This window comes from Elgaria multicarinata, chromosome 15 (assembly GCF_023053635.1).
Source record: "Elgaria multicarinata webbii isolate HBS135686 ecotype San Diego chromosome 15, rElgMul1.1.pri, whole genome shotgun sequence".
Taxonomy (NCBI): Eukaryota; Metazoa; Chordata; class Lepidosauria; order Squamata; family Anguidae; genus Elgaria; species Elgaria multicarinata.
Window position 1 is genome coordinate 22,436,810 of NC_086185.1, and position 51,728 is coordinate 22,488,537.

General features: G+C 43.4%; 4 protein-coding genes and 1 non-coding gene across 6 annotated transcripts; 3 read left to right on the plus strand and 2 right to left on the minus strand.

The window, feature by feature from the left end:
- Positions 1-8,479: 8,479 nt before the first annotated feature.
- On the minus strand, positions 8,480-11,393 carry NDUFA1 (NADH:ubiquinone oxidoreductase subunit A1). Its single transcript, XM_063141596.1, has 3 exons — positions 11,219-11,393; positions 9,972-10,061; positions 8,480-8,561 (listed from the first exon to the last, which is right to left on the minus strand). The coding sequence occupies exons 1-3, from the start codon at positions 11,318-11,320 to the stop codon at positions 8,541-8,543; spliced, it is 213 nt and encodes a 70-aa protein (XP_062997666.1). The 5' UTR covers positions 11,321-11,393; the 3' UTR covers positions 8,480-8,540.
- Positions 11,394-11,876: 483 nt separating this feature from the next.
- On the plus strand, positions 11,877-25,634 carry UPF3B (UPF3B regulator of nonsense mediated mRNA decay). Of its 2 annotated transcripts, none has more exons than XM_063141662.1 (10): positions 11,877-12,146; positions 14,902-15,008; positions 15,160-15,266; positions 16,521-16,619; positions 18,473-18,583; positions 19,447-19,490; positions 20,166-20,354; positions 22,434-22,573; positions 23,152-23,440; positions 24,156-25,634. In XM_063141662.1, the coding sequence occupies exons 1-10, from the start codon at positions 11,988-11,990 to the stop codon at positions 24,300-24,302; spliced, it is 1,392 nt and encodes a 463-aa protein (XP_062997732.1). In that variant the 5' UTR covers positions 11,877-11,987; the 3' UTR covers positions 24,303-25,634. The 2 variants fall into 2 exon arrangements, with proteins under 2 accessions (XP_062997732.1, XP_062997731.1); XM_063141661.1 differs by having other exon boundaries at positions 11,878-12,146; positions 22,425-22,573.
- A 1,227-nt stretch (positions 25,635-26,861) lies between these two features.
- On the plus strand, positions 26,862-32,245 carry RPL39 (ribosomal protein L39). Its single transcript, XM_063141982.1, has 3 exons — positions 26,862-26,955; positions 29,451-29,554; positions 32,003-32,245. Exons 1-3 carry the CDS (start codon positions 26,953-26,955, stop codon positions 32,049-32,051), a joined length of 156 nt encoding a protein of 51 aa, XP_062998052.1. The 5' UTR covers positions 26,862-26,952; the 3' UTR covers positions 32,052-32,245.
- On the plus strand, positions 30,867-30,998 carry LOC134409418 (small nucleolar RNA SNORA69). Its single transcript, XR_010026179.1, has one exon. It is a non-coding gene; the product is annotated as a small nucleolar RNA SNORA69 (small nucleolar RNA).
- Positions 32,246-37,980: 5,735 nt separating the features above from the next.
- Positions 37,981-39,134, minus strand: SOWAHD (sosondowah ankyrin repeat domain family member D). The gene has a single exon (XM_063141780.1). The coding sequence runs from the start codon at positions 39,119-39,121 to the stop codon at positions 38,207-38,209; it is 915 nt and encodes a 304-aa protein (XP_062997850.1). The 5' UTR covers positions 39,122-39,134; the 3' UTR covers positions 37,981-38,206.
- Between the last annotated feature and the right edge of the window lie 12,594 nt (positions 39,135-51,728).

Here is a 51,728-nt window from a genome sequence, read left to right on the forward strand (position 1 = left end):
TGTTGGGAGTGTCAATAATAAAAGTGTCAAACAGGCTTGGGGATCTCCTTAAACTTTCTCAGTGTGCAAACACAGCTGGAGTGTGCTACCCTTCCTTTGTTAACAGTGAAATCTTAAGACGTGCATTCAGAAGTTATTCCCACTGTTTTTAATGGGTCTTACTCCCAAGTAAGTGTGTCTATGATTACAGTCTTACTGATGAATCCTGAAGGATAGCCAACTTTTCAAAACTTTAGTCTCCATGCACAGAATTTTTAAAATTTACTTATTTATGATGATTTCTACAATAGTTAAAGGTACAGGTCTAGACTGTTCTTTTTCTGGACAACTGCCAATCTTAGGTGCAAATCAATGGGACACACCAAAAGCAGCTGAATGGAATAGGCTGCTAGATAAGTCTGCCAAGGAAAACAGGTTTTCTCCATAGCAAAACATCTGGTAACTTCAGTAATAAACTACAGAACATACCTGTGAATGAGCTTATTCGTCTCTACCATAAAGAAGACTTCAATAGGTAACGTCTGTGTTAAGTGGAAAATCAGACTTTGTTAAAACTCAGGAAACGAGCTATTTTGTTTTTAAAACACCCCCTCTGTGTTTTTTTTTAAAGAACACTTCATAAGGCATTCTGGTCATCATGGATGTAAAGAAATTCTCAGGAAAGATGGTGAGCCCTAAAAGAGCCAGATTTCCTGACAACAGAAATACCTAATTCATACCTATGTTCCAGCCGTGTAAGATCACAGTGGAAAATAGTTCCCCCCTTCCTGCTGCTAGGTAGCTGTGAAGGGGCACATATTAAAACACAAAAGTTATTTGTCATACTCCCCTTGCTTTTTACTGTTACGGATGCAAGTGTTATCAGGAGAATTCAGACGATCATATCTTGGCTTATTAAACTCCCGTATGAATGAGCCTTTTGGCCATGTAAACCTTCCACAAATCAGGAAGTCTTCAATTAAAGAGAGTTTTATCCAAACCAGGAACATCTTTCGAACGAGGTAGGAGAGTAAATCAATTCCAAACCATGGTTTAATATCCTGTCTTGCTTCAAAGCTGTTAAACGTAGTTTCTCCATTTAGACAAATTGAGAAACTAGTCAACTGAAGACTTCCTGGTTGGATGCTTGCTTGTTTTCTTTACTTGCTTGTGCGAAGGGAGGAGCAAAGAAGCTGTATGAGTGGCCAAAAGTTTCATTCATATCTTAGCTTATTAAGCCATGAATGGAATCAATAACGTGTTTTCTGTAATTGACAAATCGAGTTAAGGGAGTGTGGTCTCATGTTTATGGATCTCAAAAGTTGAAATTGAACCTAATAAGAGCACTCCCAAGAATGCTTAATTATACTCTGAGCTTACTTGTGTTTAGAGGAAATGTTACAGGGTGAGTCAAAATACTTACTGATGGTTTGATTTTGGAAACCTCTAGGATGAAATAGACACATGCTGTTGCTCGTGGGATGGGTTTCCTGCATGTTGGGATGCTCCAACGAACCCGGTAATAGTACTTTGTACAGTACTGTAGTTCTTCCTCGCTGAGATAAGTGGTCCAGTGTAGCCAGCTCTCATGAAGCTCCCACGTCTGTGGAACAAATGTAAGCTACATTGTGGTCCCATGCATAAGCTCCTTCATGTGCTTTCCTTGATCTATGCAGTAGATAAAAGGAATCACATGGAGGTGCTTATTCATAGACTCTATAGTAGCATAATGGGAGAGAAAGTCGGGTACATCTAAAGCCCATTTTAGTTGGAACTTCCTTCAAGGAACCCAGGGCGGCGTACATAATCCTCTCCATTTAATCCTCACAACAACAACCCTGTAAAGTAGATTGGGTTGAGAGTCTGTGACTGGCCCAAAGTCACCCAGTGGGTTTCCATGGCCAAGTGGGGACTAGAACCTGGATCTCCCAACTCCCAGTCCAACACTTTAGCCACTACACCACAGGTTGGGGAAAGCTGGGTGAGAGCATTTGACTTACAACAGCTGATTCACAATAAAAAAAAAGGAGGGGGAGTTGGAGATGTATTTATTTATTGCATTTTTATACCGCCCAATAGCCGAAGCTCTCTGGGTGGTTTACAAAAATGTAATGCACCTAATGCTTCTTTAATTCATATGTTTTGGCAATGCCCAGTTGTTGCCCCCTTTTGGGAGGAGGTTATAATAAGGATAAACTTTGTACTGAAACAATCGTTAATATGGAATGATGTGCATGACCTAAACTACCTACCAGTTTCTTGGAAGTTAACACATGATCAGCGCAAATGGATTTTCAGAGCCCTTATGACAGCTAAAAGACTTATGCTATCACATTGGAAGGACAAATGCTCACCTCCCATAATGCAATGGACTGAGAACTTAACAACACTATCAATATTTGAACAGATGTTATACAGGCACGACTTGCGAGTGGATAAATACATAGATATATGGTCTGCTTTTCTTGAAACCTATGCATAACTCTCCCCCCCCTTTTTTAATGAATATTATTCATGATGGAAAAAATGATATTACTATATATGTATTTTGTAATTGTGCTTTTAACCTGTTGGTTGTTTTATTGTGGTTTTAATTTTTGTGAACCGCCCAGAGAGCTTCGGCTATTGGGCGGTATAAAAATGTAATAAATAAATAAATATGTATTTTTTTATTTTTCATGATTTAAAAATAATGGTTTTTAATGGGGGGTTCTGTTTTGTTAATATTCACAATAAAAGGAAAGAGGAGGGGGAAGCAGCTGGTGACAATAGTGGTGAGAAAGTAAATTCACTAAGGGAGGAGGCCATTGAGGGTGACTTGCCCAAGGGCCCATAAAACCCTGGGGCCGGTGTACCCCCTATAGCCTAGATGGTTTAGTACCATCTAGTACCTGGGCTGATCTGACGCTAAGAGAAGAAGCATTACAGAAATGAGTCAGTTTGTTTTGCTGAATGCTAGAAAACGGATTTATGATTTTGGACTCTTATCACCTTGTATAAGGTTAACAACTGATGTTTGTGTAAAAGCTTCTAATTTATTTATTGTATGTTTATACTGCCCGATAGCCAAGGCTCTCTGGGCAGTGCACAAAATCATAAAAATACTGTGGTGTTGGAGGAAAATTCTGAGAGTGCCTTGGACTGCAAGAAGATCAAACCAGTCCATACTCCAGGAAATAAAGCCAGACTGCTCACTTGAGGGAATGGTATTAAAGGCAAAACTGAAGTACTTTGGCCACTAATGAGAAGACAGGATACCCTGGAGAAGAGGCTGATGCTAGGGAAAGTGGAAGGCAAAAGGAAGAGGGGCCGACCAAGGGCAAGATGGATGGATGATATTCTGGAGGTGACGGACTCGACCTTGAGGGAGCTAGGGGTGGCGACAGCCGACAGAAAGCTCTGGCGTAGGCTAGTCCATGAAGTCACGAAGAGTCGGAAGCGACTGAACAAATAACAAAAAAATAACAAAAAAAAAGGTAAAAGTGCAATATAAAATCAGATGAATTACAGTCCAGGGAAAGCCTGTGTGGAGAGGTATGTTTCTAGGAGGCGTTTAAAAGCTATTATATTTCCTGCCTCCTGAAGCACATGAGGGAGGGTTTTCCAGAGCGTGGGTGCCACTACAGAGAAGGCCCTGCAGCTGAGGTGCTTCGTGGCTGTGTTCCGTCTGTTTCAGAATAGCCAGCAGGGCCTCCTCTGAAAAACATTACTGTCATCTGGGTATATATAAGGGTAGGCGGTCTGCTAGATATGCTGCTCCCAAGTTTAGGGCTTTATAGGATAACATAATACCTTGTATAAGGTAAACTGAACTCATGTTTGTGTGTAGCAGAATTCAACGGGGGAGCATTTTTGTATCTTCGATTATAATTGCATTATTATTGCAGGGCTAATGCTTTGAACTGCAATGTAGAAGCTACTAATTGTGGATTGTCCTGTGGTCTAAAGTTAAGCAATCTACAAAAGGGACTACTGAAGTATCCAGCATCTTCTGAAACCAAAGACACTTTGGGACTGGCCTACTGCAAAGTTGCAAGCAAGAACTTCATAATTTTGATTGCACTTATTGTAGTAATTGTAGTATTTAATTGTACTGGGAAATCGTGGCATGTTGTGTATAATTTTAAAAACTTACTAAAGGCATGTTTGTTCAGTTATATCTTTGCAAGGTTTCTTCTGGTTAAGCCCCATAAGATCCACACAAGTAGAGGTTAGACCAGCATTGCCCGCTCTTAAACTTACTCTCATATAATCCTCAATCTGTGTCACCCCTTTTCCTGCAGTGAAATCTTTGCACTTCAGCCATATAATATTTGGTACTTCATATTTGGCTCCTGCAACTGAAAGGGACATGGATTACTCCCCAGCACGGGTGGACTGCATTCCTTCTGAAAGGCTTCACAAAGCACAGTAAGCTTACGTTGCAATAGTGCCTCTTTCCTTCGCAGCTCTCTGATAGTATCCTGTGCCCCTTTGATCACATCAGTGACAATTGCATTCGCTTTCTCCTTAATGGCTTCCAGGTCCTCCTCATCCTCTTCCACAGACACCTCATCATCTTCCAAGTCTCTTGTTAACTCCTCCATTGTCCTAAACTCTTGGGAGAAAAACGATCATACAAAATCAGAAAGATCAGCACCAGGGGAAAAACAAGAGTGGACCTTCTCTGCTGCCGCTCCCAGACTGCAGAATGGCCTGCCGGGAGAGATCCGCCAACTCAATAGTCTTTCTGAATATTAAAAAGCAATAAAAAGCAAATTTACTGCCCCACTGACACTAGAGCCACCAACCTCCATTCCCAGATGACCATGCGTCTATCTAAGAGAGCGCCTGTCTTGCTATGAACCTACCTGAGTACTAAAGAGAGGCCCTTTTGAGGTCAGCAGTAGCTGCAGAAGCCTGTTTGTCAGACAGGTGTAAAAGGTCTTTTTCCTGTGTTGTCCCCAAACTATGCAATGTAAAGACACGTCTGTTCAGTTTAGCCATTTAAAATGTGTTATTTTTAACGTTTAAACTGTTTTTAATGGGTTTTTTTATTGTTGCAAGATTTTCTTGCTATAAATTGTTGTATACTCCTGTGATTACTTTTTAGCAGGTAAGACATCATCCTCATCCTTGACCCGTTCGGTGATTTCCCCATTATTGTGCAGTTTCCTCCCCCATTCCAATACGTTCAAATGCCTCTCCTAAGGCTGAGTTACTGACAGTAAAAGCTGTAAGCTGAAATATGCTGGCATTTTTGGCCTCACCCCTTTGTCTTTCACCCTGCCTACCATCAGGATGCAGCCTCTGACAACTTCTCTGAAATGGAGGTTCCACTTCTCTGTCACCTGAAGATGCCCGGGATTGAATCTGGAAACCTTTGCATGCAACACCAGCCCTCTCTAGTGCTGAGCTACACCCCTGCATGATATTTCTGCTTGCAAATACATCTTACTACATGCCCGCATGGCAATTTTGCAGTGTGCATTAAAAAAAAAAAAGTATTGTGTGTGAAACACAAACAAAATATGTCAATGAGCCCATTCCTTTGCATTTCCTGTAGACTCCACTATAAATGCAAATAACAAAGCATGCAGGCAGCCCTGGCACAAGAAAGCAGGTGCCTGTTGCTCTTAGAAATAATAATCAAGGAACATGGTATTCATCATATCAGCACTTCCTCTGCTCCTACAAATAGAGGCTTACGAACTTCACTACCTGCCTGGAAGCACCTTCCAACTTCTTTCCCCTTGTGACGAGGTCTGTTTTATTTCCTCTGAGATGCAGGGTCCCAGGGCTCATTAAGCAGCTGTTTCGCAAGCTTCTGTGACAAGTGTTTGGTCACAATCATCACCCAGGCAACAGCCAATAGAATTCCAAGCTTTGATGAACAGGCATTCTGTCGCTTAAAGGAGACAGAGGGATTGGCTCTTTGGGATGCGGTTCATCCTGTTTTCACAACAGCAATTCGTTATTCATTCATTGATTAATGACTCTCATGAGTCCAACGTATCCAAACACCAAGGAGTGTGCACACTGCATCTCTGTGTGATACATCATGTTGGCCTTGCCTCTTCCTGTACAGATTCTGCTAGGTGTGTTCTAGTTAGGCATAGTAAATTAATTGTACACTCTTCCCTAAAGCACAACTCAGATCCCCCCGCTCTTCATTCCCACAACTTGAGAGGGGTCCTGCTGCAGCCCAAGATGATCCATTATCACCCATGAAAGAGAGAAGTAGACTACCGTTAATGGCCACTACTCCTGATGGATATATGCTACTTTCTGTATCAGAGGCTGAATGCCTGTGTACACCAATTGCTGGGGTACATGGGTGGAAGGGTGCTGTTGCGCTTGTTCTGCTTGTGAGTTTCTTGTTGACAGCTGATTGGCCACTGAATGAACAGAGTGCTGGACTAGATGGACCTTGGGTTTGATCCATGTTCTTATGGTTTATTTAATTCATGGGTTGTCATGATGTACAAACCATGATTTGTTAACCACAAGCAACCTAGAAGGAGAAGTATTGGATTGTGGACTCTGAGTTGTGTAAACCATGGGTGGTTGTGGTTGTGTATGAACCCAGAACCTTGAATTGTTCACAGATTGTTTCACTGCCAAGTCTTTACCATGCAACTTCCTAAATTTAAAAAAAAACTAAACTAAAAAAAAACATTCATACACACAAGAGGTTATTATTTATTTATTGAATTTGCATCTAAAATGGGTAGAAAATAAATCTGTTATGGGTTGATGACTCATCAAAGCCAACCCTTGGTAACTTTTAAAGATTTCTCAAAGCCTCAGTGAATGCATTATCGGTTTCAAGTAGAGACGGGAAACAGACAGCCTCTTCTCTCCTGGTTGCGGCTCACTGTTAGCTCTGCCTCTGTTTTGGCCTCACCGTCCTTTAGGCCATGCTCAATTCATACAATGCCTTTCCAACAGGCGCTCCAGCATCAGCCTGTGTGAATATGCTGCCCAAACACAGCAGGATCCAGCCTCAGCACACCCCAGCCCTCGATGAATTCCTGGTTAGTGCACCCTCTTTCCTAAACGGACAGCCAATTAACGGTAAGTTTCTTTTATTATTAAGTTTCTCTTTTGTTATTTTATTATTTTACTTAGGTTGATAAAGAAGATATCCTTGATTTATTTCAGGGCCATTAGGTGACTTTTGCCCACCCAATTCTTGTCTTTTGTTTAGCAATCTGAAGCTTGCCACTTGAAACCGGCCCTTTTTCTGCAGTTCAGATCCTTGAGTCTACATACAGAGGACTAATGCTGGAGGTGTGCCCATTCGGTTCTCCCACCACACTGGGCTTTTGGCAGACTCCCAACAATACTACATTTTTACAGTAAGCAGCATAAAACACACCCCTGTATGTCTTAGTTCTAGCCTGGCCCGACCCCCTACCCAGATTCAAGCAGAAGGGGCACAGCTTGACCTATACAATTCATAAAAGCATTGTTTCTGTTCAGTATATATTTGTTCTGTAGCCTAACGAAGAGGGGCTTGACTTCTGGCTGGTTCTGATTGAAACCCAGAGCCACCAGCCACCACTGCAAAGAACCATGTTATCGTGTACCATAAGCCGGAATGGGGCAGAGTAATTTGCATGTCTTCCAGCAATGTAATTGGGGGTCCCAACACTTACGTCACCTGGACAGCAGGAATGACCAAGAGCCCTAGAACTGCTAAGTGTGCAAAACGTGTCATGAGCATAATCTCATTCAAGGACAAATTGTACACACTTCTTTCCAGATCACCATAACCCCTGTCCATCAGCCCATCCTTGATGTCTTGCCTGGATGATGATGATTATTATTTATATAGTAATAATAATAATAATCCAGGCAAGACATCGTTCAGCTTGTTCATCTCCATTCAAGCTAAAACTCAACTCCAAACACCGTGGTCATCAGCAGACTGATGACAATTATTATTGCATTTATATCCCGCCATTTTTCCTGCAAGGAACCCAAGGTGGTGTACATAATCCTCCTCCTCTCCATTTTATCCTCACAACAACAACCCTGTGAGGTAGGCTGGGCTGAAAATCTGTGACTGGCCCAAAGTCACCCAGTGGGTTTCTATGGCCGAGTGGGGACTAGAACCCAGATCTCCAGACTCCCAGTCCAACACTTTAGCCGCTACACCACACTGGCTATACCACCTTCAGCCCAAACATTCAGATGATCTCTCCCAGTGGTTTTATAGAAGTATCAAAAAGAACAGGAGACAAGATGGAATCGTATGGCAGCACAAACCAATAGCCCCAGGATGGAAACAGCAGCCTTCCGGCACCTTATACTTACTAAGAGTTACTCTGATATATTTATATTACTGTTGAAGCAAGTTAGCCCAGAAATCAACGGTTTTCTATAGGTCCCCCAAATGGTTTTCTATAGGTCCCCTCCCTTCTCCAATAGTTTGTGTTATTTCAGTCAACTTTTGTTTCTTTTTTACAATATTGACAAGCAATGTAGTATCTTCTTTATGATCAACATGCTGCACTTTTTTTTAATGAATTCCATGTTTATTAGTAGGCTGGTATACAACTCATCAGTCTGTTGCTTCAGTCAATATTCTCCAAGCCCTGAAAAATACAAAATGAGACAAAAAAAAAAAGTTCAAGGTGTCTACCAAGCATAACATTGCTATTAAACTGTATTATGCGGCCAGGTTTAACAAATCTCTCTTTAAAGTGTTCTTCATAATCCCACTGGCTCAATAACATCCTGATCTTAAGAACACAGAGCAAGTTGTCAAACTTTCATACACCAGAGTGCACATTCAGGCTTTCATGTCCCTTTGGGACATCAGAGAAATGAAGGCTGCTATTGGCCCAAGGGGCAGGGGGGGCTGCAAGTCTAGGACCAGAAAACTGACTACTTAGAGCAGGAGTGCACAACCTTATTGGCTGCTGGGGGAGGAAGTGGAGCGAGAGGAGTTATTAGGAGGGGGGGATTTGGTGGCAAGGGGTCAGAGCACCCCCGGGAGGCTGCAGTTAAGGACTGGTGTGGGGGATACCGGCAGCCCCTGGCTTGTGTGCATGCTTCCCTGGGCTATGAGTTGTGCACTCCTGTTTTAGAGAAATGAGAAAAATCTTAGAATCTGAATTATGAGGTCTGTGAGGAACATTTACCAAATTAAACCATGCAAGCATTGCAATAATGCCATGCACTTTGGAAGGGGCCTTGCAAATGCAGATAGGTTAAATGGACTGTGAGACACTGCTTGCTGCTTAAATATGTGGAGGACAGAGTCTGAGTAGCGTTACTTAGTTTACTAGGCAAGGAAGTCGACTCCAGTTCCACTCACTGATGCCCTGGTAGCACCAACTGTTCCAAGCATCTGCTGCTCCTAGTTGCTTCAGGCATCCTTCCTTTCACCCATAAGGATGCAGCCAAGCTTGTTTAGATACAGTGGCTGTTCGACACATTGAGTGTATGTGTCTATATCATAAGGACATAGGGCACTCAGAACCTGGGCTCCAGCGGCCTCTTGGAGCTACAAACTACCAGTGCAAAAAAGTGGAGAGGCAGGAAGAGGTAACTATTTTCCAGGCTGAATATGGCCTCCGATTACCTTATGAGGAACAAATGCCTGTAAGCTACATAATCAGGCAGCTCACACAGCAAGACTTCACCAAAACGGAGGAGAGCATAATACAAGAACAGAAAAGTGAACTCAAAGGGCATTAAAAAAAACAGCAATCCTCTCCCCAAAACTGTAAACGAGCAACAGTAAAAATCAGCTCTCAGGATTTCTGGGGTGACACTTTTACTATTCAATAACCTTTCTCCTGCCTAGCCCAGCACCATTGATTGTATCAATAATTTATTTTCAGTTTCAAAATTCTCAGGTTGGATTCTGCTCACATGTGGTGAATACTGACAGAGGTGCAGGGGTAGAACGCAGCCAGAATTTATTCATGCAGATGTGAACATGGGACATTTTGCTAAATAATAATAATGATTTTGCAGAAAAGTTTGTTTAAACCAACCCTGGAGTCATAGTAGCGATTGGTTCCAGACACACGCCTGTCTCTTTCCATCAGGTGCCACTGATAATTGTTCCGAGCAATCCTCTTCTCCTATGCACAAAAAAATGAGGTGGAGAGAATGTGGGCAAGAGTGAAGGAAGAGAGAAGTGATAAAAATATAAGTAAAAACCCCAGATGCAAAGCAAAGTTGATATGAAGAGGAAAAAGTTTAATAAATGTAAAGGATACATCCCTTTTTCAAGATGAGAAACACACTGCTCAGCCGTGCTTCACAACCTAACAATGGAGCTCAGTTATACAAAGATAAGATCAGTTCAACTAAGGAATAAAGATCTTGTAGGCAACCCGGAAAGCAGAGTTCACACATGTGCCCTAGTTTTACCAATTTATTTTAGACGTTTGCATGCCAGTCTATAACTCAAAAATTCTCTGGAGGACTTACCATAAAATAAAATAAAAACAGAACAGAACATAAAACTGTAAAACCAAACGGCAAGATAGAACAAAACTCACACCAACCCCAAAATTAAAAACACTGGGTTTAAAATTATAGGCCCAGGCAACATGTGTTATTTAAAAGTCGTGGGAGCACTGAAAGGTGAGGCGGAAGTAAGCCTATAACTAGACTGTGCTAACATGAATCGCAGGTGTAAGACTGCTATCACTAAATATCCCCCTTCAGTCTCTGCCCCTGCAAACATTCATACATAAAGCATTGCTCCCTAAATGTGTTAGTCTTTTAGGTGCCACAAGATTCTTGGTTATATTTATATACTAACACATATTTATTTAAAATATTTATTAAATATGTATTACTTTATTAAAACATATTAACAACAACAACAAAATTTCTATACCGCCCCATAGCCGAAGCTCTCTGGGTGGTTTACAAGAGATTAAAACTTTAAAAATGATACATAAAATTTAAAAACGTAAAAACATACAAGAGACAGTATATGCAAAAGCAACATACACAGAGATTTTGTGTACAATTCTGTGCTTTTCAGTTTTGGGGAGGATTTTACAAGGCACCAAAAAGAGGGAGGAAGAAGTAGGAGGGTTCGTGTACTGGGGGGGAGAAGGGACTAGTGGTGATCCTCCAGATGTTTTAGCCTACAACTCCCATCATGCCTCACCACTGGCAGTGCTAGCAAGGGCTGATGGGAGTTGTAGGCTAAACCATCTGGAAGGCCCCAAGCGACTCAACTTGTCAACGGTACTTCTAATAAGGGCCCTGCGGTACTCACTTTGTTTCCATTTGTGTATCTGTGGATTAAGATGGTGGAGAGACCAGGGATGGTCAAGCACACGTACATGACCGTCAAACCAGGCAGGATTTCGTACCACATCCCGACGGCAGCTCCGTTCTCCCAACGACCTTCCCGTGCAAAGAGCCCAAACGCCTTCAGCCGAGGAACAGGACAGCACCATTGCGCATGCGCATTGGTCTCGCTCTCCTTTCCCCCCCCCCGTCAAGCCTCTTGAGACCTACCAGGGAATCCGACCCAAAATGCACCGCGCCGGCTTCACGACAATCGACGACCGCTGTTGCTATAGAGACCAAGAACTCGAACGCGTAGTTCTTGTATTTTTTAAAAAAAAACCACCACCACAGGCAGATGAAAATGATTCTATACTTTTTTTTACCCCTCTTCTTTATGTTTTAATTCGAAAAGGTTTCTCTGTATATAAATGAGCCGTTTACGTTTACGTTTTTTTAAAAAGTCCAAAGCATGTCGGGAATTAAAGAGCCTCTAAAATGGAGTCTCCCTCTGACGCATGCCGGGAGCTGTAGTCCCACAGCGTGCCGGGCTCGCTAATCTCTATGGCAACCCTGCGGCCTGGAGGAGTCGGGACGTCCCCATGCCTGCGAGGAGGGCGCTGTGGCGTCGCTTTCGCAGCGGGGCCGGCTTTTCCTGCCCTCCGCTAGTCCCGCGAGAGGAGCGATGGCCAATGGGAGAGCGGGGATAAGCTGAGGCGGACGGAGGAAGGCCTGTTGTTACCGCTGCGCCTACGATGAAGGAGGATAAGGAGAACGCCAGGCCCAAAGAGAAGCGAGGCGGGCCCCTCACCCCAACTGGGCTGGGCGCGGCCATGGCCGGGTTGGACGCCAAAGCGGGGGGCGAGCCTGACAGGCTCGAGCGGCCTAAGGACAAAAAGGAGACGCTCAGCAAGGTGCGCTCGGGGGCCTTTCCCCTAGAGGGGCCCAGGCGGACCGGCCTCTGCCGCCCGGTGGTACAGCTTCCCCTGGACTGCACCACCCGAGGCAGTGTGCAGGGGAGGGGAGGGTGTTCCGTGTTCGACTAAAGCTCATTACTCATCGCACATTAGCATGTTATTAAAGAAGAAGTCTGGGCTGGACTAATGATACTGACATGCTAGTCTTCTACATGCAGGGAGATGATTTCTTTTTACACCACCCGAGGCAGTGTGCAGGGGAGGGTGTGTGTGTTCCGTGTTCGACTAAAACTCATTACTCATTGCACATTAGCATGTTATTAAAGAAGAAGTCTGGGCTGGACTAATGATACTGACATGCTAGTCTTCTACATGCAGGGAGATGATTTCTTTCTCTTTTTTTAAGGCGGGGGTGGTAGTGAAGGAAGCGCATTAAGACGTGTACACTCTCCATCACAGCCACCTGCAGCCTCAACTGGCTTCTGTTGGTTGTGTGAACTGGCACGTTGTGGGGGGGGGGGGCGTGTTCTTATTTTCCTAAAACAAAATTGCTCATGAAAAACTTTTTGTAATTTTAGGCTTTTACATTTCATATTGAATTATGATGCGTTTTGTGGTTTCAATTGTTGTGAACTGCCCGGATAGCTTTGACGATGATGGGGAGCGGCGTGTGTGTGTGCATGTTATAGAAATGTAATAAATAAGTAAAAAAACTAGCATGCCCAAACTAGATTTATCACATCTTCCTGGAATGCTAGTTTTCTATTGGTCTGGTGAACCGCCCAGGGAGCTTCATCTATTGGGCAGTATAAAAATGCAATAAATAAATAAATGTGCAGAGAAATATAAGCTAGCATGCCAAAAACAGATCTGTCTCTTCCTGGCATGCTAGTTTTCTATCCACGGGGAAATACTTGTTTTTAATCTGGCTGGGCGGTGGGTGATGAGGAAGCTGTGCTCCTATTGGTATCAAAATTCTACCCATGATATCCCTTTGTTTACTACAAAGTTGTAGATTGTCTGAGAATCTAAAAGTTCTCTTACTAGGGAATGCTTGGTCCTGGTTAACAAGGAGAATTATTACTTTTGTCGGTACCTATTGAGGGTAGAGAATATGTTTTATCAAACTTTGGAATGATGGTAATGAACCAGATTATTATTATTATTATTATTATTATTATTATTTATATAGCACCATCAATGTACATGGTGCTGTACAGAGTAAAACAGTAAATAGCGAGACCCTGCAGCATAGGCTTACATTCTAATAAAACCATGATAAAACAATAAGGAGGGGAAGAGAAAGCAAACAGGCACAGGGTAGGGTAAACAGGCACTGGGTAGGGTAAAACTAACAGTATAAAGTCAGAACAAAATCAAGTTTTAAAAGCTTTAGGAAAAAGAAAAGTTTTTAGCTGAGCTTTAAAAGCTGCGGTTGAACTTGTAGTTCTCAAATGTTCTGGAAGAGTGTTCCAGGCATAAGGGGCAGCAGAAGAAAATGGACGAAGCCGAGCAAGGGAAGTAGAGACCCTTGGGCAGGTGAGAAACATGGCATCAGAGGAGCGAAGAGCACGAGCGGGGCGATAGTGTGAGATGAGAGAGGAGAGATAGGAAGGAGCTAGCAAACTGGTTGAAAGATAACATAGGAAGGTGCCTTATGTAAGTTGGACCATTACTACTTCAATATTTTCCACACTGAATAGCCATGACTCTCCTGGGTTTCAGACAGTGGTCTTTTTCTAGCCCTACCTAGAGATGTCAGCAATTGAACTTGGGTCCTTTCTCATGCAAAGCATGTGTTCTGGCGGAATTTGCCCAAATCAGGGAAATTTCTCATCTAATTAAAACTTAAATCTGGGGGGGGAAAAAGACTTACTCATGTCGCACTTCATTACTTTTCTGTAAAGGACTTGGGCATGCATACATAAATATTTAGACATTGGAATTTGGGCACCTGGGAAGTTCTTGTTATGAAATTGGAAGAGGAGGTGTGACTATATTATATAATTCTTTTATTAGAATGTAAGCCTATGCGGCAGGGTCTTGCTATTTACTATTTTACTCTGTACAGCACCATGTACATTGATGGTGCTATATAAATAAATAATAATAATAATAATAATAATAATAATAATAATAATATAAGAATACAGTAGTGTAAAGCTTATTACTCGAGATCTACCAGACCAATAATGCTCATTTTTGTTTTAAACTGAAGTTTGAGCAGTGCAGACCTGCAATTTTTTAAAAAAAAGTTTGAAAGAATTCAGAGCATGAGCTTTGATAGCAATTAATTTCTCAGCGCCAAACAGAGGGGGCAGCCCCTTTGCCAGCAGGATGACTGACAGTCCTGCTTGGCGAATCGGTGTGGCATGAAGGCAGGGCCTGGGTGCACTTGCACGGGGAGGGGATGGAGGTGGCCAGTTTGTGTGCACAGGAGAGGGAGGGACTGAGTCGTGCTGCATGCAAATTTCGAAGAGGAAATTCGCCAGGCATGAGCCACATTTACATCATTCATGAGCCCCTCTGTGGTGAGGTGACTGATGGACAAAAAAGCAGGAAAGAGGCAGAGCCACCAGCTCCCATAGTGACTTGGGCTTTACACTAGTAACTATAAAGTGTGGTTCCTTAAAATATCTGCATTCATTGTTTTGGAATATGAAAAAAAAAGCAGTTGAACAGCCATTATTTTGGTTGTACAATACATATGTCAAGACAAGATGTTTGTAAAAAGTGAAACTTTTTCTTTAAGGTAGTGATTCGACGCCTGCCCCCCAGCTTGACAAAAGAACAGCTTGAAGAACATCTCCAGCCTTTGCCTGAACATGACTACTTTGAATTCTTTGCTAATGATTCTAGGTAAGTGGGATTTTAGGCATTTGTTTGTGTTGCATGTAACAGTGGCATGTCATATTTGTCTTTCAGTTTTACACCCGTCTGTGCTGTGTATATTTACAATCATCACTCAGCAACGTTTCCTTATACATTGCCATTTTCTGTCCTTCTGCAGTTTGTACCCTCACATGTTTTCCAGAGCATACATCAACTTTAAAAACCAAGAAGACATAGTTCTGTTCAGGGATCGCTTTGATGGTTATGTTTTTGTTGATCACAAAGGCAAGTAAGCCTAAAACTTGGTTATGTATATCATATCTCTGTTTTTAATATATATTGGCATACATTTGTAAAGGAATTAAACTGTAATAATGGAAAAGTCCATGCATTTATTCACTATCTTTGAATCATGGTTTCAAAAGACCGCTTTTAAGGCCAGTTCGTTCCTTGATTAGATGGCAATGTCCCATTGATTTCAGTGGGACTTATTTGGAGGTAAGTATGCATAGTATTGCCATATAATAACCCAACTCTAAGCACACTTTCTCGAAAGTATGTTGCATTAGTATCAGTCGGACATGTTTCCAAATAACCACTTTTAGGATTGCAGTGTAAGCCTGACAGTCTGATCCGTTGCTGGGCTGAGGCAGTATTGTCTAGGACACATCCTAAAAATTCCAGCACTTCTGATCCAGGAGGATTTACTCCTTTGCTCCATGTGAGCAATACAAAGGGCTTTCAGTGTGGGGAAAACACACAGCTGGTACCAGCCACTTACAGCACATCCAAACAGGCCCCAGATCCCTTGTGTGGGAACAGTGATGTACACAAGATCTCTGGTAATAGGGAATTTAATTGCAGTGGCAGCTAAGGCACAGAGTTGAATGACTGTTCCCCAGTTGCCAGCATTTTCTACTCAAACAGCTGCTGCTAAAGTGGCACTATAGGATCATGCTAATTATATTCATTTGCTTCCTTACCATTCTACATGTAGCCAAATTTACTTTATCGTTTAAACTAGGATAGTCTTTGGTCAAAAAGTGTTTAGTCAGTAAGCCCCAACAGATAACCATATGGAAGTGTATGCATTTGTGTGGCCAAAACAGCAGCTTTCAGCTCATTATAAAACCATCATCTAATTTGCCTGTTCATTAAACAACTCAAACCGTATCGTGGTTTTTGGGCCAGTTCACACGACATACTTTCTGTTCATGTGACCGCTCTTCTTCGGTATGCCCTCAAGCACCCCAGTATAATGTGTGATCCCGATAAACGTGGCTATGGGTAGCAGTGCTTCCTGTGATCATGAAGGTATCATTTTTCCAGATACTGCTGCAGGAGGCCTGAACAAACAGCCCATGTGGGCAAGAAATGCGTTGTGTGAAACTAGCCCCTCAAAACACTGTCTTGGTTTGGGCTTGTTTGTTTTTGCTTTTGAGACATACACTCAGTACAACAATTGTAGCCCCTGCTTCCGTTTCTAACGTAGAAGTTTTTAATTTTTTAATTTTTTTTTTTTTTTTTGCATACAAACAGGTCTAGAATATTCTGCCATAGTGGAATTTGCACCATTTCAAAAATCTGCCAAAAAGAAGAATAAGAAAAAGGATGCCAAAGCTGGGACCATTGAAGATGGTTAGTAGTAATAGTTGATTGTTGTGTCATCTGATGAAACTAGCTTCGGTATAGGAATCAAGAGGCTGTGTGGCTTTGCACACTTCCTTGGAAGTAAGCCCAATTGAACACCATTGGTGAAACTTCTGAGGGAACATGCATAGAGTTGCAGTGCTAGAATTATGTTTTTAAATAATGTTGGCTGCACCTACAGCACAGTTCTAAGGATCTTTGATCAGAAGTTGTGTTGCTGTGTTCAGTGAACTGTACTTCCTGGAAAGTGCATAGGATTGCAGCCTTAAGCATTTTAGAATGCTTTTAGAAAGTTTTAATCATGTATACTATGTTTTTAATCAGTTTTTATGTGTTTTATATTTACTGTTGTTCCTTGCCTTGATCCAAGTGGAGAGGCGGGTAAGAAATAATAATAATAATTATTAATTATTATTATTATTATTATTATTTAAGCTGATACAAAAGAAAAATGTTTAGCACTTCATCCATAAAACCTTATTAGATCATTTAAATAATTTTATTCAGTATTGCCATAACTGTAGCACAGAAACTTTAACATGTGATATATCACTCTGGATTGCAAGATTTTAAATGTAAAATCAGCAGATAGGTCAGGGGTGCATAACTTGCACACATACACACACACACACACACACTGAGACAGCTGCAGCTCCCAAGGATGCTCTCTCATACACACACACTCACCAAATTCCCTCCTCCAGCAATCATAGAATCTTATAATAATAGAGTTGGAAGGGGCCTACAAGGCCATCGAGTCCAACCCCCTACTCAATGCAGGAATCCAACTTAAAGCATCCCTGACAGATGGCTGTCCAGCTGCCTCTTGTGTGGGAGAGCCCATGACCTCCCTAGGTCATTGGTTCCATTGTCGTACTGCTCTAACAGTCAGGAAGTTTTTTCTGATGTCCAGCCGGAATCTGAACCTCTTTCAGCCTGAGGGTGGAATTCCATGTCAGATAAGCTCTCGGGTGTGGGTGTATATTCCAGTGGTCGGCAGGGCTTCAGGCAAAAGGGGTGAACACCAAAAGGCGCAGGGGCAAAAATGTTGGCCTATTAAAGCTTAAAGTGCTTACTGCCAGTAACTCAGTTTTTAGAATGAGTGGGGGAAACTGCACAGAAGCCAGGAAATGGCCAGAGCGCTGGGTGGGGTTCCCAGGAGGGCCAGGTTTGGCCCTCAAGGATGAGGTTCTGCACCCCTGTTTTACAGCTATGACTGCTTTGGGGAGTGGGGGCACAGCTCAGTAGCAGAACATATTTGTGTGAGGACGGTCCCAGTTCAATCCCTGGCATTGCCCACTCTAGAGAGGGATCACAGCTCAGCAGAAGAGAAATGGGTAGGGAGAAGGCTCTCCAGTTCCTCCCCCAGCAATCCTCATATAGATTGCTCTTTCCCTACTATTGTTAGAAGTGAGGAAAGAGTGATGTGTATCAGGATCATCGGGTGTGTGTGTGTGTGTGTGTGCGTGCGCATGCAGCCCCCAACCTCACATGCGGCCCTCGGAGCCAAAAACAGTGTACACCTTCGAGATAGGCAATGGCTTCTTAAGACTATGCTCACACTTTTTTGATTATTTTGTTTCCTTATTAAGGAAAACACAATGTGACAGTGTGGTGCACATTACTTGCTTCTTTCTAATCTGATGTACTTTTAAAGATAGCTTTAGGCCTCTGGTCTGCTCAAGTTAAACAATTGCATCTTTATAGGTAGCTAGAAATGCTAAAAGCGATATGTTCTTGAAGACATATCTCATATGACTGCTGGGTGGCTATTCCTACGTGCTGTATATTATTTTTAAAGTATCTATATTTATGGTGCATACTCCTTGGTTCTTCATCAGATCCAGAGTATAAGAAGTTTTTGGAAAGCTACAGTGCTGATGATGAGAAATTAACATCCACTCCTGAGACGTTACTAGAGGAAATAGAGGCAAGGAACAAAGAATTAATCGGTATGAAAATTATTTTGTTGCAGCGCATATGAGCTGGTTTCCCTGAGAACAAATAGTATATTGTTGATCTCTATCTTTGAGAGATAATGTGGTTTTTGTTAATCCTTGCTAATTTCCATATTTTCTGAATGATTAGCCCTTTGGCGTTTAACCTTTTGCCCTTCAGATGTTTTCTGTTATAGTCCTCATTATCCCTGACCATTAGTCAGGCCAGCAGGGGCATATGGGTCTTTGTCCAAAACATATGATGGGCACCAAGTTGCTTTGAGAGAGAGAGAGAGAGAGGGAGTATATTTTTAAATTGTTCGGAACAGCACCTGGAAGTCCCACATTCTTTACTGTGGTTCAGCTGAGACCCGTGTTGCTTAATGTGGAGCTGAGCTAACCAAACCTCTAACTATGCGAGCAAACAGCTGAGACATACCTCTTATACAGCTCAGCCTACCTCTTATACAGAGAGCAAACTGGCACTTAGGTGCATTTAGCAGGAAATTACAGCAGCTAGTGGGTTGTTCAGGCTGTACGTGCTTTCTGTGTGGGGTATAAAATTTAAGATGTATCCTCTTAAAAATTGCTATCTAAATAGGGAAGATATTGTAGCTGCAGCAGCATTTCCTCATGGTGAGATCTACTTGGGAACTTTATTAAAAACCAAGTGGTCTGCTAGTGCAACTGAAAAAGGCAGCAGAGCTTTGCTAGGACAGCAAGTCTTTCTGCTTGATAAGCTGAATTTAGGGCTATGAAATGCATTTCTCTTTGTATTAAATAGTGGTGTTTTGATCATGATATTCGTATTGTCTTTGATTGCAATATTCTAAGCGTTTTATAAATAAAGTCAAAAACACTCTTTTTTCAATCTTTAGCAAAAAAGACAACTCCTCTGTTGAACTTCTTGAAGAACAAACAGGTAATAATTGTTCAGAGTTATTGCCTGCACTTTTACTTAACGTGTGTGTTGTGCTCAGTAAGACTTTCCTCATAATAGTAATGCGGAGATGTAATCTTGTTATGGGTGCTTGTGTGTTTTCAGTTTTCTTTGGAAAGGTATAAATTCATCTGTTTAAAATGATTATTATTCCCATCTGTGTCCTAGGTTAACAACACTGCATTTTCCTCACTTTTAGCATATTTTTATTGTTTATTTATTTCATTTTTATACTGCCCATCAGCTAAAGCTCTCTGGGTAATGCACAATTAAAAAACATAACATATAACAAGTATACATTTAAAATATAAGAAGTTAAAAACGCAATATAAAATCAGCTGCATTAAAAACCAGAGAAAGCCTGTCTAAAAAAGTATTTCTTCAGGGGGCGTTTAAAGGATATTACGTTTTCTGCCTCCCAAACCGCACAAGGGAGAGGGAGGGTGCTTCAGAGGGTGAGATAAAGGCCATTATTATTACAAATATTATTATAAAAATATTTGTAGGCTAACAACTAAATTTATCAGCACAGTTTTTTGTAGTGCTATGTTCAGTTAAGGTCAGTACATGTTATGGTGCTAAACTTCTGGGTGGAATTCTTTCCTGGTACAGAGCCTGGAATAAAAAGTTCTCCCTTGTTATATTTTTCGTCTACAGAGGATTAGAGAAGAAAAACGAGAAGAGAGGAGGAGACGAGAACTAGAGAGGAAAAGACAAAGGGAAGAAGAAAGGAGAAAATGGAAGGAGGAAGAAAGAAGGAAGAGAAAAGAAGCTGAAAAAACAAAGAAAGTGGAGAGGTGTCCAGAGAAAGAAAGGGACAAATCAAAGGATGAACCAAAGATTAAGGTATCACTTTGTTCCTGTAGGATGAATTGGCCATACATGTTGCACTCTTATGCTTACCATATTTCTTCGATTCTAAGATGCACTTTTCCCCCCCATATAAACATCTCTAAAAACAGGGCACGTCTTAGAATCGCGGGTGCGTTTATTATTTCTTAGAATCAAAGCTTTTTTTCTGTTGGTGGTACTGAAATTACTGTGCGTATTACTATCGATGGCGTCTTACAATCGAAGGAACACGGTACTTGTGAAATACTTCAGCAGGGCAAACCATATGTATGTCACATATGGCTTAAAATCCTATGCATACTTGAAAGAAAGTTCCACTGAACTCAGTCGGGCTTACGTCCGAGTGAAACTGTATAGGATAGTTCTGTATACTAGACAGTATAAGAACTCCTAATATGTAGGTCAGTGGTGAGCAAGTGCGGAAGGCTTGGTTACCATTTTTTCCTCCCCGTGGTGGGCTGTCCAACCCCGCCCCCCCACATCAGTGATTGTTTGTTTCTTCTTTAAAAAGGCATCTGTAGCAGCTATGGATCACCAAAATTTAACCCTTTTGGCAATTCGTAGCAGCTATGAATGCTTTCTTATTTATTTATTTATTTATTTATTTAAGGATTTTTATGCCGCCATTCAGCCAAAAAAGGCTCTCATGGCGGCTTACAAAAGTATTTCTTGACAGTCCCTGCCCACAGGCTTACAATCTAAAAGACATGACACAAAAGGAAAGGGGATTGGGAGGGAGGAGGAGGAGGGGGAAAAGGAAAGCAAACTCAGGCACTACAGTCTTAGTTGGAAAGTTCAGCAGTTACAGGTGACAGCAGGAGGGAGGGGGCTCTCAGCTGGAGCTGGACCCAGGCACGGTGGAGAGGTGCCTGGCTGCTGCTTCCTCCCTCTCTGGTGGCCTCTGCAGTTACAGTTGGTAGCAGGAGGGAGGGGGCTCTGAGCTGGAGCTGGACCCAGGCACGGTGGAGAGGTGCCTGGCTGCTGCTTCCTCCCTCACTGGTGGCCTCTGCAGTGACAGTTGGTAGCAGGAGGGAGGGGGCTCTGAGCTGGAGCTGGACTCAGGCACGGTGGAGAGGTGCCTGGCTGCTGCTTCCTCCCTCACTGGTGGCCTCTCCAGAGACAGTTGGTAGCAGGAGGGAGGGGGCTCTGAGCTGGAGCTGGACTCAGGCACGGTGGAGAGGTGCCTGGCTGCTGCTTCCTCCCTCACTGGTGGCCTCTGCAGAGACAGTTGGTAGCAGGAGGGAGGGGGCTCTCAGCTGGAGCTGGACCCAGGCACGGTGGAGAGGTGCCTGGCTGCTGCTTCCTCTCTCACTCTTCCTCTCTTCTTCTTCCCCACCTGAAATTTGGGTGTGTGTTTGCGTGGGTGTGGCCCACCCCTGATGTGGATGCTGCAATGTGGGACGCATGATACATAGTCTGATAGATATCTATTGTTAGGAAGCTGGGTATGAAATGACTACAACCCTCTAGTCCTCATGCCCAACTGAACCAGAGCTTTAAGTCTGTGTGAGCACTTTTGCTTGCATTAATCCCTTCTTCCCTGCAACTTACTTTTCTGCAGTTCCCTTCCTTCCCTCTGTATCAACATTTAAATTGTAAGCTCCTCCAGGCAGGCAGGGACCTTTCTCTTGTATGTGTTTGTAGAAAGCTATGAATTCAGATGACGTTGTAATAAATAGCAATACAATGACAGTATAAGCAGAAGTGACAAGATGATCTTTATTGCACTAGCCATTGGATATGACAATTTGTTGAATTTTTTTTTTTTTTTACAAGTAAGAAGAAAACAGAACAGGGCTGCAATCCTATACCCTGTTATCTCGGAAGAAGTGCCATTGAACTCAGTGGGACTTCCTTCTGCATATACTTGTATATGATTGGATTGTAAATCACTTAAAGCAAAATTCAGGTGATAAACAGTAATGAATGATGAAAATAACTAGTTATGCTAATGTCCCCACTGTTGTCTTACATACCCTTCCTTTTAGTGAGGGACCAGCTTCCTAGCACAGTTTAGCATTAGAATTAACTTAGTAAGGAAAACTAAATTTGTTCTCTTCCTAGCTACTTAAGAAGCCAGAAAAAGATGAAAGAGACTTTGAAAAAAAGGAAAAAGCCAAGAAAATGGAAAAAGAAAGTCTGAGGGAGGAAAAGGCTGTCAGTGCACCAGCCAAGCGCTCTGATGGGGAAACTAAAGAGGAGAAGCCCAAAAAGTTAGTGTTACCTTTGCAGTATGTATCCTTGTTTGTCAGAATATGCTGGTTAATTAGGTTGCCTTTTCCCAAATTGTTTTTTTATTTTATTTTTTCACTTGGCTAGTGTTCCCAATTAAAACTGGAAGAAGATTATACTTAAAACTGTATGAAGGAAAGTCATAGGAAGAGTCACATTTTGGCCTTTCTGGCAATTTTGAAATGGCTCTGAAGTCAAGTGTGCAATTAAATTAGGACCTATTCATGTAAATTTCCTTGAACACTTCAAAATGAAAATTGTAAATATGACAAACAAGTGTTTAAAAGCATGTATATCACATATCCCAGGAAGCAGAGGATTGTCTGCAACACCCTGTTGGATTTACATTCCTGTGTAATGTATGAAACAGCCTTTTGAAATCCTGATTTCCAACACCTTTTTGTAGTCATTCCATATAAATGAAAAAGGGCCTTGGGGCTTTCCAGAGATATACGTTAGTTTGCATTCAGTTAGATCTGAATCTTATGTAAAGTTGCCATAATGCTGAGTTATTCTCTTTTGTGTTCTCAAGTTGAATCTCCAAGTCTCTTTTACCCAGATTTGAAGATGACTGTGGAAAAGACTACAGGGAAAGAGAGTATGACCGAGACAGAGAGTACAAATTTCGACGTCAAGACGAAGAGCGGCGGAGGCAGAAAGAGCGCTTTGACAAAGAGAAGGTTTTCAGGAGGAAAGACGAAGATGCAAAAAAGGAGAGAGATCTGTTCCGAGAGAAAGGAAAGAGAGCTGAGTTGGCAGACTACATGGGAAATGCAGACAAACCTGAGAAAGGAACCAAAGAAGACAAAAAAGATGAAATGGCGAAGAGGGATCGCATTCGAAACAAGGTGCTGGATGTATAATATGTTCTTGTTAAGATGTAGATATGTAGCTCTTGCAGACATTTTTCTGCTATAGACAGAAAGGTGTATATAAACCATGATGATTCCATCGAAACATATGTTTATTATTATAAAAGAGGGGTGATTTTATCATTTATATTTTAAAAAATATTTTAATACAGCTTAATTCCAGATGAGAATGCAGAGGCTTGCAGTTAGCTGTAGAAGTTACTGGCTTGCTGATGACACTCATATTCTGCTCTCTAAGGAGTTCAGGGTGGCATCCATGGGTGTGATCCTATTCTACCCTCTTTAAAAAGTAAAAGAATAAAAACGCCATTAAAAGTTACATTTTAAAAGAACAAGGTTCAGATAAAACTCTGGCTGGTCATTCCAGGAAACCTTCTTGGAACAATAACGTTTTCGTAAGGCGCTGAAACCAATACAACATTGGGACCTGCCTGATCTTCAAAGGCAGGGGATTCCATAGGAAGGGGGCCACCACACTTAAGGCTTTTCTTTGGGTGGACTCCAATCAGACCCTAGGGCCTGAGCAGGCCCTCGGATGACCTCAGTGACCGGGCAGGTTGGTAAGGGAGAAGGCGCTCTCTCAGGTATCCTGGTCCCAAGTTGCTTAGGGCTTCGTACACTAGTACTGAGTACTCCAACCACTCCACTGGAAGCAGAGCATCACAACTGAATGTATTTTTTTTTGTTTCAGGATCGCCCAGCCATGCAACTCTACCAGCCAGGGGCACGGAGTCGAAGTCGTTTGTCCGCGTATGATGAAAGCTCTCCAAAGTCACCTGATCAAGGAGCAGATAAAAAGCAGGAATGTGAAACCAGTAACAGAAAAGAGGAGGAGTGATGAGCCTTGTGTGTCCACACCGACGTAGCAGCCAAAGAGCATGAACTGCGCAGTCCAGAAGTGCCTTGGAGAAGAAGGAAGAGGAGGAAGAAGAAGGGGAGCAGTACTTTTGGATGTATCTGGTTTCAGAGCCTCAATGCAGAGCCAAGACGCAAGCGTGTATTTTTGTCATGCGTTTTACGTTGGAGGGGGTGGTGGCAGCACACTGCAAGGGGAGGAAGACTTCCCGGTTCTGGGAAACGTACAAAGGCTTTGTCACCGTAAAATAAGTCAAGTGGCTACGTAGCCCGAAATGAGTGCTATTTCCTATGAAAGCCACGAACCAGTATTTGCACTTAAAATACAGCCATGTCAGAGCCTCGTGATTGCTCAAGTATTAGCGTCTTTAGCATTGTGCTGTGCGGTCCTGTGGCCTTGTGACAGGAGGGGGAAAGCCCGACATATTTTTAGCACTGGGAAAGTCCTTTTGTCTGCTGTGCTGCTTTAGCTGATAGCGAAATTAATTTTGAGACGGTGGAGAGGGACGTAGGTCTTTTCTTCTTTCACTGAAGATTTGGATAGCCTGAATAGCTGAGCTTAGGCTATGGGAAAATATTTTTTTTATTTACACATCTCATGTAATATACTGGTACAATTTTTATTTTAAAAGTAGCTGTTTATGTTCTTCCTTCTCCCAGCTTTTCTCTTACTTTTTTCCTAGTGCCCTATCAGGAAAATGTTATATTTCAGTTGTGCATTTTCTTCCCTGATGCACTAGAGCATCTGGCAGTGCAGAAAGAAATTGTACTAAGAGTTGTGGCTCCTCCTTATGCTAACACAACACAGCTATTTTATATGTAATAAAACTCTGTGAGATACAATTTAAAACTGCTTGTTTGTATGTGGGAAAGCTGGTGAGCTGAGCTTCACTGAATGTTAATCATGTCCATGGTCACCGAGGGCAGGTGTGTGCTTGGCCTATTTCCCAAAACTGGTAGTGCATCCAAATCCATGGGTTGAGTTCAGTGGTGGCATTTTGCTGATGGAAGCAGTTGCATCAGCAGAATTGGTGCTTCCCACTCCCCTGTGCCCCCTCAAAACAGGGTTGGGAAATCCTCCTGAGCAGACTTTTAGTTGGCAAGGAGTACTGCAGAGGAAGGAGAGAGGAGGAAAGTCCTGTTACGCCGACAAGCCGTTGGCTGTGATCAAGTGCATTATTCGAGTATCTTATTTGCATTGCATTCCACCTCCCCAGCGCACCAAAGATCAATGTTATAGCCCTATGTCTTTCTGTATTACATACGAAAGTGCAACATAAATGTCGTTAAATAAATAAAACTGAAAGCTGCCTTATATCTGGCCAGACTGTTTGTCTATCTAGCCCAGAATTCGCTTCTCTGACTGGCAGCAACTCTGGAGGCACGCTTAGGCCCACGTCTGCGAAGCCCCATGACACTTTTAACTGGAGATGCAAGGAATTAAACCTGGGACCTTTTGTATGTAAAGCATGGTCTTTGCCACTGATCCATGTGTCCATCCCCCACTCCCCCATTACAGAATGGAGTGCAATTCAAGATCACTTTGTAAACATAGATGTGGGTATAAATCTACTGATGATTTGCTGCTCTCTAATGGTACCCAGATTCTGATAACAAGAATATAAAAGAAGACTGTCCAAAGTAACCTAACACTGAAAAGAAAAAGGAAGCCGTTAGTGCCAAAGGGGGATTGGTCCTCCTGCCCCAGCAAATACCTTTTTCAGGAGAGGGATTTTTCTCAGGACTGCAGTAGCAGAAGAAAGGGTAAAACATCTCCCTCAATTGCTGGTGCAATTTGCAGTTTTAAAACCTGCAAGTTCGATGGAACAATGCATTTAACCTCATGTTATATAGCCTGAAATATTTGCTTGTGGCATGATTGAGCTGTCAAAAACTAAAAGCAAGTGCTGTTCAAGGCAGGAAAATGTCATTACTCAACTCCTACGTCCTTTCAGTTGTGTTGCTTCTTTCCACTTCCGTTCTGTTTACATGGAGCAGATGAACGTTCTGGATAATCAAGCCCTAAAAGGAGAATGTGGTTGTGTTAATCTATTGCAAAAAACACACACACCAGGTTCACTCCCTTGAAGAATTCACTTTTTGTGCTTCACTGCAAAGAGCCGGGGCTTAATTTCTAAACCAGAATGCCGGGATTTAAAACCGTTCTCCCTGTTAAGTGTGGATGCACTGTGAAGAGTCTGTGGGAAGTGTAAAACACACTGCACGTGCTCAGAGGTAGAAATTAGACCCCACTCACATAACAATTAAAATTCGGTAGACTTGCATTTTTAAAATGTAATTTCAGAGCGTGTTTTAAAAGGGTAGGAAAATTAACGTATTTGCGCTCCTTCACAACACTCCCGATCAGCTGAATCGGCTCTTTAATGGTTAACGTGTCCTATTTGGGTTGTTTGTAATACGCAGGCGCTTGGTGGGAACCTTGCAATAGCAATCAAGAGCCGCTGGGGGCCGCTGTGGCCATAGACTTGCCTTTCTATGTCTCTGTGGCCGCGGCTGAGGAAAGTCTAGCCTTCACATTTCCTGTTTCTGCTTTCCCCCATCATCCTCTGCGCCGCCTTCTCTTTCTCTCTCCCTTTGCCGCCATTGTGATCGCTGCCGGGTAGCGCTTGGCCATGGTAAGTGAATCCATTGTAATCCTTTGTCGGGGCCGCTACTTGGACCTCCGTTCCTCATTCTTGGCCGTCTTGGGGCTTCCTGCGAATGAGCCCGAGTAAAATTAGGGAGCTGGAACGGGCCTTGTAAAGGCCGGGAGCCCCTTCGTTGGCGTCTCCCCTCCTGCCTAGAATATGCAGGAATAGATTACGGGCCTGCGCGAAAGAGCCACCCCAGTGGGTTTCTAAACTGGACTCTTCCCCATTTCATTATGATTTATTGTATTTTTACCCCACGGGAGCTCAGTGCAACATACATGCTGTCGCTTTCCCATTTTTTTTTAACTTCACGACAACCCTGCGAGGTAGGAGATTGAAAGGGAATAGCTGGCCCAGTGAGCTTTGCGCCCGAGTGGGGATTTGAACCCAGCTCTCAAAGGCCTTAGTGCTGTAGTTGCTTCATCGCGCTGACTCTTTGGGGTGTGAGGTTTGAATGCATGTCCCAAAGGGATAACATTGCCATCACTGAATACAGTTTCCCAACCTCAAGTCCCCAGATGATGATGAAGAAGAAGAATTACAGCTCCCATCAATCCAATATGGCCAGTAGTTGTGGATGATGGGAGTTATGGCTCAACATTTGAGAACCCGAGGCTGAGAGAGGCTGCTTATGGCCTGATTGACCTAGGCCATAACTGGACCGAAGGTTTATCCCAGGATCATCCCGGGTTCGTCCCTGCCTGTGGCACTTAGATGAACAGGTTTGACCCCAGGACAATCCTGGGATAAACCTTAGGTCTAGCTATGGCCCCAGACTGGAATGGATAATGTGAAAGGTTTATAGAGGGTAATTCTCTCCAAAGTCCCTACTCTACAGTGTGGTGTAGTGGCTAAAGTGTTGGACTGAGAGTTGGGAGATCTGGGTTCTAGTCCCCACTCGGCCATGGAAACCCACTGGGTGACTTTGGGCCAGTCACAGACTCAGCCCAACCTACCTCACAGGGTTGTTGTTGTGAAGATAGAAATGGAGAGGAGGAGGAGGATTATGTCTACTGCCTTGGGTTCTGTGGAGGAAAAATGGTGTGATATAAATGCAATAAAATAATAAATAATGAAGGCCTTAGATTCCTGACCGCTGTGAACTCAGCGTAACAAGCACAGTTCATTTCCCCTACCCTCGCAAGGTCTTGGCCAAACGTTACACAGCCTCATCTGGGAGTGTAACAAAGAGATGGATTTAATTCTGGTTGTGGCACTTCAGATCGTGTGTGTTGTATGTCTACTGCCTTGGGTTCTGTGGAGGAAAAATGGTGTGATATAAATGCAATAAAATAATAAATAATGAAGGCCTTAGATTCCTGACCGCTGTGAACTCAGCGTAACAAGCACAGTTCATTTCCCCTACCCTCGCAAGGTCTTGGCCAAACGTTACACAGCCTCATCTGGGAGTGTAACAAAGAGATGGATTTAATTCTGTTTGTGGCACTTCAGATCGTGTGTGTTGGAGTGGGCAGACTGGCAAGCTTTAATGCTTGTCCATAAAAAACAAAAACCTTCCTTCTCCCTCCACCCCCTTTGTAGAAACAGTGAGCCTGTTCAGATGACACACTAAGCCATGGTTAGGCTGCAAACACTTTTGCAGCAAATGGTTAGCAAGTGCTTTTAAACGGTGCTTATGTAGCCACCATGGTTAGGAACGGTTCACATGACATGCTCTCTGCCATGGTTTGTATGACACACTAAGCCATGATGTTTAGCTCAAAGTACTTAACCACTGTGGCTTAGCGTGTCATCTGAACAGGGGCTAAGTATGTCAGGAAAAAGGGTTCTAGCTTAGCCATGATCATTTTCTGTGTAGAGGGAATATTTTGGAGGAGCATTCAGTCATATAAGTCCCCACCAGCAGCCTGAAAGTGGCACAGCTCATACCCAGTTTTACCACCTCAGGATGTGCTCGGGGTAAGTCGGCAACAGCACCTTAGAGACTACTTCAAAATGCAGGTGTGGGATACCTGTTTGTGAATATTTCCCCTGTGACAAATTCCTTTTATTTTCAAAACAAAAAAATTAGGCCCTTGGGGAGAGGAGGACAGTAATTAACACAGACTCTCATAGAAGTCCTAACACATGGCAGGTTTGGTTTTTACCCTTCAGAAATGTGGTTCAGTAAATCCGGAGTGAAATGGTGTCTTGCCTGTGCAGCTTTGCCAATTTGTTTTTTCCTGCTTCTCTTCTTTTCCCACCCCTTTGGAAATGTGCTAAACCAGCTGTCATGTACTCCGGAAACTGCACCAGAATCTCTTTCCTACCTCACAGGATCTGGCCACATTCCTATATAACACACGGGCTGGGCAAAAGATCATGGCACACAATTGATCAGTCACTGACTGTGTTGAAAGACACCATGACATTTTTGGATGTTCAGCCATGCCTAAAGTCTCTTTCTCCATCATCTTTTTATGACTGTCACTGGGTTCGGTTTTAAAATGCCTTCCTTCTCTCCCTTCCCAACCTACCAGTCTTCCCACAAGACATTCAAGATCAAGCGGTTCCTTGCTAAGAAGCAGAAACAGAACCGGCCTATTCCACAGTGGATCCGCATGAAAACTGGCAATAAGATCAGGTAAGGGCATTGCCTGCTTCTCAAGGGTTAGCGGCCACACGCAGGCCCACTGTGTGAGGAATATTCATCTTGGGTGTTGGCGTTGTGGGGAGATTTCAATAATTGGGGTTAGAGTTATGGCAGATGCTTCACCACTGAAGTCTGGCCGCTTCTAAAGTCAGGAAAAGCACCTGGAATTGCAAATGGTCTCCATTTCCATCCCACTGTGGCTCTGAAAGTTCCCATCATGTGGGAGTTGGAAACTGGGGTCCCACTGTGGCATTTCAATCCCTTGGGCTAGTCAAGGTGCTTACTTATGGATGGGAAATATCCACTCTGGGATCATCATCTCTCTTTTCGGAGATGCTGAATCGAGAATTTATTTGCATACTTTGTTAATGCTTTTAAAGGCAAAATCCAGTCCTATGTGAGCTTCTACAGTGCCATGTTCCTTTCTTTGCTATGAGCACAGTATTGATTCTCCCTAATCACACTGAAGGTGGGGATGCTATCCCATGTCCATGAAAATAGCAGCCATACGTTTCCCAGTGATTAAATTGGGATGTTCACTTTTCATTCTCTTCAATGTTTGCTTGATGGTGGCCTAACTATGGCCTGGTTCACACATAACAGCAACCCAGAATATGGGTTATCATTGAATTGCATGTTATGTGGAAACCCTGCACTATGGTTTAATTCTGGGTGGTTAGTTCTGAACAACCCAACAACATGGGATCACTTTCTGGCTTGTTTGTGGTTAACAGCCCGGAGTTAAACCATAGTGCACACAATGGCAATCCATAATTCAACTCTGGGTTATCGTTATGTGCGAACCAGGCCTAACGTTGGTTGAACTTGCCGTTTATGTCCTTTGTTTGCTTTCTGACCTGTACACAAGCCTCCTAGCCTTGAAGACATCCATTGACAGACCCCAAAACAGCATCTCCCCTTGTTCCCTCCATATATTTCAGGCAACAACTCCCAGAATTCCTGACCATTGGCCATACTGGCTGAGGCTGATAGGATCTGAAGTTAAAAAGAATATTTGGAGGGCACAAGGTTGGGGAAGGCTGTCCTAAAAATATGCCTTCCAAGAGGATCCATTCTTACTGTTTCCCCCCAGATCTCCCTTCTATTGTGCGTTGACTTGCCACTCCTCTTCCGCCTTCTATTTCTTCACATCTCCTGTCTGGAGTCCTGTGAGAATGCTGTCTTCCTTATGTTTATCCACTAGCAAAGGGTCATAATTTGGCTGTAGTTTTGGGGATGTTCAGCTTTGTTTCCTGTGTCGGCTCTGCAAAGGTGACTTTTCCAGGCAACGAAAGGATTTCCCAAAGCAGGCTGCAATTACAGTGTTTCATTCTGTGGGAGCACTGCCATGTCCCTGCTGAGAGCAACTCTGTTAACTGAGGATTTGATCTCTCCTCTGTGCTGGTGAAATCATTTCCCTTTAGCAGTGACAAGTGTTGCGAGAAAAACCTTGGAAGAGCATGAAGGCTTTTTAGTGGGTGGAATTTTCTTGCGAAAAAGACATGAATGTGTGTTTGACTGGGGAATAACAGGGCACCTTCAGTTAGGCCAAATTCTGCCTATAAAACATCATCCAAACTTTTCAATTTCTCAGCTCAGTCACAGGCAATTTAAAAGCAGAGTTTAGCTTGTGCAATGATTTAAGGGAGTTTTTCTGCCGAAACACAAGCCATGGGGACTCTTCATTGGCCAGCAGTATTGACTGATATCTCCATCAGCTCCTCTTTGGTAATAGTGAGGCAGGGACAAAAAAAAAAAAAGGAAGAGATCCAGAGTGTGTGACTATTGAGATAGATTTTTATGCACAATACATTTCTGGGACCTGAATAATTTTTGGCCCTGTTAATTAGGAAATGTGGTTTTTACCTCTCACTAGATTTTAAACGTGTAGGATTTTTCTAAAAAGAAATCAATGCATTTAATCAATACGTTAATCAACCAAAGCTTTAGTTGAATAACCAATGGGAGCCATTTGACAAGGCTGAGAGTCATGAGCCTCCTTGTAGGGGAGGGGATATTTTTGGTGCTGAGATGAGCAATGAATAATAAGTAACAGCTTTTGGTTATTCAAGTTGAAAGTTCTCACAACTTCCTTCATCGTTAAAGCCATATTCTTAAACGTTAGTTAGTGCACAGGATTTTATTTTTTTTCTTTTCAGCCCAGTGGGCATTTGGGGATTTTCAACCTTCAGAATTCTTGGAAACGTTTCATCTCATTAATATACGCTGCAGTGTTCATGTGTACTGAAGTGAGGGAGGGGGGGAGTGCAAATGGATGTGGGAAAACCACACTTCTTCTGCCAGCAGCTGTGGAGCCCTTTGTGAAGACGGCCACGCGCAAATTACAAGCGGGGTAGCTAGTTCACTCGCTCACTATTTTTAGTCTGCTGGAGACACAGGGCTGTGTCTTGCCTACTAATTGCATCCCTTTTGTTCTAGGTACAACTCCAAAAGGAGGCACTGGAGGAGGACCAAGCTGGGACTGTAAAGCTAAGCAGCTACAACCCCATTGACGTGTCTACCCTGCGTCAAGCTCTCAAGCCCCAGAATGGCCCCTTCCGATCAACCTGCCACAGCTCTATTTTCAGGGCTGAGTCCTGTCATGTGTCGTGAAGTTTTTTCTTTCCTAAAACCTTCGTTTTCACATGAGAGTTTCTGAAAGAATTAAAACTGAATAATGGAGACCTTTGTGCTCATGTTTAGTGTCCTTTAGTTCTGAATTCTGGCTGCCAGCGGAGAGAGGCTCATTAATAAATATGAGATTGAACATAGTCTAGCGAATTAGCGACTTCTCGTTGGATTCACTATTTACACTTGCTATACCAGTATGGGGGGAGTTGGCGACGGTACAAAAGATTTAACGGCTATGAAATTGGCATCTATTCCATGGAAGGCTGGAAACTCCCAGCTGTGTTTTCATGGGCTGAAACAAGCTGGCAAAAAAGCATAGTGTCATCAGGTAGTAAGAAACATGGTTCTCCAAGGCCGGGAAGGCACTTTCTCAAGGTGATGTTGGGCTTGGCTAAGGAACATCCAAGCAGAGGCTGAGAATAAAGGGGATAAAGGATACAGAGAGATAGGACAGAGAACCTAAAAAAAAGGAGCAATAAAGGACCATGGTAGAAAAAATTTGGAGAAACCATGAAAGGGTAGCATACTCTCACAGGCTTATACTGTTAGAAGGACAAATTGTCAATATTCAGTTCACTTCGCCCTTTATAAATTATATACAGGAGGCTTAAAATATTTTTATTATTATTTTTTGGTGAAGTTTGCTGTGATGATGCTTGTAGAAGGAAGATTAACCCCCTGCTTTTTTTTTTAAAAAAATGCAAACTTGCCCTTCGCAGCAGCAGCTGCCTTATACCAACTCAGACTGCCCCCAGTATTGTACTGTGATGGACAGTGGTTCCATAAGATCTCAGGCAGAGCTTCCTTTCCCATCAGCTGCTAGCTCCATTTAAGAGGTGGAATGGATTGACAGCTGGGGCCTTTTGCCTGCAAGGCGAGTAAAACCCCTCTCTCAAAATCCTTGCTAGGAGAATCAAAGAGAAGGAAAATATTGCTAGCAGCAGCTGAGAAAGGGGATCGTCTGTAAATCATACTAGAATACTGAGTAACATACACTAAAAAATACTCCAAATTACAATGCTGAGGGTTTGCAGGCTTCCCAGTTCATTTCAGTGGGGAAAATGCATTCCTAGCGTCACCCTATCCACACAAGTCAGGGTCTTCACAGACACCGGATCTTCCGTATTCTATAAAAGGGCTATGAGGATCTTCCGTATTCTATAAGAGGGCTATGATGTTCCTCGGTGGTATTTCTGATGCTAACATAATATGCAAATCCTAACCCCTTTAACAAAGTCTACAGGAGTATTGCAAATGACAGAGCATCCTTCCCTGACCTTGGTGCCCTGTAGATAGTTTGAACCACAACTCCCAGGATTCCTAACCATTGGTCATGCTGGCTGGAGCTAATGGCTGTTGAAATCCTAAACCTCTGGGGGACACTTGAGTTGGGGAAAGCTGGGGTAAAGTGTTTGCTCAGGTATTCTGTGTATAGCTATCGAGTTCCCAGTCTCCCTTTTCATTCTACCTGGATTGACAAAATTGCCAGGCTTATGGTGTATTTCTCAGAGTTTGCATTTGTAGGAGAAGAGAACAATTAATAATAGTCTGGCTGAATTGGAGAGAATAACCTATAAATCGCTCGGAGGGTTATTGAGACATCTCTTGCCCTACTATTAAGCAGACTAAACAATGTACATCATGCTGTTGTACAATGAAATAAGTTTTCTGGTTTCTGTAGAAGTTGTAAAGGTTGTGCGTCAATAATGCAAGGGGATTAACTAGATCAGGAAAGCAATAACAGTAACAAAGGAGCCAAAACACAGGAGCTGAGAGAGGCACCGTGGAAGAACCCCAGCAGTCAAACCAGATGGACCAGAAATTGTTTTGCAAATTCTGCCATATACTTAGTACGTGCTAATATATCTGTGAAATCATGACAGAACGAGGGGCAGGCTAGTGAAAAATCAAAAACTAATGTGCACTTGAAACTGATCCACTTGGGGATAAATAATCTGCTCCTTCAAGTGCAGGCATACACAAAACCACAAATTTAAACCAGTTTGAAGCCTATGCTTGGGTGACCATATGAAAAGGAGGACAGGGCTCCTGTATTGTTAATAGTTGCATAGAAAAGGGAATTTCAGCAGGTGTCGTTTGTATATAAGGAGAACCTGGTGAAATTCCCTCCTCATCACAACAGTTAAAGCTGCAGGAGCTATACTAGAGTGACCAGATTTAAAAGAGGTCAGGGCTGGAGCAGGTATAAGGAGCTGTTGCAGAGACATCTGTGTGAGTTTCTGCCAGGTCTCATGAGAGCCAGAAAGAAGAGCAGCTGTGAGACTGAGAAGCCAAGCGTGGAGCCTCGTTTGGAGGAAAGAGCTGAAAGCTGAGTATCACTTGGGGGCCGTAGTTTCAACACAGAGTAGCTGCTGGACCAAACTGAAGACTGCAGGGGGAAGCAAGGTGAACAGCCTTGAAGGTTCCCAGTGGAAGACTTGCCTTTCAAACCCTCATTGTTAGGCCTGGGAGTTAACTGGGGTAGACCTTGGTAGGAGAATTGGCTTACATTTAGTTATTTATTGATTTTATTGCATTTATATACTGCCCCATAGCTGAAGCTCTCTGAGCGGTTTACAGAAGTTAAAAATGACATTAAAAACAAGTATACAAAATTTTAAACCAGCAAGAACATAAAAACAATATCCTTTTTAAAACCACTATTCTGGGGTCAAGTAAGGGCAAACAAACTAAGCATATGATGTTAACTGCCTGGGAAAAGAGAAACGTCTTGACCTGGCGCCGAAAAGATAACGTTGGCACCAGGCAAGCCTCATTGGGGAGATCATTCCATAATTGGGGGGCCACCACTGAAAAGGCCCTCTCCCTTGTTGCCATCCTCTGAGCTTCCCTCGGAGTAGGCACTCGGAGGAGGACCTTAGATGTTGCATGTAGTGTACGGGTAGGTTCATGTCAGGAGAGGCGTTGCATCAGGCATGGTGCTCCCAAGCCGTGTAAGGCTTTATAGGTTAAAACCAGCACCTTGAATTGGGCTCGGAAATGTATAGACAGCCAATGCAAGCAGGCCAGAATCAGTCTTTTATGTTTGAACCTTCTGGTTCCGGTTATCAATCTGGCCGCTGCATTTTGCACGAGCTGCAGCTTCCGAACCGTTTTCAAAGGCAGCCCCACGTAGAGCGTGTTGCAGTAATCTAATTTGGAGGTTACCAGAGCATGGACAACTCTGACTTCTAACACCTGACTGGTGGTAACAGAAGCAATTACAGAAGCCCTGTTTTTTTTTAACGGCAGAGAAACCTTTGTAAAGCAGCAGCAATCTTAAATAATTTTCCTTTCTTAAAATGCTACATATTTTCATTTACTTTCCTTATACCTGTAATTTATTCATTTTTCTTCTCACGTCTAATAATCAGCTACTTTAGGGTAAAAGTTATATTAATAAAGGGGTGTTGTTTTATGGTGGCAGCGGAAGTGAAGGGAGGGATTGATTGCCCAAGGATAAGCGGTGATCTTTCATAAGAGGTTGCTATTGTAATAGGAATGCCTCAATAAGAAGAGATGTTTTCCACATTTGGTTAATGGTGGGATTGCTGTCTGGGTGTGCTGTTTTTTCCTGTGATTTGAAAAGCCCTCTCCACAGCAGCAAACATCTGCCAATATTGCAACATACCTCTTTTTCCTCTCCTGTACACCTTTTGTTAAGCTGACCACTTCCCCTTCAAGGGCTTATGTTCTTAGGGTCTCTTTAAAACAGTCACAAATGGCCATGCATATCAGAAAGCTCAGAGAGCAAATCTTTATGTTCTGTTCTGGTAGCAGATGGTTGGAAGACAAAGAACTTCACTTCCATACAGTTATTTTTCAAAGATTTTTATTTTAAATTGAGGATGCTCCTATAGTTCAGAGGGCTGTACATCTTTTCTTCTCAATGAGTCATACTGAAATAATTTTCACTTGCAGTTAGCCTAGTCAGAACAAGTTGATTTTTTTCACAATTCCAAAGGAGTGTAGATTCCTAGTAAGGATTAATTATATGTCAACCATGGTTTGTCCAAAGCATATATTTTCCTGCCATGGGTCAATCAACATTCAGAGATTCTTCAAGTTCTCCCAGGCCAAAGTACTTTCTCACACCACTCGCTACCTGATCCTTCCAACTGGAGACTGAACGAGGGGTCTTCTGCTTGTAAAGCGTCTGTTCTACCTGATGGAGGATATAATAGATGGTCTATTGGTGAGGCGGAGGATTAGCTCAGTGGCAGAGCACCTGCTTTGCATGCAAAAGGTCTGAGGTTCAATCCCTGGTGTCTCCAGGTAGGACTGAAAATCCCGGAGAGTCATTGCTAGTGAGTGTTGACAAGGTTCTTAATATACCACCTGAGCACTGGCTAACTTCTGGTGGACTTGTTGCAGATTCTTGCAAGTAATACTTTAACTCAGGGATGGGCAACTTCTGGCCCTTCCAGATTTATTGCCCTGTAACTCTCGGATTCCTCACTATTGTAGGGTGACGATATGAAAAGGAGGACAGGGCTCCTGTATCTTTAACGGAATTTCAGCCGGTGTTATTTGTATATTATTTATTTATTTATTTATTTATTACATTTCTATACTGCCCAATAGCCAGAGCTCTCTGGGCGGTTCACAAAAACACACACACACAGCTGTGCATCACCTTTGTCTTTAAAAGCAGGAGGACAATGGGAGGATGCAGCTCTTCTTATCGCTCTGGCACCAGAAAACTTCTACTCTGCAGCCTTTACATGCACAATGGACCATTGCAAACCTCAAAAAAGAAAGGTTCTCTTCAACTCTTAAGGAGGGTGTGGCAAGACTTTGCTAGTGGTATTAATGTCATCTACTCTCAATCTCCAGTATATGGAGAACCTGGTGAAATTTCCTCTTCATCACAACAGTTAAAGCTGCAGATGCCCTGCCCTCTTTTAAATCTGGCCACTCTAGTATAGCTCCTGCACTTTTAACTGTTGTGATGAAGAGGGAATTATATACAAATGACACCTACTGAAATTCCCTAATGCAACTGTTAAAGATACAGGAGCCCTGTCCTCCTTTTCATATGGTCACCCTACACTATTGGCTATGCTGGCTAGAGCTGGTGACAGTTGTAGATCAAAAGACCTGGGGAGCCCTGCTTTAATAGGTACACTTTGGTCTAATCCTGCAAGGATTATGTCCTTATGTTCTCAAGCAAAATGGCATAGTCAGGGTTGCTCAAGACATTATGGGATCCCTTCTCTAAGTAGCCCCGGTCTGCACTCTTGCTTCGTTATTTTAGGGGGGGGGGATTCTGGATCATAGAGATTTTAGTAAAAAATATAGTCGCCTGTGCAAGATTGCAATAACCTCAACTCTGAATGAAAATGTGGGTATGGTTGGCAACATTTGAGAAAGAAAATACTGCTCCCACCACACTCCATCCTAGAGAAGTGATATTGGGCACAGAATTCTGCTCCCCTGAGAATGGCAACTTTACTTTAAAAAGCAATATCAAGTTTCTAGCCCATATGGCTCTAAACCTATATTTGACACTGTGTGCAGGTACTGTCTGCTGAATTCTCAGAAGCCAGACTAATGTGCATGGCTCATCACCACCCCGTAACCAAATCAGAATAAATTATACAAAACAAGAGGATATGCACTCCCTACCCCTGTGTGTGTGTAATTTACACAGGTTTCAGAAGTGGGGGTTTTTCTTGGTGCAGAATTTTAATTTCCTTTGGCACACTACATACTCCTTTTGGAGAGCAAAGGAACCCAGAAGAGTTTTCACAATTTTAGGCACTAAATCACACCAGTTCCATTTGTGTGTTTTCGCCATCCCACCTTTCTCTTGGAAACCAAACCCTCGGAGTTCTCATATCTGGGGCTGAAAGGCAAGCCTGGGCAGGTGTGCTGAAGCCAGCAATTTGGAGACAATCTCAGCATCTCATCGGCCACCTCTGGGGCTTCCTCCCCAGCCTTGCGTGATGGCTGCTATTATGATCCATCCCCAGGTAACGGGTCAAATGGCCTCAGCCACCCAGTCAACAACTACAACTGTTGGAAGAAGGCAATCGCTTGTCTGAGCATGCTCCTGAAATAAGACGGTCTGGGATTAGCTGCTCTCTGACTTGGTCTTCTGCCCCTGGCTTCCTTGCAGTCCCCCTTGAATGAGTTCATCCCGCCCCGTCTGGACGGAGCACAGTTGTTGTTTGTGTTACTGGCTCCGATCAGGGCCATGTCTTCTTCGCTAGCCCCCGAGAGCTCCTTCAACTCCCTGGGAGCGTCGGCCCGGAGGTACTGCCACGCTTTTCGGCCATTGTGGTCTCGCAGGCTCGTATTGGCCCCGTAGGCTCCCACCAGCACTTTGATGACCATTTGGTGGCCTTGCAGGGCCGCCAGGTGCAAAGGGGTCATTCTGCCGCTGGCCGTGAGCACGTCCACGTCTACCGGGTAGCCGATGTTCTCCGCAAAAGTGATCACCTGGATCAGGTCTTCGTGGCGGCCGTGTTTGGCTAACCAGTGGAGAACGGTGAAGCCGGTCACAAAATCTGTCCTGGAGAGCAGGCTGGGGTCTTTGGCAAGCAAGCGGAGGATGTTCTCGGCATCTCCTTGAGCCACAGTCAGCATCCACTCGTGCTCCAGTGGGTCCAGAGCCAAGGACAGGTCTTCAGAGTTCACATCCATGAGGCTGTCCAGATCGGGAAGAGGGGCAGCGATGCTTTCCCTTTGGGAAGCCACCAGCCAGGTGGGTCTGACTTGGCTGCTCTGCCGGAGGATCTCCTTCAGGCCTTTCCTCCGTGTGCTGCCCACGGAGAGCCGGGCTGTGTCCATTCCAGCCGCCCAATTTCCTGAACGCCTGCTGGACCTGCTCAGGCTCCTGTTGAAGTTGGACAACTGTCCCCGGCGCAAAACGATGCTCTCGGCCCTGATACTGGGGCTGGGAGATCGGCTGCCAAGAGCCATGTCAGCCTGGGAATTGCCTCCTCCCTGTACACATGGCTTCAAGTCCTCGGCCGCCCGCTGCCCTTCTTTCAAGCCCGCTGTCCTCTGCCACTCCGCCATGTTACCTCCTCCAGGGTCCAGCTTTCCCCAAAGGTCCATGGGGCTTCCTACCACACCTCTCATGGAGTCGTGGTCCGTTTCTCGCAGAACCGCATGTTCCATCTCTTGCTTTCCTCCTAGATAAGGAGGGAGCGCCCGCCAAGCTCTCAGAGCTGCAGCGCTTCCTGGTTCTGCAGGAATGCAAAGGGGAAGAAATTCTTGCTTTCGTTACTCGGAAAGGAAGAAAGCACTCTAGTTGTGAAATAGACCCTACGGGCGACAAGGGTCTGGCCAGAGGGTTAAAAAGCTCACTACAGCACTACGTTGCTTGTGTCAAACAGTAATTTTCTAAGTTTTTTTTAAATTTAAGGTACAATAAGACCTGTTTTTGCTGCAACAAAATAAGAAGGCTACCCCTCTGGGTCTTAATTTAAAATATTTTCAAACAGTGTCTGATGCTTTTATCTTTTCCCCGCCCTCTTGGGTTTTTAAATAAACTTTTGAAGGCACATACAGTTGCTTCTCCTTCATGCCCTCCCCACTGCATAGAACAAAGAGCTTGATTTGTGAATTCCTTCTTCTCCCAACATAGCAGCTTAGAAGAAGCTTAGAAGAACCTCCCACCCTAGAGGCATTCAAGAGGCATCTGGACAACCCTCTGTCAGGGATGCTTTAGGGTGGATTCCTGCATTGGGCAGGGGGTTGGACTCGATGGCCTTGTAGGCCCCTTCCAACTCTGCTGTTCTATGATTCTTTGAAAAGAAAAGAGAAGTTTCCTGGAAATATCTAGGGTGCTCAAGGTGCAGAAGCGGACAGGGCTCCTGCACCTTGAATAGTTGTCTCACATGGGGGATTTTAGCCAGTGCAGTTTGCGTGACAAGTTACACCTGCTGAAATCCCCCCTGCTACGAAAATATTAAAGGTTCAAGAGCCCTGTCCTCTTTTGCTTCTGGATACTCTAGAAATGTCACCCTCTGATAGGGTAGCTCTTCTTCCTGTCTCCTGACCCGTGAGGATGTTATTTCTGTTGTCCTTAAAACAGCCCTGCAAGGTAGGCTGGTTTAGTTGTTTTCACTTTAGAGATGGTAGCTTGAGAGGAAGTAGGATGACTGAGACTACTTGTGAGTAGCAGACAGCCAAAGTGCGGACTTCCCAGATGTCTTGCTTAGCCCTCTATGCTGCATCAATACAGCATATCAACACCCCAAACAGAAACTTTAGTTGTTCAGTTGTGAAAGAAATGCACTCTGCACCTGTTTGAGGGTATCACAACCTATGCTTCCTTATCCATCTACACATTAAGCCCCCCCCTCCAGTTTCAGAAAACACTTTTTAATCCTCTCTTGTGCTCTCGGTACGCATGTCTGAAAATTTGCGACAGCAGGGTAGAAGGTAGCAAAAATCTATGTTTTAAACAGAATCTACCTGCAACGTAGGAATTGCATGTGCATTAATAATGTGTAATAGCGCTTTGCACTTTTTAAAGTGTTTGAAATGTGTGGTGTGTGTGTGTTATAACAGCCTTCCCCAACTGAGGAATGTAAGAAGAGCCCTGTTGGATCAGATCGATGGTCCATCTAGGCCAGCACTCTGTTCACACAGTGGCCAGCCAGCTGCCCACAGGAAACTCACCAGCAGGAGCGACAGCACCCCCCTGCCCATGTTCCCCAGCAACTGGAGAACATAGGCATACTGCCTCTGATTCTGGACTTAGCACATAGCCATCAGGACTACTAGCCAAACAAATCTGAAAGGCACCAGGTTGGGGAAGGTTGTTTGGTAGAATCATAGGGTTGGAAGGGATCTGTGAGGTCAACTACTCCAGCCCCCTGTAGGATTGATTTGCAAAGATGGCACCCCTATCCAACCTCTGCTTAAATATTTCCAGAGAAGAAATGCATCTCCTGAGGCAGCCTCTTCCACTGCTGAACAGCCCATCCCATTATCTCAGCCTACCTTCACAACCACCCTGTAAGGTAGATTAGTATTAAGAATCCCCCCTTTCTTGCGAGACGGAGAGTGCTTTGCTCAAGGCTCCCCTGGCAAATTCAAGGCTCGGAAACGTTTCTTAATCACAGCTCATTCTCTGAGCCAAACCCCAGCTCTGAGAAGCTGGAAATGCAAGCATTGATTTAAGTGTGACATGTGTAAAACAAGCAACCACTCTCCAACCCTGATCTGCCGTGCCTGGAACTTCTTAACCCACACCTCAAGTTGATTCATGTTTTACTTGGTGCTAAAACAATCTTCCATTGTGCTGACCTTTTATTTATTTATTTTGCCTCCGAGGCTGCCCTTCCTGCGGGAATTTCCCTTCCTGCTGGGTTTTAACACATAAAAGCAGAATCTGAACAAGAAACCCATAAGTCCAGAATTGTTCCAAGTGAAGAATGAGCAAGCACCTTCAAAAGATACCCGGTCTTTTTCTTTTCTTTTTACCTTTCCAAATGCACCTTCCCGGTGGCGCGTGCCAATGTGACCCAGTGGCCTCGGCCTTCCTGGTCTGGAATCCACTCGGGCACCTTGCAAATCTCCAGCCGTCCTCGGGGCTCCTCCTCCCCTTCTGCAGCAGTGCGCCTTCCGTGTCTCAGTGCAGCCTCCAGCCGGCCCTACAAGTTCCTTTGTGCAAAGTTTGCCATGGGTGAGCTTCCAAGCGCAGCAGAAAAGCACTACCGTGACCTTTGCGCTCTCTCTCTCTCTTTCTCTTTTCCCTGGGAAAGATTAAGCCTCTGTGTGTGTGTTTTCATTTCTGCCCAACGTGCAGTAGCGACGACGAGGCTCAGCACGCAGCCGGGGATCTTAGAAGCGATGTGACAAGTGGTACTGTGGTGCTTGCAGCGACAAACCTTCCCCTTCGATGGAGCTGCACAGATCAAGGGATGATGGCCCCAAAAGAACCCCCCCCCCCGAAGAACCAGTTAGGCTGGGCATTTACATGGCACCAGTTGCCTATAGACTCCACCCTTAAGCCATGTGGAGGAACAGCCATGCTTGGGGGAGATGTGAAATAGAGGCATTAAAGAGAGCTACCCCAATAATAATAATAATAATAATAATAATAATAATAATAATAATAATAATAATAATAAACAATACAACTTACTATTGTGTTTATTATTTATAATATAATGATCCAAAACATGTTACACACTTAATTTTATTTATTTATTACATTTTTATACTGCCCAATAGCCGAAGCTCTCTGGGCGGTTCACAAAACCTCAGTAGCTTCACAACAACTCTGTAAGGTAGGCCAGTGTTATCACTCATATCCTGGGCAACTCATATCATGGGCAACCAGGATGATCAGGGGTCTGGAAACAAAGCCCTATGAAGAGAGACTGAAAGAACTGGGCATGTTTGGCCTGGAGAAGAGAAGATTGAGGGGAGACATGAGAGCACTCTTCAAATACTTAAAAGGTTGTCACACAGAGGAGGGCCAGGATCTCTTCTCGATCCTCCCAGAGTGCAGGACACGGAATAACGGGCTCAAGTTAAAGGAAGCCAGATTCCAGCTGGACATCAGGAAAAACTTCCTGACTGTTAGAGCAGTACAACAATGGAACCAGTTACCTAGGGAGGTTGTGGGCTCTTCCACACTAGAGACCTTCAAGAGGCAGCTGGACAACCATCTGTCAGGGATGGTTTAGGGTGGATTCCTGCATTGAGCAGGGGGTTGGACTAGATGGCCTTATAGGCCCCTTCCAACTCTGCTATTCTATGATTCTATGATATTGTGTGTCAGGGAGATGAGGCTCAGACAGAGCAGTCTGCCTAAGGCCAAATTCTCAAGATTCGTGCTTCTTCATTTGTAGCTCAGTCTTTCAGCTGCTACTGAATGAAGACAAAGTAGCAAAAAGGAATTTAGGGACTCTGCCCCCTTCTCCCGCCTCCTCTTGTTTCTTGCATGCAAGAAACCAGAAGAGAAAGAATGGGGTGTGGCTGGGGCCTGCCAGATCCCCAGCAATTTTTTTTTAAAAAAAATGATGACAGGTCTTACAGAGAATTGGTCACACTTCCTCAAAACTGCAACTGTCAAGTTCCTGTTAGAAGCAGACGCTGTTAAAAACATTTTTTCTTTGGCGCCTAGCTGTGCACTTTCCTTGCACAGCAAATTAACCTGCACTTAGATCTCAGGAATAATAATAATAATAATAATAATAATAATAATAATAATAATAATAATAATAATACTTACCTGCCTCTCCCTCTGGATCGAGGCGGGGCAGAACACAAATGCAACATCATACAACTAATTAAAACATTTTAAACCAATACATCACTCAAAGCAGCACATCATTAAAAGGCAAATTTAAAATTCAATTGGGTAGGCCTTCCGGAAGAGATCAGTCCTTATGGCTTTCTTAAATTCCGGAAGACTATTAAGTTGACGAATCTCTCCCAGCAAGCCATTCCACACACTGGAAGCAGCAGAAGAAAAGGTTCTCTGGGGAATGTTTTTGTTGGCTGGAGTAAATTCTTCCCAGAGGACCTGAGTGTGTGGGGTGGATTGTATGGGAGAAGGCGATCCCACAGGTAGCCTGGACCCAACCATGTAGGGCTTTAAAGGTGATAACCAACACTTTAAACTTTGCCCGGAAACTAATTGGCAGGCAGTGAAGAGATTTTAAGACTGGTGTAATGTGGTCACTCCTAGGTGTACCAGTGACCAGCCTGGCTGCCATATTTTGAACTAGTTGAAGTTTCCAGACTAGGCACAAAGGTAACCCTATGTATAGCGCATTGCAGAAGTCGAGCCTCAAAGTTACCAGCGCGTGCACGACCATCTTTATGTCTTCCGACTCTAGGAAGGGGCGCAGCTGTGATTTGGGCCAGGACTCAAGCCAGGAACAAATGAACCTAGTATAGAAGACAGTGTGCCCCCTGAGCAACTGCAGAGTGCATTATTTCTCGCCACTGAAAATGAATAGCATTTCTGTTTGGAATGTAGTTTAAATGCTTAGGTAGTCCCCTAAGCATTTGAAGCAGATCAATGTCGCAATGTTAAGACAATGAACATGGGAGCATTTCTCAGCCTAGCACCTGTAAATATGGACAAAGTAAGAGCAGCAAACCTTACAGGGCTGCTGTACGAATGATTGAACTCATGTAGATGGAGTCTAGGGCAGTGGTCAACAGAGCATGCCCATATCTGTCTACTCAGAAGTTGGTCCCATTGAGCTGAAGGGGCCATACTCTCAGCTACGTCAGTACAGGTTTGCAGCTTAATAGACCAAGCAGCAGACCACTGGTTTAAATCCCACCTTCCGTGGCAGCATCAGAAAAAAAATGGGCTTGGGGCAGGCAGAAAAGAGGCAAAGTGCATGACATGGAGAATAACCATATGTTCCAGCCATCTGAATTATATTTTCGCTGATTGATGAACTTTCGCGTAAGTTTACTTGGGATTGCGTAGGATACAGTGATCAATGCTGACTCAGAAAAGCACTCAGAGTGTTGACTTTGTTTCAAGTAGCCACAGGGGCTCCAGCAATGGGTGGGGGCAAGTTATTTGGCAGGGGATCTCTCCTGTGTTATGCTTTGAGAGCCACCTTTGCTCACCTCTTCCTTTATCTTATTATCAGGTCACTTATTAAAGTAAGCTTCTGTTCTCTTAGCCTCCTCTCACCCCACTTCTTCTGCATCACCAAGATGGAATAAGAATACAGGCCTACCTTAAAGGGTTGTTGTACGGATTGATGGGGTATTATACTGTCAAGTGATTCAAACATTCTAAATATTTATCTTTATTTCCCCCCCCCCCAGTTTTTAAAATATACATACATGGATTTGTATACAGCCATATCAATGAATACATATGATATGCATCTATATGCAAATAGGTGACCATATGAAAAGGAGGACAGGGCTCCTGTATCTTTAACAGTTGTATTGAAAAGGGAATTTCAGCAGGTGTCATTTGTATATATGGAGAACCTGGTGAAATTCCCTCTTCATCACAACAGTTAAAGCTGCAGGAGCCATACTAGAGTGACCAGATTTAAAAGACGGCGGGGCACCTGCAGCTTTAACTGGTGTGATGAAGAGGGAATTTCACCAGGTTCCCCATATATATACCAATGACACCTGCTGAAATTTCCTTTTCAATTCAACTGTTAAAGATACAGGAGCCCTGTCCTTCTTTTCATAGGGTCACCCTAAATAAACTTTCTATCAATTATACAAAGGCTTCAACATAAGTGAACCAAGTATCCAAATAAGTATCCATTTGACGGTAGCATCTTTATGCCACCTGTTTGAATATTGCAAGCATTGTAAGCGCCTCAACCCATTGCATTATAGGAGGTGAGCCTTTATCCTTCCAATGTAATATCAGTCTTTTTAGCTGTCAAACCGGCATGGAGAATCCATTTATGCTAACTATTCCTTAATTTTGAGGAAGCAGGTAGATAATTTTTTAAAAAGCATGTACATCTGCAAATATTAAACACTGTTCCAGTACAAATTCATCCATATAATAACCTCCTCCCAAAAAGAAGCAACTACTGGACATTGCCAAAACATATGTTTAAAAGAGGCGTTAGCTGCACTGCACTGCCAGCAAATAGCCAAATTAGAACCTTATATTTATTTTATTTACAATTATATTTTAGGGGTGGAATATATATTCTAAGCCTAATTTATAACAAAGGGCTGTATGGAAGCTTAGGAGTTAATTGGCTTTGTGCTGGCAAATCTTTTCCATAGGCACTCTGTCCTATGGCTCACTCCATCAAATGCAAGTGAAATTCTAATTTCTTTCACCAGTCTCTTGTGTTGTGGTAAAGTCCGGGTGATTACAAGCAGCAGAGCCAAAGAACTAGTTAATCATTACCTATGGCTTCTGTTCTTTGCAGGGGAAGATAACCATGAAGGTGAAGACTAGGAGGAAAGGTACTGTTCACACTTTCCCCTCACAATGACTGTAATAAAATGCAATACACGAGTCTTTTACTTGACCAAGTTCCTTGGCTTTGCAGCTACAGTGCCCTCTAGTGGCCAAGTTGCTGACAAATCCAGAAGAACAGGCAACACAGGTGAGAAAAGATGAAGGGGATATTTCCAGCATGGAAAATCAGGATAATGAATTCTTTATCCTACTCTAAACGCTCAGTTACACTCAAACACCCTCACTCTAGCACAAAGTAGTGACCATGTATTATCTACACCAGGGGTGGGGATCCTCTGTCCCATGGCCTTAATCTGGTCCGTGGAGGTTCCCCGTGGTTTTTAGCTTTATTCCTTCCACTGTGATTTAACTTGGCAAAAATGCACCAACAAATATACACTGCTGTCAATCAGCTGTTGTATTTCCTTGAGATCTTAATATTGCTCTAGTGTTGCAGCGCCATCTACTGGCTGTATAAATGGAACATAAGGAACTTCCCTAGAAAGAAGGCAGTGCAAAAAGAATGGGGTGTGGAGGCGTATGTATTGCGCCCATTATAATTCCGTAAAGACTCTAAAAGAAGAAAGCCCGGTATGGGATTTTGGCTTTAATGTAGAGTAGAGTAGCCCTCAGCCTAACCTACCTCACAACATTGTTATTAAGGATAAAATAGGAGGAGGAGGATCATCAATACTACCTGGTCTCCTTGCAAGACGAAAACAGGTGGAATATAAATCTAATAATAAATTAAAACGTATAAACATTGTGTGTGGTTGCACACTCACATGCAGGCATGCTGCTGCTCTATCAGGTCAATGAGATTTCAAGTAGGAAATACATTGTCTACACTGGTCCTAGATTTAAAAAATTGTCAACCAGAATGAAATTATAAGAGTTACACTGCCGCATAAAGCTAGAGGTTGGAAATGTAATGCAATATGTTGGAATTATAATGGTAGCGATAACAGCAAAGGGTCTTTTAAAAATTGGTTTTATTCAAATGTGTTTAATATACAACAATAATGTTGTAAAATAAAGCAACAACATGTGTTGCATGTAGTCTAAAACCAACAAAGAAGTACATGGTTCAATTTTGAAATGTTTTATTACTTGATGGGTATTGATTGGTAAGGAGTCTTTGGGCAATTTAAAGACTAACAGATTTTGTCCTTGATCCTATACCCATTTACTATGGAGTAAACCCCATTGAACTGACTAACTTCTGAGTAAATATGTGTAGAATTGCACTGTTGCAGTGCAATCTTGTACATCTCTACTCAAAAGTAAGCTCCCAGGTAAGTGGGTATAGGATTACAGGCTTATATCCTACGCAACAAAACTTTTTGATTTTGCTGGAACAATTTAAGATGACTCTATCCCAGTATTGGCAGCAATAATAAGAACATCAGAACATCAGAAGAGCCTTGCTGGATCAGACCAAGGGTCCATCTAGTCCAGCACTCTGTTCACACAGTGGCCAACTAGCCATCGGCCAGGGATGAACAAGCAGGACATGTTGCAACAACACCCTCCTGCCCATGTTCCCCAGCAACTGGTGCATGCAGGTTTACTGCCTTGAATACTGGAGATAGCACACAACCATCAGGGCTAGTAGCCATTGATAGCCTTTGCCTCCAGGAATTTATCCAACCCCCTTTTAAAGCCATCCAGATTGGTGGCCGTCACTACATCTTGTGGAAGTGAGTTCCATAATTTAACTATGCGCTGTGTGAAGAAGTACTTCCTTTTATTTGTCCTGGATCTCCCACCAATCAGCTTCAAGGGATGACCCCGGGTTCTAGTAGTTTGAGAGAGGGAGAAAAATGTCTCCCTATCCACATTCTCCATATATGCATCATTTTGTACACCTCTATCATATCTCCCCTTAGCCTCCTTTTTTCCAAGCTAAACAATCCCAGTTGATGTAACCTTCCCTCATAGGGGAGATGCTCCAGCCCCTCAATCATTTTAGTTGCCCTTTTCTGCACTTTTTCCAGCTCTATAATATCCTTTTAGGTGTGGTGACCAGAACTGTACACAGCATTCTAAGTGTGGTCGCACCATAGATTTGTATAAGGGCAGTACGATACTGGCCATTTTATTCTTGATTCCTTTTCTTATAATGCCTAACATGGAGTTTGCCTTCTTTACAGCGGCCGCACACTGGGTGGACATTTCCATCGAGCTGTCCACCACAACCCCAAGATCTTTTTCTTGTTCGGTCACCGCCAGCTCAGATCCCATGAGGTTATACTTGAAGTTGGGTTCCCCCCCCCCCCCCAACGTGCATCACCTGACACTTGCTTACATTGAACCACATCTGCTACTTGGATGCCCACTCTCCCAGCTTGGAGAGATCCCTTTGGAGCTCTTCACAATCCCTTTGTGTTTGATACCATAATATGGTATCAAAAAAAGAAGTTACAGTGTTGATTCTAGCACATGAGAGACACAAAGTTATGTTAAAGTAACAACTTACATTGGAGAAATTTAGGCTGATCAAACAGAAAGCAAGCTTTTGTGCTGCTCCCCCGCACTCTCCTACTCAAGTGGAAGATACGAACCAGGAGAGTCGGTTTCCCGTCAATAGCAAAGATGTATGCAAAATCTCTAAAGCTGGATTGTCATCTACAGGCATTAATAGTGACATCCACTAGGGGAAGTGTGGCCTTAGGTTTTCCCTAAATACGAACTTACTGCTGCAGCCCCAAGCTAGGGTTGTACAAGATTTTTGGATTTGTTCCCATATAATGTGAATGTGTCCCGTTTGCAAATATGAATGCGAGCAGGAGCACTTTTCTTTGAGAAATGTTTGCAAATCCCCCAATTTATGATTGCATTTTTTTTTTTAAAAAAGCACATTTTTAAACATTCATTCATTCATTACTATTTATTACAGTCACAGACCAGCAAAATCAACACCAAAACATAGACTAAGAGTGACATAAAACCAAACTACAGCTTGGTGAGTTGCTTCTCTCAGAAGGATTGCAATGTTATTTTTCTAATTTGCATTGAGGTCATGAGAAACTTAGAGACCCTTTCAGTAATATCGGAGGACACATCCCTTAAACAGATTAATACCAACTTTGTGGGGCTATATCCAGAAAAGGCTGTTAATAAAGGAAAGATTAACTTTTTTCTGCATTCCTCATACATGTTATAGTGCAAAATGACATGTTCAACAGATTCTGTTACTCCAGAACCACAGGGACATATCCGTTCATTAATCGGGATCTTATTAAATCGTCCTTCTAGTAATGCTGATGGCAACACATTAAAGCGAGCGAGGGTAAATGCTCTCCTATACTTGGGAACGGTTAAAGCATACAGATATGAAGCTGCAGTGAGCCCATAGTTAATAAAATTATTGTAGAGCAGTGGAGAGCAAGATTTGTTAGCAGCAGTTCTTAAATGCTGTAGATCCATTTTTAAACATGCATTCTCTGCTGCCCCTGCCCCAAAATATACATTTTCACACTTTAATCCTTGTGAAAGTGCACCCTTCTTCTGAGATATACACAGAAATGTGCACTTTCCTTGTTCAAATGAGCCATAAGAGTACAAATGACATATAAAATACACACTTTGTAACTCTTTTGTATATTTAATAACTAGCCAACAGACCCTGGCTTCACACGGGTTGGAATAACCCTTCGTTGGATATAGTGAAGCCTTCAAGAAAACTTACAAAGCTGTCCAAGTGTTGTGCCCAAAGCTCTTGAGCGAAGGTGCCAAAAACGTAGGGGGCAATTCATCGGTTTGTGTTTGTAGGTTTTTTTAAAGACAAACTTAAGAACATAAGAAGAACCCTACTGGATCAGACCAAGGGTCCATCTAGTCCAGCACTCTGTTCACACAGTGGCCCACCAGCTGTCAATCAGGAAACGATGCAACAGCACCCTCCCGCCCATGTTCCCCAGCAATTGGTGTACATAGGCTTACTGCCTCTGCTACTGGAGGTAGCACATAGCCATCAGGGCTAGAAGCCATTGTTAGCCCTCTCCTCCTGGAAATTATCCAACCCCCTTTTAACGCCATCCGAATGACTTCCATGACTTGACTGTGCACTGAGTGAAGAAGTCCTTCCTTTTATCTGCCCTGAATCTCCCACCAATCAGTTCCATGGGATGACCCCATTGGGTTCTAGTATTATGAAAGGAAAAATGTCTCCCTATCCACACTCTCGTTTTGTACACCTCTATCAGTTCTCCCCTTCTTTTCCCTTAATTTATTTGTTTCTAAAGTTAATGAGGGGACACAGATAAAATTTAGTGGGGGCAGCCCACCCAGCCTACCTCCTGCTCAGGCCCAGTGGGGAGGGCTGGATGCAAAAGGGAAGGGCGTCAAAACACCGACATGTTTTTGCTTACAGCTCCTACTGCCAGTAACTAGGGGCCTTTCTACACCTAAGGGTTATCCCAGGCAAATGGGGGGATTGTCCCTGCTTGCTCCTGGGATCCCCTGCGTGTCATTTGGATGCACAGGGACGATCCCAGGGGAAAGGCAGGTGTAGAAACGGCCTATGTCTTCGGAGAGGCATTTCAACCTTTTAGAATGAGGATAAAACAGCACAATACCTGGGAAACCAACCAGCAACGGATAGTCGGTGAAAAGGAGCCATGGCCCTCTGGGGCGTCACAGCGGGCTGGATTTGGCTGCCAGTCTTGAGATTTTGCAACCCTGCTGTAGACTTTGGTATGCGCTTTTCAGTGACATGTTACCAGAAACAATTATTTCCATCCATGTGTTCTTGGATGCTAAAGTCCCTAATTACATGGAGAATTCTACTTGTATTCAAGCGAGCATGACTAGAACTGCACTACACACATTGCCACTCAACACAGCAAGGTTGTGGATCTGAAGAGGTGGTGGCAGTGCGCAAAGAGATGTTGGGGGCACAGCCAGGGTGCATGCCCTCATCACTATGTTTAACCCTCATGCATTTGGGAGAATGCATGGAGGATGAATATCAAGCCCCAAACGTAATTTATTACATTTATCTCCTGCCTTTTTTCCTCCAAGGAACCCAAGGTGGTGTACATAATCCTCCTCCTCCTCCTCTCCATTTTATTCTCACAACAACCCTGTACAGTAGGCTGGGCTGAGAGTCTGTGACTGGCCCAGTCACCCAGTGAGTTTCCATGGCCATGTGGGGAATAGAACCCAGATCTCTCAGTCCAACACTCTAGCCACTACACCACACTGGCTTTAGTTCTAGGGATATGATATTGAGCTCCTGACCAAATTACTCAAAGTGAACTTGAGCAGAGAACGAAATCAGGGAGGCCTCCAAAGGAGAAAGTGTTGTAATAATGGGTGACTTCACTTACCCTCACATAGGCTGGGTAAATGCATGTTCCAGCCATGATAAAAAAAGAGTAAAAATTCTAGATAGTCTAAACAACAGAGCCCTAGAAGTTTGTCTTGGAAATGACGAGAAAGTAGGCGACCCTGGACTTAATCCTAAACAGTGCCCAGGACCAAGCGCGAGATCAAAGTGTTGTTGAATCATCTGGAAAAGGTGAACACAGTGCTATCAAATTTAACTTATAAGTGAATAGCAAATGGCCAAAGTAGTCCAACACAGTCACAAATTCTCTTAAAAAAAGGAAACTTCTAAAAATAAATAAATAAATG

Excerpts from the sequence above, each read along its gene's own strand:
- NDUFA1 (XM_063141596.1), bottom strand. The coding sequence starts at position 11,320 with ATGTGGTACGAAATCCTGCCTGGTTTGACGGTCATGTACGTGTGCTTG. Across the intron at positions 10,062-11,218 it reads GATACACAAATGGAAACAAA|GAGAAGAGGATTGCTCGGAA; the intron begins GTGAGTACCGCA and ends TTTTGTGCATAG. Across the intron at positions 8,562-9,971 it reads ATCGCTACTATGACTCCAGG|GGCTTGGAGAATATTGACTG; the intron begins GTTGGTTTAAAC and ends TGTATTTTTCAG.
- UPF3B (XM_063141661.1), top strand. The coding sequence starts at position 11,988 with ATGAAGGAGGATAAGGAGAACGCCAGGCCCAAAGAGAAGCGAGGCGGG. Across the intron at positions 16,620-18,472 it reads AGCTGGGACCATTGAAGATG|ATCCAGAGTATAAGAAGTTT; the intron begins GTTAGTAGTAAT and ends GTTCTTCATCAG. Across the intron at positions 22,574-23,151 it reads AAAGAGGAGAAGCCCAAAAA|ATTTGAAGATGACTGTGGAA; the intron begins GTTAGTGTTACC and ends TCTTTTACCCAG.
- RPL39 (XM_063141982.1), top strand. Across the intron at positions 29,555-32,002 it reads AAAACTGGCAATAAGATCAG|GTACAACTCCAAAAGGAGGC; the intron begins GTAAGGGCATTG and ends CTTTTGTTCTAG.
- SOWAHD (XM_063141780.1), bottom strand. The coding sequence starts at position 39,121 with ATGGCTCTTGGCAGCCGATCTCCCAGCCCCAGTATCAGGGCCGAGAGC.